Consider the following 72,089-nt stretch of genomic DNA (forward strand, 5'->3'; position numbering starts at 1 on the left):
ACCACAAGGGATGGAAATAGACATGTGACTGTGTAAGGTGATTTGAGTGAAGGTGCTGGACAGATGTGAGATACTCCACTGTTACCTCAGCCACAGGTCAGGGGTCATAGAAGGCTGATTATTGCAAAGGCACTGATCACAGCCACGTCCCATCTGTCGGCACTGAGACTATCTTGCCCAACTGTGTTTTCACCAATTTTGACTTCTCAGAACAGCTGCAACACCCTCTCCTCGGGCTCTAAGGTTTCCAAGGCCCAGTCTGGCAGGACTGATCTTGCTACACCCTGTCAGCATATCAGCAGGGCTCTTCTGGGAAATTTCCTTTGTTTTTAGATTAGTGTGTGTGTGGAATGGGACCAACGGTTTCAAAGTGTCTATGCTTTCAGCAGATGAGCATAAAGGGTGTAAAATGTGAAGCATGGGAGGAGACTGCTGCTTGGCCAGCAAAAAATGACTAATGTGGTCAGAATCATTTTCACAGTTTTTAATAGAAAAAAACAACAATCCAGTGGGCTGGAGTTAGCCCGAGTCTATAGTTTACATTTAACCCTGATAAGCTGTTAGATGCTGATGGCCATAAAAAAAGGGAAGCCAAAGCACCCATCTGTCCATCCCCTCAGGTAGCAAACATGTAAACATATGTGTTGAGGACTCCAGTGGGCCATGTTCTCTCCTTCACAGCGAGCATTTACAACATCTGTGCTGCTTCCTGCCATATGTGCATTTCTATCTGCGTCTTCAAGTCCATGGAATGTGCCTTCGAGCAGTTGTCTGTTGTTCAACACTTTCCTTCCGCAGAAAGGACAAACGAAGGCACCAAGACTATAGGCAGGGAAAGACAACATCTTTTAAAAAAAATATTTTATTTATTATTTTTATTTTATATGTATGCATGTATTAAGTGCATATAGGTAAATGCACCTGTGTCGTGCAATGCCTGCAGAGGACAGAAGAGACTCTCGGATCCCCTGGGACTGGAGTTTCGGACAGTTGTTAGCTGCCATGTGGGTGCTGGGATTCAAACCTGGGTCTTCTGCAAGAACAACCAGTGTTCTTAACCACGGAGCTATCTCTCCAGCCCCAGAAAGACAACATCTTTAACAACTGGTGCAGGCAAAACTGGATCTTCGTGTGTAGAAGAAAGACATTAGACCCATACCTATCACCTTGCATAAAAGTCAACTTCAGATGGATCAAAGACCTTGTGACACCTGAAACTGTCAGAAGAAAACATAGGCAGCACCTACAAGACATAGGTGCAGAAGAGGACTTTCTAAATTGGACATTAGTTGCTCAAGAATTCAGCGATTGACAAAATGAGACCTCATTAAAAAAGTTTTGTACAGCAAAGGAAACAACTAATTGTTTCTCCCACAGAGCGGGAGAAAATTCTTCACCAACTATGCATCTGACAGGGGATTAATAACCAGCATATACAAATAACTCAAGAAACAAAGACATAAGAAAATAAGCGACTAAATTAAAATATGGGTTATAGTTCTGACCAGAGAGCTCTCAAAAGAAGAAATAAAAATGGCTAAGAAACATCTTAAAAAGTGCTCAACAACCTTAGTAATCAGGGAAATACAATCAAAATCACTGGAAGATTTCATCTTACCCCTGTCAGACTGGCTAAGACCAAGAGAACAAATGACAGCAAATGCTGGCGAGGACGTAAGGAAAGGGGAACGCTCATTCGGTGCTGGTAGGATTGCAAACTTGTGCAACCACTATGGAAATCAGTATGGAGAACTCTGAAAAATTAAAAATAAATCTATATGATCCTGTTATACCACTCCTTAGCATATACCCAATGGACTCATCCTACTGCACAGACACTTGCACAGCCATGTTTGTTGCTGCTTTTTTCACGATAGCTAGGAAATGGAAACAACCTAAACATCCCTCAACTGGTGAATGGATAATGAAAATGTGGTACATTTACACAATGGAGTTCTACTAAGTGGTAAAGAAAAACAAAATCATGAAATTTCCAGGTAAATGAATGGAACTAGAAACTGTTATACTAAATGAAGTAACATAGACTCAAAAGAACAAACTATGTGTTCTCTCTCATTTGTGGATCTCAGCTCCAAATCCTTAGATGTGACTATACATCCTGATATAACCTTAGGAGACAGGAAAATGAGAAGGAACCATGGTGGTAAAGGAAGAGGGAGAGTTATACGGGGGAGAGAGAAGAGAGATAAATAATGCTTAGGTGGTGTGAAAAACCAGGCGGAAATGTATTAGTTCAAAAGCCTACTGAAAAAATACACATATAAAATGATATGAGTCCATGTATATAGCTGAAGGCTATACTAACAAAAAACACAAGTCAGGGGAAACCTCCCTTCCAAGTTATTGGTCAGGGTAGTCAAAGAGACCCCAAAATAATACAGGCTATTGCCACAGGCCTTGCTTGCTTCCCAGAACTTGAAGGTAAGACCCTATTCCTGAAGACAAGACACACCTCAGACACCGGACTTGGAGCAACAGAGCTGGAACTGACCTGGAAGCTCCTCCCTGAAGACTAGCTCTCATAGTATCAGAGATACTAAACAAGCTACCATATCAGAGGATACCAAGCAGACTGTCAAAGGAGAAAACCAATCAATGGTCCTACCCAGCTGTACTGGATAGCTTTAGTGTCAACTTGACACACCTGGGTTGAGGGAGCCTCAGTCAGGGAATTGCCTCTATTGGACTGGCCTGTGGCCATGTCTGAAGGGCATCTTCTTGATGAGTGATGCGGGAGGGCCCAGCCCACTGTGGATGGTGCCACCCCTGGGCAGGTGGGCCTGTGTTGCATAAGAAAGCAGGCTGAGCAGGGGCCAAAGGAGCAAGCCTGTAAGCAGCGTTCCTCCATGGCCTGTGCTCCAGCTCCTGCCTCCAGGTTCCTGCCCTGAGTTCCTACCTTGGGCTCCCTGATGAATTGCGTGCGACCTGGGAGATGTAAGACAAATAAACCCTTTCCTCCCCAAGTTGGTACTGGTCAGAGTGTTTTGTCACAGCAATGAAGAATCAAACCATGACACCAGCAGTAAAGCCTAATAAACACAACAATGACTGGCCCAGTACACTATCTCCATTGGTATGGTAGTAGCACTTTTATCTTGGGGGTAACCAACAGCTGTCTAATTGGACTTAAGGCCCACTCAATGGGAGGGCGCTCATGTGTAGTACTGTAAACATAGCCAAATACACATGGTTGGAGAAGTCATAGATTCTAGAGAAAAACCTACTTTTGTCCCATCCCTAGACCAATGTAATTTCTTATTGTATTCTAAATATGTGTCCTTATATCCTTGTATTTACAGACAAGTGTACCTCTCACCAGTCATCAAAAAAAACTTCTTTTTGCAGCAGATGGAAACTATTTCAGAGTTCTACAGCTGGTCAAATCTAGAGAATAAATGCCCAGTCCCAAGTGACACATCTGTAATGCAACATCTACACCTAAGACTCAGGGAATATAGGAGAACAGAAGACAGGAAAAATAGTAATGCATCGCTCAACTCTCATCAGAGAAGCTTTCTCATATAATAGATAGTGATTAACCCAGAAGGCCACAACTGAACAAAGTGAAGAGAATAAGAGACTGAAGCGTGGGTGTTTCTGGATAGGATGCATATTAAACCTCTGCCACCCAGGGCTCAGAGACCAGTGTAGAAGATGGGGTGGAAAGACTGTAAGAACCAGAGGTGGTGTATGATCACCAGGAAACAGATGTCCAGGCAACTGGGAGTTGCTCATATGAATTTACAGCAATGGTGACAGCATGCACAAGATCCATGCAAGCTCCAGCCAGACAAAAACCCAGCATAGAAGTGGAGATATAGGTAAGAAGCCCAACTTTAGCTGAGTAACTATTGACAACCAATGGCTACTGGGAGAAGGAGAGTTGGTCTTCTTTAAGGGAATGATGCTAAATAGGTCCACCAGGCTGTAGTGGATAAACACAGACTAAAGGACATTTAGGGATACAAACTTGGCTCAATAGGCCTTGACATATATGACAGAATGCATGAAATGAAGGAAGGAATGAAGAAAGGAAGAAAGGAATGAAGGCAAAAACCACACACAGGCTGCCTGGAGTGGAACCCAAGTACTCCGTCACAACCTGGATGACCTCTGTACTGCATCCATCAAGTGGATGACTGCAATAGTATCTTCCATATAGACTTGGCTCAGTGAATTTGTAGAGTTAACACCTCTCAATTGATTTCCTAGTTCTACTACTCTTGAAAAAAATATGTTGGACTGCCCAGCTCCTGCAGGTCCACAGAGCCAGGCTTCCATGTTGGTTTCCTTGATGCCAGGATGCCTAGTCAGTCTGGCTCCTGGGACATGAGTTCAGGGTCCCTGGCAACTGCTGCATCCAGGCTCATCTCTTCATCACTGTCCTGACAAAGCACCCTTCTTCAATTGGCTAATGAGGTACAGCTTTGAAAATGGTACAGCTTCTCTCCTGGGCTCCCAAGAAACACACACACACACACACACACACACACACACACACACACAATCAATGCTTGGTATATACTCTATTTAAGATCATACCTCTACACCTGTCTCTGTTAAACAACACCCAAAGTCATGATGAGACTATAAAACAGAGTAGCTGTTATGGAAAACAGTAAGAAAATTCCTCTAAATTAAAGGTAGAATTACTATCTGATACAGCTCTTCCTTTTCTGAGAATGCATCCAAAGAACCTGCAAGCAGGGCTCTGTTGTGTTTAGACATGTATGTCCATAGCAGCATTTCTACAAGAACGAAGGTGAAAGATACCCACACATTCACTGGGGAATAGATGGATAAATAAAATGTAGCATGCAGTGGAATACTATTCAGCCATAAAAGGAAGGAAATTCTGGCATATTCTACAGCATGGAACATGCTTAAGGTTCTCATGTGCTAAGTAACATGCCAGTCACAAAAAAGGACAAACACTGCCCAATTCCACTTGTGTGAGGTTCCCAGAGGAGCTGAATCATGGAAACTAAAGGCAGAATGGAGAATGCAAAGGGTCAAAATAAGGGGAATGAGGAGCTGAGTTTAATTAGTGGAGAGTTTCAGTTTAGGAAGATGAAAACATCCTGGAGGTGAATGGTGGTGATTACTGCACAGCCTCACCAATGCCACTGAACTGAGTACCTAACGATGGCCAAGATGGCACTTTGTATGGATATAAAAACCAATGGAGTTCAAGTGTACTTCCTCTTCTATTCCCTGTACCAGCTCAAAGCCTGGTGCTCTCTTGAAGACTCCTTCTAGAGAGAATTCAGTGCTTTCTCTTGTCTTTCACAACAGTTGCTAGTGAGATTGCTGTGGGGATCACCCAAACACTACGCAGGGTCACATCAGCAGCTGGTGATTAGTTCAGGTTTGATTGTGAAGCCCAGAGTGGACATCTCGCTGACTGACCACACCAAGCATCTGCAGTAGAGTAGACAACTTGCAGTCAATGCTAAGACCAGGGCCAGGCTGAGACAGAGGCCAGAGGTCACTGCTTCTACTCAGAGGCTTTCCCCGTTTGTGAGTGGGACAGAGCCTAGGCTGTCCCTCCAGGGAACTGTTCTGAAGGGTAACTCATGAGGAATGAAACTCAGTCCCCACAGAGGTAGCAGGTCACAGCCCACATGGCAGCACAGGAGTGATGATCTACTGCCCTGATCCTCCTCATCTGAGCCCCGAGCTCCAAATCCAGCTTTTGTGCCATTGCCAGCCTCCACCCATCAATGCCTCAGGCTGATAAGGATTTGTGTCCCTCCCCTCCTCACTCATTCTAATCAAAAACAAATGAGGCTGCTCACAGGGAAATGGCCTCTTGTGCTTCAGTTCATGCCAGTGGCTGCAGCCAAGGATCTGGGGAACCACAGAGCGTTTCTAATAACCAAAGAACTGAATGTGACCTGGGCGTTTTCCCCCTTGCAAGCTGACAGTTGATCTGCAGAGAATGAAAATGCACATCGTAGAAATGAGTCACAGCTCATCCTCGACTTGGCCACCCTGCCTCTATCTGACCCCAGGATCCCAGCCTTTTCATGTAGCACCCTGCCCAGCCATAGGATTCCTCCAGTCGAGGTATGTATTGTTACCACACTTCATAAAGAAGAGACAGAGCAAACGCACAAGTGTTCCCTGTGTATCCTGGCTGGACTGAATTGAGCATTTCTAACAATGAAGTGACTCCCGCTGTGACAATGCCGTGTTTCTTTTGTGGCCAAGTCTGAGGTCTACACAAACAATCCACGTAGGACCAACTGATCTCTCCCTAAGGGGGACTGTTCACACATGCTTGGAGCTCCTACAGCTTCCTTTTGACAGGCACAGCTGGGAACAGCCCAAACCAGGCTCTCACTGTGCCCTTGATTGTTTTAGACTCATCTCCATCTCCATGACTCCCCAGTGACTCCCCAGCCATTGCTGGTCCCTGGGGAGATCTCCTGAGCAAGACACAGCCTGTAGCAGTGGGCAGCTTCTGATGGGGCAAAGGGCAGCTGCCCGGTACTCGGTTCCGTGACTGCTGCCTGTGCTGTGTTCACACACCTGTGTCCTTTTCACAAAACCGTCTGGAAACCAGTGGTATCAGGAAGGGTAGAGGAAAGACGTGGCTGCAGGGCTTTGCTTGGCCTATGCTGGCCATGCTGCTGAAGCTGTGGAAGTCTTTGGGTCCTAGATTTGGCAACTTGTCCACACTGTGACTTTTCCTGGGAGACATGAACAAATGTTCATTTACCCCAGTCAGGACACTGATGACAAACCAAAGAAATGATTCCACCTAAGTCTGGCTTAGTGAATCAGTGAATTTACTGGGGTTACTTACAGGAACATGGGTGAGGGACTGCTTACAGGAGTGGGGATGACTCAAAGGCATCCCTGAAAGCCCATCATGGGTGACAGCTCACCAAAGCTACATCCCTTGAGTTCCCTGCTCAACTTGCAGGCAGCTCTGCTGGCCAGAGACTCCTCTACCTAGCAATTATTATTACTTATAACCTTGGGCAGGCCTTGTGAATCCTTTAATTTTCGGTACTATCCTGAGACTTGTGAGTTGTTTATTCCCTGAGCCTTGTAAATTTAGTTTACTTCTTGGGCCTTAGTCAGCCTTCCTCTAAGATAGAAAGTTTCAATTAGGAGAAAATAGCTATACAACAGTCCAGCAAGAGAGAATCCAAGGGAAGAGGGGTCTGGAGGAATTTGGTAACAGAAGCAGAGACACTGCCTGGGGGATGCTGGCCTCTAGTCCCTGTATCCTTGTCCTTCGGTGCTCGACCATTGGATATCACTAGTCTGCGGTCCCTTTTTTAGAAATGGAGCCTCCATCCATACCAAGTAGAAGAAAATGTCGTGAGGGGAAGCCAGGATTTTTTTGGAAAAGAAAAGAAAGTTAGCCAGCGATGTTGGAAAAGTTAGAAAGGAAATGCCAAGAGATGGGCATGGCCAGGGAAGAGTACCTTTTTATCCCAACCCAGCAAGGCCCACAGCCAGGATGAGACTGATTGAATGGCTCTTTGATTAGGCATCTCAAAAGACACCAACAAACCTGTGTTTGATCAGGGATGGGGAGGAAAAAGACACTTGACTGTACATTTGGCCAGGCCTGTCTGTATGTGGCCTGTCCTCAACTTTCTTGACCCTGAATGTTGATACTCAAAAGTTATCAATGATCTCATTACTTTGTTTTTCTCTTTTTAAGTCTGGTATTGGCATTTCTAGAGACCTTAGAAAATACAATGCTGTGGCCTTCCTTAGAAGGGAAAGTTTTTTTTTTGTTTTGCTTTGTTTTAAGCTGTGATGCTGTTAGAAAAACCTACTTTTCATGTAGGCTTTAGAAACAAAACAAGAAAAAGTCACAGGCAGCGACAGTCTGGTCAGTCTTTTGGTGTACAGCTAGTGGCCACCGCGTCCAGCTCAGCCTGCACAGCCTGTCCTCCTGCTGCCCTCGGAAATAGATGATCCCCACCCTCTGCACCCACTGATCTGTTGTCTGTTCTCTGTCCCTACTGGCTCTGACCTTTTCCAGAATGCTACATTTGTGAAGTCATGCAGTGGAAATCTGGCTTCTTTCACTCAAAAAAGTACATTTACGATGACTGCATGCAACCAGGTGTGGTTTCGTACCCCTGTGATCCTGGCAGGCAGCAGTTTGAGGTGAGAGATTTGTGAGTTTCAAACCAGCCTGTCTCAAAACACTGTCTCAAAACATCCCAAAAAGAAGAAGGATGAATGCATGTTTGTATGACGATTTCACTTTTCTTGGTAAAATTCCTGGTAGCAGAATACCCTGGTCACACCAGAAATGTGTGTTTGACTTTCTAAGAAACTGCCTCACTGGCTCAGAAATTGTTTTGGCACTTTGCACGCAAACATGAGAGTTCGGGTCATTCCTCATCCTTGGCGATACTCAGATCGTCAGGTTTTCCCCCCATCCTTTTTCAGTCATTCTAAGGATTGTGTAACTCAAGAGTGTGACTCTCCCTAATGAAGAACGGTCATGTGCCTTTGACCATCCGTAGGTCTTTTCAGGAGGCAATTTGGTTGCCGATGGAATATTTGAAAGAAGTATATGTTCAGTCACTACTACTGTGTGAAAGCCACAGCCTGTCCTGATGCTGGTGTGCAGAGCTGCCATGGAATGCTTTGTGATTCCCTGCTTTAAGGACATCCACATACATCAGATCTTGAGGGATAGCAAAGAAAGAGAATGCTTGTAAAGACCCTGCAGTAGAAATGGAGCTGGACACCCATATGAGGCCTAACCTTCAGGACTACATCTCCAAGCAGGTTTCTCTTGCTGGGCAAGGCTGCACTGCCATTTACACTGGGTCATTCTCCCGTGGTCTTCCTTCCGTACGGCTGACTGAGATAAATATAAGCTCTGATGGATGTGGTCACACCCACTGTCTCTCTCAGTTCTTTGAGAAGCCATAGCTATTTCAAGCATGTGGCCTGAGGTATTGTTGGAGTTTACCCTGACTCCAAAGACTGAAGACTGAGTGCTTCTTGGGAACCCTGTACCCATCCAAGCATCCTACAGGCAGGATGGAAGGGACAAGAGTCCTCTGTCATGGCTTCTTTGGCTGTGAGTTCTTATAAATAACTAGGAAAAGCCACCTGAAACTTTCTTGTGGTGGCAGTTCCCCCTGGCTCTGAGGTTAGGCCAGCTTTATTGGCTAGTGAACAGGACTAAGGTCAAAGCCATTCAGGGAATCCAGTGGCTACCAATGAGGAATAAGTTATCTCTAAAATGTGTCGATGGGCATCTTGGTCCTAGGCAGAGGGACTCCAGCACAGAACCACTGGGATAGCCAAGCTGCTTGTGCTTTGAGGCTGTAGCCAGGGCCCTGTGTGAGTCCAGCACATTTCTCAAATACCAAGGATGGTGGTGGTACCACACTGGCCAGGAGACTTGTGTCCTGAGTAAGTGCTCCTCTAGGAGACTTAGGAGACTAAAATAGGTATCTTATCTTCACAAACTATGGCGCTCCTGGGGACTTCCCCAACACTGAGCAGGCCCAGGGGCACATTAGCAGGTACTCAGCCCACATAGAACAGTAAGAACAGAACAGGAAATGTCAGTGGGTACTAGGGCAGAGTGAAGCTGGTGTCTGACACAGAAGACTTGCCTTGGGCCTCTGTTTCTTTTCTAACCTCGTGCAGTTATTTCCCAGCTTATTTCCTTCTTTATTAATCTTCTGCCTTCCTATGTATTTACCTGTTTGAGTTTTCCTCCCTGTTAGGAGTCTTTCTTTGCCCTTTACCTTAGTAGCTGATTCATGTGACTGCTTCCTGCAGTCAAGTGATGGCACTGCGTGACCACTGTGTACTATTGTGAAGTTCTATGCTGTATAACTCTAGGGACACCATGACACTGCAAGCACCGTATATAGATTCATAGACATACACATCTATATTATTCAATACAGCCTTGTGGTTATTGGCAATGCAATTGTTTTATATTTATTTATTATTTTTATTTTATGTGTATGAATGTGTTGCCTGCATGTATGTAATTGCACCATGTTGTACAATGCCCACAGAGTTCAGAAGATAGTGCTGAATCCCCTGGAACTGGAATTACGGCTGGTTGTTGGCTGCCAAATGGGTACTGGGAACCAAACCTGGGTCCTCTGCAAGAGGACCACTGAGCCATCTCTCTAGTCTTGCAATGGAATTGTTTTAAGAAGAGATGCCTCTGTTTTGTTTATACGCAAGTCCAACTAGGCTAATAGTGATCCTGCTTCTAATAAACCAGAAGGTACAAACACTAAGAGCAGTTTCAGACTTACAGAACCATGTTTCAGAAAGAGCAGAGTTGTCACATGGCATTCTCCCGACCACATATATATGGCCTTGTGGGTTTTGAGGGTCTCATTTCTCACCTGAGAAAGGAGACTCAGAACTCCTGACGGCAGGCTGAACCCTCACCTTCACAGGCTAGCACAACAGCTACAGTCACTGGTTGCCTATGATCACCAAGGACTGACATGTGACAGGTTTGTGTGGAGGTGTGTAGAAAGTTCAAACACACACTGCAGTTAGTGAGGAAAAGAATGCAACTCATAACTGTCTCATAATGAATGTGACTTGTAAAGGCGAGATGGGATTATATTGACTATTGTTACATTTATTGTGCTTATGTCTTTTTACTCTGTTTTAAGTTTTGCTGGGAAACTTACCGTCACAGAGGAGTTCACACTAGCAGCCTAAATTATATTTTTCTATGGCAAAAATTCCAGAGTTCTATATTCAGAATGAGATGAACATGGCTTGGACATGGCAGACCTGGACCCTCTCAGCTCAGTCAGCCCTGTAGCCCAGGGAGGTCCCTTCCTGTCCCGTGCCTCAGTTTTTCTTTTCCTAGGCAAGTAGCAAGAAGCTGTCTTCTGGGTCCTGGGTTTAGGTAAGTCACAGAGATAGGTGCCCTGCTGCTCCTTCTTCCTAAAGCACCCAGTTGCTCTGGTGGTTTGTGGTTCAGACACTTTAACTGTCCAGTAGAGAAGATTATCTTTTTCTCAGGGTATAGAGGAAATTGTTTGATGTGATTGCTCTTCCTCTAACCTCAAAGGGCACTAAGGCCATACTGCTTAGACATGGGAGGACTTTAGGAGACTGAGAAATCAACACCAGTCAGAGTCAACTAGTTTTGGTTCTTAGTGACTTCTAGAATGTTGCTTGTCTCCTACTCCCCATTTCTTTATTGTGGTTTTTTTCACCAACAGAGGATCTCGATGCAATCACTTCCCTGTAATTTGTAGATAGCATCTCTTTCACTAAACATAGAGCACTATCTGTATCAGTGCATTTTACAGGCAAGCCCTATCTTGCATGGAAATTAAACAAGAAATTGGAGTTACTAATAATGACATAACAATCGACTTTAAGATGTTTACACAATGAGAATAACATCACTGGAATAAAAGAGGTAGAACAACACATTATACCCACTGCAATAATTTTCCATTCATTTCTAGTCACGTACCTTCCAGAACAGGTGCCCTCAGGGACACGGGCCTTTGTATATCATCTTTGCAGCCTTAGTAGGCATACAGTAAATCTGGGGAAAAAAAAATCAAGTGATGGGCCTTCCAGCTTGTTGGCCTCAGTGATGTCTGGGGGAGGGCTGTCCTGATGGACAGCTTAGGAGCAGCGTAGGAAGGAAGGGCAGCCACCTGTCCCCTGGCCTCATCGGTGTGCCTCCTTCTATTGCATCTCTTGGGATAAAGGGTTGAGGTCTAAGACTTTTGTCACCCCACTATGTTATACCACTCAACTCTGCCGCATTTCTACGTGACTTCTATGGTGTCAAGAGACTTCTTCCTCAAGCCTGGGTGACTCTCATGAGAAAGAGCCTGAGGAGATGGCATGCTCAACCCAGGGACAGGCAAATGATGGCCATAGCATGATGGCAGCAGAAGGCAGCTGAGAGCCTTCTTGAGCCACTGTACACTTGATTATTAATTTTTTATATTTCATTTATTATTTATATTTTGCATGTATGAGTATATTGCCTGCATGTATGTAAATGCACCCTTGTCATGCAATGCCCATGGAGGTCAGAAGAGGGTGCCAGATCCCCCTGGAACTAGATATGGATCATTATTAGCTGCCATATGGGTGCTGGGAATCAAACCTGGGTCCTCTTTTAGAGCAGCCAGTGCTCTTAACTGCTGAGCCAGCTCTCCAACCCCATTGATTATTATTTTTGCTTACTCCCTCTGTCCACCCTTGAGGGAGGTGAAGTATCAGATCTGGTGAAGAGATGCCTCAGCAGGAACAGGAACTTATGAAGTAGGGCATGTGGGCATCTCCTTGGCCACAAACTTACATGAAAAACAGGAAAGAAGGATGTGAGACCCAGGCTGATGTGGGCAGCTACTGAAGTGGTCCAGTCCAAGGACAAGTCCCTGGCATGGGACCTGCAGAGAGGGGAGCTCTGAGAGCTCACCCCTCCCACCTTCCCAAAGGAAGGTCCTGGGTCACTTTCCTCCCCCTCACAAATCATTTGGGCATTTTCTCCAGTCAAGGTTCATAAGGAAAGCGCACATTATGCTCTCAGTAGAGAGTGAGAGATTCCAGGCCCTCTCATCTCTGCCCCTGCTCCTCTCACCCTAACACTAGCAAAACAGCTCTAACCAGAATAAGGAGGAACAGTAGTGAAACAGTGTACAGTGCTGTGCTGTACTGATCAATGCTTAAAGCCAAGAGGAGAAGGAAGAGATGAAGCCTTGATTTGTGGCGTCTACCAATTCCTGTGGTGTAAATACTTCCACCACAGTCAGCTTCAAGGTGCCAACCCAATGCCACTGAATGCAGGTCAGAAAAACTGTGTGTGGAGCACAACCTGTCACCACTGAGATGTGACACATGCAAACAGCTCAAAGGAACAGCATCCTATTGTTCACAATGATGGACTGGAGAGAGTTGTGTTCAGTGACATGGGCCAGGCATGCTTTTGTGGAGCCTAACACGCTTACCTTTAAGGAGATCGACATGCTTACCCTGATATGAACAGTACTGTGCATGTACTGAAACATTGATGCCCCCTCAATATACATAATTTTTGTCCATTCAAAAAATCAAGTGCTGGAGAAATGACTCAGCAGCTAATAGCACTTGCTGCTCTTCTAGAGGACCCAAATTTGGTTTCTAAAACCCATATTCGGCAGTGCACAAGTGTTTGTAAGTCCAGCTTCAGGGGATCTGATGACCTCTTCTGCCCTCCAAAGACATCTGCATTCATGTGTACATTCACACAGACACACACGTACACACAAATAAAAATAAATCTTTAAAACGTAAAAAGCAGAGATAATAGCAAAATGTAGTAAAAAACTTGAATGTAAGGCGTATTTTGAGTATTTGTTTACATATTTTAATTTTACAATAGATTTACTGAATAGCACTAAAAAGTAGACCCTTGACCGTAGTATGGTGGCCCCACCCCAGCCACACAGACCAGCAGCAGCAGGGGCATGAGGGTTCCACTGACATGGACTATTGCTGTGGCCAGATTTCTCTGAGTCCTTGAAGCCTCACACAATGCAGCTCTGGGACTGTTCCCACGGCAGAGAAAACATGAGGCTTCCAGAAGTCCCTCCTCTTCAACCAGTTCCTTCTCCTCTTGGTAAACAGTCCTTGTAATAGTGGACACAAGATACATATGTACAGGAAGAAGCAGAGTCCAGAGCTGACTGGTTGCTGTTAATCAGAGCCTCTTTAGAGAACACCCACGTGCTGGCCTGCACACAAGCTTCTCCAGGCCTTGGTCCCAAATGTGCTCTGTCCTGGACCTATAGCCATCAATACTCCCCTGAGGTCATCTGCACTTTCTCCTTGGAGCCACCTCTGTCTTCTCCATAGACCTTTCCATCCCCTTGTACTTAATCCCCTGCAGGCTGAGTCCCCTCTTCTTTGCAGCCATCCTTGAGGATCTCACCTTTCAGATGTGTGGGGTTCTTGCCCTGGTTCATAGGAAGACATGTGGTAACTATCAAAAGTGCCGCTGTGCAAGCCATGTGGCTGGAGAAAGCCCGTGACGTTCTGGCCACCTGCTTCTGAGGAGGCACCCAGAGAACAGGCCTATGGGGTACAGAAGAAAGAGGAGGAACAGAGGCCCTGACTGCTCAGGTCTCAGTCCACAGGGTGCCAGCACTGGTCAGTGGCCAAATACAACGGGCCTGGACACTGCTCTGCTGAGAACCCATGATCACAGCTATCAAAGGATTCAAGATTTATTTTTCCTCACCAGAGAATGAACATAGTCAATAGCAAGCCATGCTATTGGGTACTAGTGGCCAAATGGTTATTCATCTCTCTGGACTTGCAGGGATTTTTGCTGAGTTGACCAGGCTACCCATGGCTCACTCATTCACCTGAACTTGCAGCCTAATGGAGCCATGGAAACCTTTTTGTCCTATATTCAAGATGCATGTATACAAATTAAAATTTTTAGTTTATACAGTAGATAAAACGTGAAGGTTGCATCTGGTAAGAATAGGAGGCAGGAATTGGCTAGGCAGTTAGGGTAAATAGACCCCAAAGAAATGTAGCCAGTTTCTTGGCTAAAAGTCACAATGTCCTTGGGCCTGTTAGCAACATACTCTGTTCCAAGGCCAAAAATGTTGAAAGTATTTGGGAGCTCTTATCTAATTCCTTAAAAGATTTTAGGGTTACCTCTTCAGACGGGGGAAAGTTAGAGCAGCAAAAAGCCCCATTTGAAAAAAAAAGAAGAAGAAAGAGTACATGACGTTATCAGAAAAAGGTGATGGGGAGATATGGGAGGAGTTGGAGGGGAGGGAGTGGGCATGGATTTGATCAAAACACCTTATATGCATGTATGAAATTCTCAATAAATTATTTTAAAAAATGTAAAGTTTGCATTTCTCTGGCTTGTTTTAATTAACATAGTGATTTCCAGTTCCATCCATTTTTTTGAAATGGGATTTTTCTTTACAGCTAATTTTACTTAATTAAATGTTTTCATTTAATTTTTAATTGTGTATGTGCACCAGATTTTCTATAGTCACTCATCTATTGATGGATAGCCAGGTCGGCTCCATTTGCTAGCTTTTGTGAGTAGGACAGAAATAAAGACAGATGGGCAAGTATCTCTGTGATAAAACTTAGGATTCTTTGGGTGTGTGTCTAGGAATGGTAGGGCTGGGTCACACAGTAGTTCTATTTTTAGCTTTTTGAGAAACCTTCATACCAATTTCGGTGGTGGCTGTACCAGCTTATACCTCTACCAGCAGTGAATATGGGTTCTCCTTTCCCTACATCCTTGCCAGCATTTGTGGTAACTGTTGTTATTGTTTTCTGACTAGGGTGAGATGAAATCTCAGTACAATCTGAATTTGCAATTTCTGGATGACTAAGGATACTGGACACTTTTTAAAAATGCACTGACCATTTCTACTTCTTTTAAGAACTGTCTATTCAGTCCTTTAGCTCATTTATTGACTGGAAAATTTGTTGTTGTTAATGGTTTCAGTTCTTTAGCTATCCTAGAAATTAACCTTCTGTTGGAAGTATAGTTGGTAAAGATTTCTCTAATTCTGCAGTCCGAGTTACCACTCTAGTAATTGTTTCTTTTGGTGTAGAGATGCTTCTTATTCCATTTAATGCCAATATTGGGTTATTTCCTGTGTTACTAGTGTCCTTTTCAGAAATCTGTTGCCTATGCTTCTATTTTGAAGTATTTACCTCTAGTAGTTTCAGTGTGTCAGGTCTTATATTAATGCTTTTGATCCATTCACATTTATTTTTATGCATAGAGATATGGATCTGATCTCATTCTTTGACATGTGGGTGTCCAGTTCTCCCGACACTATTTGCGGAAGAGGTTGTATTTTTCCAATGTATGTTTTTAACACCTTTGCCAAAAATTATGTGGTTAAAGTTAAGTCATCCCTTTACATCTGTTTTTGTTCCTGTACCATGGTCTCTGGGTCACTATGGTTCTGGTAGTATAATTTGAGATCAGGTATTGTGATACCTCCAACACTCTTCTTTCTACTTAGGATTGCTTTGGTTATTCATGTATAGTTTTGAGTTTCCATACAAATTTTAGCCCTTTTTTTTCTAGTTCTGTGAAGAATGTCATTAAAATTTGTCTTAGTTTGTTCTTCATTGCTGTGACAAAACACTCTGACCAGTACCAACTTGGGGAGGAAAGGGTTTATTTGTCTTACATCTCCCAGGTCGCACGCAGTTCATCAGGGAGCCCAAGGTAGGAACTCAGGGCAGGAACTTGGAGGCAGGAGCTGGAGCACAGGCCATGGAGGAACGCTGCTTACAGGCTTGCTCCCCTGGCCCCTGCTCAGCCTGCTTTCTTATGCAACACAGGCCCACCTGCCCAGGGGTGGCACCACCCACAGTGAGCTGGGCCCTCCCACATCGCTCATCAAGAAGATGCCCTTCAGACATGGCCACAGGCCAGTCCAATAGAGGCAATTCCCCGACTGAGGCTCCCTCAACCCAGGTGTGTCAAGTTGACACTAAAGCTATCCAGCACAAAATTTTTTAGGGATTGCACTGATTCACTCTGAAGCCCTATTTCAGTAATGTAGTTATTCTTACTATGTTAATTGTGACATTCCATAAGTATGTAAGGAGTTTTCATCTTCTAATTTAATCTTTAATTTCATTCTTCAATGTCTTAAAGCTTTCATTATAAACATCTTTCATTGCCTTCATTAGATTTATTCTTAGGTATTTTTCAAAGCTCTGGTGGATGGGATATTTTTCTTATTTTCTTTCTCAGATAGTTTCATATTCCTATATAGAAACGCTAATGATTTTTATATATTTTGTGTTCTTCTACTTTGATGAAAGTATCGGATCTAAGAATTTTCTGATGGAGCCTTTAGTGCAATTTAAGTATAGGTTCATGTCATCTGCAAATAACAATATTTATTGAATAACTACTCTTTGTCCTTTCTTATTTTTATCCCCTTTAGTCCCTTCTCTTGTTCTGTTGCTCTAGCTAAGACTTTAAAGCACTATATTGAACAGTAGTGGAAAGAGTGGCTATCCTCATCTTGTTTCAGAGTTTAGAGCAAATATTCTCAGTTTCTCCCCATTTACTCTAACATTGGCTGGAGGTTTGTCATATAAGGCATTTATTATGTTCCTTCTATTCCAAGTTTCTTCAAGACTTTAAAAAATATTTATTATTTTTATTTTATGAGTGTATTACCTGTATGTATGTTAAGTGCACCCATGTTGTGCAACACTCAGAGGTCAGAAAAGGGCACTGGATTCCCTGGAACTTGAGTTATGGATGTTGTTAGATGCCATGTGGGTGCTAGGAACTGAACCTGGGTCCTCTTAACCAGTGAGCAATCTCTCCAGTCCCTTCAAGACTTTTATTATGAAACAATGTTGAACTTTTTCAAATATCTTTTCTGCATCTCTTGAGATGATCCTCTTTTGTTCTTAAATCTATCATATGTTACATTATATTACATTTACTGATTTTTGTACATCGAACCAATCTTACATCCCTGAGATTAAACCAACTTGGTCTTTTTTTCTTTGGTCTTTTTGAGACAGGGTCTCCCTGTAGCCCGAGCTGTTCTGGAACTCACTTTGTAGACCAGGCTGGCCTTGAACTCATAGAGATCCTCCTGCCTCTGCCTCCCAAGTGCTGGAACTACAGGCGTGTGCCATCATGCCCAGCCAACTTGGTTTTAATGTGTTATCTTAATATATTTTTGAGTTTGGTTTGCAAGTATTTTTTGAGAATTCTTAAACTAACCTTATCCAGTTTTAGTATTAGGATAATGCTGACTTTTAGAATGACTTTGGTAGTGTTCCTTTTCCTTCTACTTTGTGGAACAATTTGAGAAGCATTGGTGTTAAGTCTACCTTAAAAGTTTGGTAGAACTTACTAGTGAATCTATCTGATTCCAGGCTTTCCTTTTAGGGAAGACTTGATTACTGCTTCAATACTGCTCATTGTTTGAGGTCTGTTTATATTGTGTATATCTTCTTGATTTAATTTTAATAGATCATATGTGTTTAGAAATGTAGCCAGTTCTTGTAGATTTTCTAGATTTTGAAATTTAGTTTTCAAAATCTCTTTTGATCCTCTGGATTTTATTGGAGTCCATTGTAATGTCTCCTGTTTTGTCTTTAATTACTTTGATTTGGGTCTTTTCTCTCTTCTACTTGCTAAGGATTTGTCAATCTTGTTTATCTTTTCAACAATCAACTCTTTGTTTGATTGAATACATACACATATACATATAGTAACAGAAATATATATAGTCTCCATTTCATTAATTTCTGTCCTAATCTTTTTTTTTCCTTTCTTGCTACATACTGCATTGGAGTTTGGATTCTTCTTTTTTTCCTAGTGATTTAAGGTTCATCACTGGGTCACTTATTTGAGATCTCTCTAATTTTTTTTTTTTTTCTTAATTTTGAGGCAGGATCTCATTACAAAGCCCTGGCTGGCCTGGAATTTGTTATATAGATCAAGCTGGCCTTGAACTCATAGAGATCCACCTACCTCCGCCTCTTGAGTGCTGGAACTAAAGTACACCAACATGCTCACTCTGATTTTTAAGTTCTGGTAAGCTGTGATATCATTTTCATTTGATTTTAGGAATTATTTTATTTATTCCTTTACTCAATGACTCACTGCTCATTCAACAGTGAATTATGCAGTCACCTCGTAATTGTATCATTTCTGTTGCTGTTAATTTCTGCTTTTATTCCACCATGATATCATAAAGTATAAGAGCTCTTTTCAATTCCTTTTGCATATATTAAGGCTTATTTTGTAGCTTGTAATATGATCAGTTTTAGAGAAGGTTGTGTGGCCCATTGAGAATAACATATATATTTCATATTGTTTAGATGAACCAGTCTGTAGATACCTGTTAAATCCAGTTGATACATGTTATATTAATATGTGAAGTTTCTTTGCTGATTCTTTGTTGTGGAGTATCCTGATTTCATTTATTTTGCTATGATAAAATACCATGACAAAAAACAACTTAGGGGAGAAAAAGTTTATTTCAGCTTACAATTCCAGGCTAGTCCCTCACATCCACAGTCAATAGTGGAGAGAAATGAATGCACGCAGCCTGACTTGCTTGGCTCAGCTCAAGTTCCCCACTCTTACACACTTCAGGACCCCCCTGCTTAGGGAATGGTGCTGCCCACAGTGTGCTGCGTTTTCCCACATCAATTAATTTACTTAAGACAATCCCCCACAGATATGCCCACAAGAAAACCCAATGTGGACAATCACTTACTGAGACTCTTCCCAAATGATCCTAGGTTGTATCAAGTTGATAATTAAAGCTAACAATCACAGAGACCTATCTAAAGGTGATAGTGGAGTACTCAGACTCTCCCACTATTACTTCAACTGGGCTGTCTTTCATGCATTTTTTAGTGTTTCTCTTATGGAATTATGTGCCCCAACATTTGGCGCATAAATATTTATCCTAGTTTCTTTCTCATTAATTCCTTTTTCAAAATAGAAAAACTACTGATTTTTGTATGTTGATTTTATATCCTGCTGCTTTTCTGAAAGCATTTATCAGATCTAATAGCTTTCTGATGGAGTCCTTAGTGTTCTCTTTTCTTGAGGAATTGTTCCCTTTATTAATATATAGTGGCCTTATTATCTCTTCTGACTACTCCTGGTTTAAAGTCTACTTTATCAGATATGATAAATAGTTATACCAGTTTAGTTTTGGCTTCTACTTGCTTGGTAGATTGATTTCCATCCTTTGACTCTTAGGTTGTGGATGACTTTGCCAGTGATGTACTGGTTTCTTGGTGGTGGTGGTATTTTCAAGAAAAAAGATTTTGATCTCTTTTTTAATACAGTCAGCTAGTCTGCATTTTTTGAATGAGGTGTTGATTCCATTTACATTTAAGGTTGTTATTGTGGGGAATCTGCTATTTCCTATGGTTGTTCTACTTGGTTGGATTATTGCTGGTTCTCCCCACTCACCACCTCTTCTGTTAGCAATAGGGTCTTGGAGGTTTACTGTGTTGAACATGATAGATTCCTTCCCAGCTTTCCTCTGCTCATCCGTTTCTCTCATGAAATGTGTTCTTTTCTGTGCTCTCAGGAATGAGACTTTCTTCTTCCTCTGTGTTTAGTATTCCTTTTAGGTATTTTTCACAGTATTGTCTTAATTACCATCAGTCACCTTTGTTTGCATTTTGTTGAAATAATCTCATTTCTCCATAAATCTTAAGTTATGACTTTGTTGAATCTAGTAGTATGGAGTATGCATTGATAATTATTTAATTTTAGGACTTGAAATATATCATTCCACACTTTTCTGTCTTTGGGGCTGCTTTTGTTACCCTGATACATTTTCCTTTGTATGTTAACATTTTTCCCTTGCAGATTTTAAAACAACTATATTCTTATTAATTCTTTGAGCATTTCATACAATGTATTTTGATCATATTTGTTCACCACTTCTCTCCCTAACCCCTCCCAGATCCATCCCATAGTCCAATCCGCCCCCGACTTCATGTCCTTTTTTTTTCATGCCCTCTTTTTGTTTTAAATAGCTGATCCAGTCAATTTGTGCTACCAATATACTCCTAAGTGTGGGACTATCCAATGGAGTGTGATTGACTTATCAGTAGTCACACACTTAAAGAAAACTGACTCTCCATCCCCCAGAAATATATTCTTATTAATTCTTTGAGCATTTCATACAATGTATTTTGATCACACTTATGTGGGACTATCCATAGTGGGACTTATCAGTAGTCACACACTTAAAGAAAACTGACTCTCCATCCCCCAGAAGCCATCAACTGCTCATAGTCATCACCCCCCACCATGGTGGGGGCTCATGAACACCTTCCCCCACCCATACTAGCATGTTGACTGGCTTGATCTTGTGTAGGTCTTGTGCAGGCAATCATAACTGCTTTGCTGTGAATTCATGAGTGCAGCAGTCCTGTCAAGTCCAGAAGACACTGTTTCACTCCTATCTCCTCCATCCCCAGCTTCTGGCTCTTACAATCTTTCTGCCTCCTCTCCCACAATGGTTTCTGAGCTATGGGTGGGGTGTGTGTGACATAGACCTCCATTTGTGGATGAGCACCTTATTGAAACTTATTCTCTGTACTTTGATCACTTGTGAGCTCCTATTTTAACCCCTGTCCACTGCACAAAGAAACTTCTCTGATGATGTCTGAGAACCATACTAATCTATGGCTCTAGAGACCTATGAATTTAGAGGTCAGTTTGATACTATGCTCACTTAGCAAAATAATAGTATTGGGTTCACCCCTGAGGCCTGTAAGCACCCCAACCATGGATTCTTGGCCAGATTTACAGTACCAGGCATATGTTTTCTCCAGAAAGTGGTTGGTTATCCCTGTAACATTCATACCACTATTGTCCTTATGGGCATATCTTGCTATGCCAGTCATTATGATAACTCATAGTTTACAGCTGTGTAAGACTGTTGATGGCTTTTCCTCCAGGTACCTATATAACACCTTCTAGTACTATGCGTGCTAGCCATCAGGAAGGTTCTTGGTCAGTACCAACTTAGTTTCTCAATGTCCTATGATCAATGTCTTCAACAATAGAATCTTATCATCATGTTCTGGTGGGCAACTGAGAGCAATGGCAATAGCCTGTATTGTTTTGGGAGCTCTGAAACACCTCTGATCAATAACTCAAGGGGAGGTTCACACCTGAACACTTCATGCCCTATTTTATCTCTCTAAGTCTAAGCATTTTTCTGTGCTAGGCTAGGAGGCCAAAAGAGTTGACACCTTTTGTCTTTCTGGCCAGTTTGATGCCTGGGCCTAAAGGAGAGGAAGCAAAGAAAGGGAAAGAATAGGAAATTGTTTCTCAGTGCTACAGAAATGTCATCCTTCTTAGAACCAAACAGGGTATACATGAGTAGTGAAGTGCTTCCAGAAAAAGAGGACATCCTAGCCTCATGAGAGGGGGCTGGCCAGGTGGGCAGACAATGGCAGGGTAAGTCTTTCAGGGGAGGGGGAAGATACCTTGAGGATGGTCCTTTGCCCACTGGCTAGAGCTGTGGAAGAAACACCCTGGTTGGCTTCAAACACCTTGTAACTTCTAATGAGGCATTGATTGAGCGGCTATCTATCTGCTGGAAAACATGAGATACTATGACCAACACTGGAGTTCCTTTCCAGAAAGGTGACATGGGATGCCATGTTTTCTGGCATAGATGAGTGTTGCTCACGTGCAGGACACAAATGTCTTCATCCTGATACAGAGTTCAGGATACCAAATCCAACAGCCGTACTTATACTAGACACAAATGTCTAAGTCACTGGTCGTTGAGGGAGCGCAAAATTACTTAAGAACAAATTTAAGGGCACAAAATCCCTTTGAAACATTATAGATTCAAGTTGCGGGGTTATCCGGTAAAAATTCTTACTGTGTATACTGACTTGAGCTCACTCATGCTTGTGGAACATTCAAAGTCCTCCAACACAGTGGGGATTTTTATTTTTCCATTAGGTCTATTTGGTTAGGTATTTTTAAGTAAATTAAAAATTACTCCAATATTCTATGTGTCCCATAGTCATAATACAAACCTTAATCATAGCTCCATGTAACCCTGAACTTTTCAGAGCCCAGGCTGTGGTCAGTCCTGTGGCTTACAGTCTTTTAAGAGACTGGAAGATCTTGAGGGTTCAGAGCTCTGTCAGGGATGGAGTGATAAAGTTGAGAGACTTGCTGGCTTGGCTGCCCAGAGAATTCAGATAAGATTCTCTTGGGGACCTTCAGGATTCCACCTTTACCCTCTGCCTTTTCCCCCACAATGTCCTTTGTCAGAATGACTTAACTCTGTTTCCTCCACGACAACAAACTCAGAGGAACTTTGAATATAAAAAGAACCATTAAAAACAATTTCCCACGTGTGGAGAGAGCTAAGGGTGCTTGCTGTTCTTTAAGAGGCCTAGGGTTCAATCCTAGCACCCACATCCAGTAGCTCACAACTGCCTGGAACTCTAGCTCCGGGGGGATCAGATTTCCCTTCTGTCCTCTACGAGCACCTGCATGTATAGTCACATGCACATATATACATAAATAAAAAAGAAAATAAATCTTTTGAAATAAAATAAAGCCCTGGATCTACCAGGCTTTTCAGAATACAGGTACAGGGAATAAGAGGCAAGTTAGAGGGGCACAGGAGGATTAGATATTCTCTTCAGATACAACTAACCAGATTAATGCCTAATACTGGCACTGGGTTTGTTGAGTTCTGTCTGTCTCTGTCTCTTCCTCTCTCTTCTTTCTTTCTTTCTTTCTTTCTTCTTTCTTTTTTCTTTCTTCATTTCAACAAGCTGAACACTTTGAAATCTGATTTCAAGGACACAGAGGCAGCCAGGAAGGAAGTAGGCTGCTGAATCCGCCTCACTGAGAAAACCCACCAGAAGGAGGAAGTATTTCAAGAGCTGTCAAGATGTGTTAAATATGCTTCATAACCAATTTTCTTAGAGATTCTTTATTTATCAAATATCTAAAACCACATATTCATCTGCCTTGTGAAGTAAATTTACAGCAAAATTCATAACATATACAAATGCTGCAGGTAGAATGGCAGGCATTCTTGCCTACATCTCTGATATCACAGACCCCCCCCCCCCCCCCGCCAAAAAAAAAAAAAGGTATGGAGTTTAAGCCGAGGATCTCTGCATCCTCACCAGCAGTTTGCTCGCTGTGAAGCAGGAACACAGGCCAGGGGAGATGGGGAGTGGACCTCTTTCCCTGTGAGATCCGTTCATGTTGAAGAGTCTGAAACAGTGTCTAACAGAACTGGCCTTCCAGTCTTTCTTCTCTCTTCCACACATCTTCTTGCCTTTCCACTTTAGCTAGACTTCAAAGGCATGTTCCTCAAAGCAGTGAAAATAAATATCAGGAAACTGACGTTCCCTGCATTTGTGCGAGAGGTCTGTCAGCAGGAGCCAGCAAGGGATCGGTGAGTTCCACTTACAGCACAGGGCTCAATACAAATGAAGAAGCAACTTGTAAATGATGTGTGTGGTGGGGCAGCCTTAACACAATCCTGACAAACATGCAGCAGCTATAAGTGATGTAGGGACATAAATAACAAAAACAGAAATCCTCACAATCTTACAATTTTCACAAACAAAACAATGTTTATGGGTGGGGAAGGACAGGATTATGATTGGAGAGGAATGAAAGGGCATTTGAACTATGGATTTCTGCTATGTTACCCGCGAAAAAAATTTAAAAGAATAATAAGTAGGACTGTCACATGTAAGATGTGATTCCCAGACTCCGCTGCTGCGGGGCTCACATACAACCCCACAGGAGAGCAAAGATACCTCACATGCGCCTTAATTGGTTGCCAAATTCATTCTGCTGGCATTCCTGTGCCTGGCATGCAGCCACTTGGGTGGTACAGCCGAGGCCTCTGCAGCTCATGGCCTTTTCACAATGAAGCAGGCCCTTCCTTGCTCAAATCTAGGAGTCTAACTGGGTGTCTACAGGTGATTTCAATTGGTTTTCTTTTTCAGGACAATAACAGAGGGGTTGTAAGGTTTCAGTTTTAAACTAGTTGATCTGATTCTCAGTGTTAACAAAATATACTAGTGACTGCCCAACTGTTACCAAACATTTGAAATCTCAGGAACAAAAACCAAACCAAAGCCATGCGCCTGCAAACCTTGTCCATGTTCTCCCCATGGTGTCATTATCCTCAGCCTGATTCTTCAACAGCATCTTCCAGTGGAGACAAACTAAATTCTAGTGTGTGTGTCCCAGTTTGATGTGACAAGGGATGAGGAAGCCATTCCTTTCCGCCAGGAGTGATCACTTGATCACTTTGAGCTTCACTTCTTATGCAGCTGTCAAGGCTAAAGCTGTCAGCATGCATGGCTGTAAAGTGTGATAAGAGAAGTGTGAAGTGGCCCAAACCATCAAGCTTTTTCTAGAAATTGCAGCTTCACTGTCAAAGCAGCATAATATTAAGGAAAAAGAAAAGAATTCACATGGCAACTGGAATCAAGCATCTGCTCGAGGGAAGAGGACTTGGGGTCCTACAGGACCTTTGGGGAATTACCAGATATGAGTGGGGTCAAATATTCCCCATGAGGATGGTTGTGGGTTGAGGACCTTGGGAAACAGCAGCTCCCAAATTTTGTCTTCATTTTCCCTTGGGATAATATACCCCAGATTGTTTTGCATCTATAAGATGAGTAAGTGACTGCAGTACATGAGGTGCAAACAGGCTGCCAGAATGCATCCGTTTGGAGTGGCTAATGAGAGGTCTAAACCCCACCAGGCACACTGCAGTGGGGTACCACATGCCTCTAAAAGGATGAGGTAAGTCTGTATAGTTAGGTACATACAAGTGTGTGATCACATGGTTTCTTTTTAAAATTTTATGTGTATTTATGGAAAACTGAACCATATTTGAAGAATAAACTGAATTTTTTCAGATAGTTTGAGGAAGGAATATTTAGGATAGAACATAGAAGATGCTTTTCAGTTTTTCCTTCCTCGAGATTGCTGTTGTCTTCTGCAATGTGTATTATTTATTAAAGGCTCCTTTTTAAAAATAAAATAAGTCCCTCAATGCTTCATTGCTCATTGAATGTGTGCTGTTGAATGAATTGAGGAGAAACATTAAGAGTGGCATGTGTTTGAGAGCTGTTGACTGTTGCTGAGCCCAGAAGTAAAAGAAATTACTTTGTAGTAGGAGAAAAATATTGGAGTAAGGTTATACACCTAAACAAAACCAGTAACAAGAAAGTAAAGAATCAGGCTTATGGTGGTAAATGGAGGGCCTTGTAGTTCTATAAAAGAATGCATTTGAGAAAGGCCTAGTCCTTTTGAGGCTCTGGTAAACTATTATTGGCATGAGGAAGCATCTAATCTACAAAATAAGCAGAAATAGCCCACTGAGTCCGCAGCTGCGCAGTCAGCTGAACCCAGCACCATCAGTGTCCTGACCATTTCAACCTGTGCTCAGCTCCGCCCCTCCACAGTTGCCATGGATACTCCCTATGGCCAACAAAACAAACAGAAGGGGAAATGGCTCAGAGCTTTAAAAATCTATCTTTAGTATTTGGTCTATTGATTTTTTTGTTCCTTTTTCTTTAAGAAAAAGAGTTAATAATTCTAAAGAATGAGAAGGAGAGGGAGAAGGAGAGGGAGGGGAAGGGAGGGAGGAGGGGGAGGGGAAGGGGGAGGGTGGAGGTGGAGTAGGGGGAGAGAGAGAAAGAGAGAGAGAACAGAAAAATTATTTTCCAGTCATTAAATTTCTCATTTAAGAATAGCCCTAATGCTTTTTGGCTCAAGATGATGACAGAGCCTACCAACTAGCCTTCAGGGAATGCCAGGGAGAGGAAGAAAACAGAATACAGGGTCCACCCTAAAACATTCTGCATAATTTGGACATTGTAGCCTAACCTCAGGCTGAGTTTCAAGTTGCCTTACTCGGTGAGCAGGATCCAGGACACACACAGCTCCTATATCCAGGAATACTTTTCTTGGGGGTAGACAGAGTAGTCTTCAGTTTGAACTTTACTTCCCTGAGATATGAACTAATGACACTTAAGTACTACTACCGTCACCAGTTAGGAACCCACACTGGGTTTTCAGTCTTCTAGCAAAGGCAATCTATACCAGACTAAAGACAGCAATTTAGTAAATGTAAACACATCAGTGGTCAAGTTTCACAGTTAAAAGCCTGGGTGGCAGTCACCAAAGTACTGACTAGAATATTTGTCCAAACCTGGTTGACCATTAGTCATTCTGGAATAAGCTCATCTGTCAATCAGGTGCAGCTGATTTTCTGCAGACACCCCAACTGTTGTTCTCTTCAACTGTGAACCCACTTCAGATTTCCTCCAAAGAAAAAGGGGATTAATCGGTTGTGCTTGTCAAAGTCCTTGTCAAAGTCTAATATTTACAATGAAACCAAATCACTGGTCTTGGTGGCTTCTCACTCTTGAATAGAAGAATGGCGGAGGGATCTGTGGTAATCTGGACTGCTGATGTGTTCGGGTAAATCGTAGCCCCTCAGGAAGTGTCCACTGTTTTGTTGAGCAAAATAATATAGTTGCCTGGCTAGCAAAGGTTCCACCTTTAAACAGACATTTTAAAAAAGATGTTACTGTGATATTCTTGTTAACATCATACAATTGGCACATCATGAAATAACCCTCCAATTCTAAGCCAAGTATGTGCTCTAGCAGACCAAAGCATTTCATATTTGAAGCCACCTGAAAAACCAGGTTTTTTGTTCTTATATAGAATTCCCTGTAAACAGAATTCTTGGTTTCAATTGAGGGTAAACATGACATTTTCAAACAACTGCCTCTTAGAATTTCTATTTAACTAAAAGACTGAACATTTTATCAGATGAAATGTTCAAATTAAAAGGCCAAATAAAGTTCAGAGTAAGTTAGGTTAATAAGTTTGTTTTTCCAGTACAGCAATTTGACAACGTGAGAGGCTCATTCTGAATGACTATGTAAGTCTGTACACGTGTGAACCAAAGGAAAAAGAAAGAAAATTGAACAGCGACAAAAGGCATTATGGGAAGACAGCAGATCACTGGCTTGAGTTGGTAAAGTTTGATTATAAGTATAGGTCACATTTACCCATACAAAAGCTAGTATTAAGCACTTCCTGAATTTGCAACATCTAAGTCAAGCTGAATGCTCTCCATTAATAAATCGTGTATACATTCAGCCTTTTTGTTATTTGATATCTAATGACTGGCACAATTCCTTCACAAGCAGCCAAAGGAATTAAATCTATAATAGAAAAACAGTTGAACTCATGGGTGTGTACATGCATATTTTTCTTTAATGGACCACATAGTAGCACTTTGAGGCACCTTGTCATTGGAGCCATCCTTGCCTCTCCTCGTGGAGCATCACTGTTCCCCAAACCCTTGAAATCAGATAGATGCAGGGCTTTATCCACTACTTCTTAAATGCTGCTTATTCACTTAGTTAGCAATCTCTGTAGCCATCAACCACAAGAGAGAATAGAGGGGAACATGCTAAAGTCTGGGATTATATTGTTGCTGTTTGTTAGGTGTTGTTTGTTTCTGCAATCAAAAAGCAGTGGTTGGATGGTCAACATCAGCACCCCTCTGCCTTCTGGGAATGGAATCCAGGGCTTTGCCAAAGTGCTTACCACTGAGCTCTACTCCCATTTCACTACAAAATATCATCAGATCTAAAATCTCATTTGAATTTTGAGAATGTGGATATTCTGGGATGTAACTTTTTACTTGGTACTGCATACTTTCTGGGTATGTATAATTTTCAAATTCAAAATTTTTAGGCATTCAGTGCTTTTTAAAAAAATATGTGAATGTTAAACATTACTAAGTAAACCTGTTTCCTTCCCTTGAAGAAGATGTCAAATTACCACAGTTATACCCATCTTAAACTGGGTTAGCTGTGAGGACAAACTCACCTGCCTGGATTCTTGGTAAGACTCAGCCTCTTTTAAAGACCCCCATGTCTAACTATTAAATAACTTCCCCAAATCCAGCAATAAGAGAGGGACTAGAAAGAATTTGGAGGGCGCCTATAGAATATACATCAGACGACTTTGCAGTGGGAATAGATCCTCTCCTGGGGAAACATCTGCTAGCTACACAGCATTTTAAAAGCCACACGAGAAGCAGAAAACGTCAAAGGGCAACTCTTAGTATTAATATTTTTAAATTCCTATAAAAAGGGAATGAAACAATTTGTCCAAAAAAAAAAAGAAAGAAAAATCCAGGAGAAGGTGGGCTTGAGGCATCTACCCTGGTTCTGTGGTGACGGACTTGGGCTGGAAGTAGGTTGTGGGTCTTTGGGCTGTGCTGCTCACTAGGGCCTGCTTCCTCCTATGCTATTTTAAGGGTTGCGTTTATTTTCCCAGGTGACTTGACATTTACTTTTCATTTGTGACTTCTCTAAAAGGGACAACTCCACAATGTGTGACTCAAGGGTGATGTGACTGGGTACTCACGTGGGCTGTGATGAGCTTCCTTTGCCTTTGAGGGTCTGGAAACTCCTCCCCAAAGCACAGAGTCACCTGGAATCTTGGTACAGGCCGGCCATGGTGAGCAAACGCCTGCAGCTCTGAAAACCCACAAGAAAAACCTATTCAGACACCTGGCAAAGTGAGCTAAAGAGACAGCAAGAGCCTTGCATGAGTCTGCATTGGGAGAACCCAAGCTCTGTTTCCCTAAGTCCAGCCCTACAAGGGCAGACCCCAGGTACAAAACCACATGCACAAGCTCACATGTGTGATCTGCTAACCCCTCCCCTGCCCACACGCACACTGGTTTTACTTCATTCTTCTTGGGGAACAAGACCAAACCTTAAGAGCATTGCTCTGCCTTGAACTCATGAAAATGTAATAGGTCACAGAGAGGAGTGAGGGAGGTAGAAAAGAAACGTAGTTGTGCTGAGGCAAATGAACAGGCTTTACAAAGGACACATTTTGATTTAAAAAATCAGAGTGTTCTGATCCTGCAAGGTTATTTTAAAATGTCACCACCTAGCCATGGAGACCACATGCTGTCTGAGCACCAAGGGCTCCTATGTCTGGCACCAGCTGTTGGCAGTGGTGGCTCACTTGGCACTAGGTATAGGCTCCAAACTGTAGAACTGAGTGGAGTTCTTTCCCACTGATGACATGAGAAGTCGCGACAAGCCACCCTAGCCCCACTCTGATGAGTATGTGTATCCTGAGGCCACGCCTACTTGGGGGACACAAAACATAAGAACATTGTTGGAAAGAAACCTGTCCAGGGGTGGGGGTGTTGTCCACCGGCAGAGTGTTCATTTACCTCATGTGTGCAAGACCCTGGGGGTTCAGTCCCAGCACTACAATGTAACAAGATGGATAAAGAAAAGGAACACAAAAAAAGATATGTGTCCAATCTGTGACAACGGCTGTTCCCTTACTCTTGCACCTGGAAGAGTGGGTTCCAAGGTCTTGTCTGCATGAAAGACCTACATAAAGGAGCTGCAGAGCCTCTGCAGAGCAGCTGTGTACATGCTGCCCTTATCAGATGCTAGTCCTTAGACCATGCCTATGGGGACTGTCCCTAGCACAGTGCAAATCCTGAATGGGTAGAAGTCAAAGATTTCCACTACTCTCTGCGACTCAAGAGCTTCTAGCAGCTCACAGGACTGACTTCCTGCTTTTCTTTCTCTTTCTTCTTCCAGAATTCAAATCAAACCCGAATGGTTTAGTCAGAATGTGTAAAACACACAGTACTGCAGCCTGGGAAGACACCTACACAAGCTAATCAGAGTGACAAGTGGGCGCAATTCTCTGAAAAATTTCCCCACAGGCTGCTAACTCAAGGATGTTTGGTAGGAATCCCTAGACATACAGGGTGCTCTGCGGCTGGCTGCAGTGTTTTAAGTGTACAGTAACTTCCCTGAGCATCAGTGAATCTCAGATAGAGGGGACAAAAAGCACAGGCCCTGGTACTGAGCAAGGCAACAAAACAGAGCACATCCTGCTTATAAATAAATATTAAATTTTAGGCTATGAATTTGCAGCCCAAGATGTCCATTCTGCTCTGATGCCTTCTTCCCACCTAGATCCCCACTTTACCTGTGCACTAAGACTTAGTCCTTAGTACCTTATAGCCTACCCATAATGGTGAGATTCTTGCTCCCTTAAACATGCCTGGTGAGAGAAATCCACAGAAGCAAGTGCTGGTTCTGGGATGCCTTCATTAGAAAGACTATCAGGATACAAGCAGGGGCCTGGGTGGAGGCCTTCAAGGCCACAAGGGAGACAGGAGGTGCAAACAGGCCCCCCTGCTGGTCTTTGCTCTTTTCTGCCTAGCACCATGAGACACCAGGCCTGACCTCAAGAGAGACAAGACAGCCTGGCCAAGGCTGAAGACCTACTGTGCAGCTTCTTTGGAGCCAAAGATGATTTTTTTTCCTTCTCATGTCCCACTTCTGTGGAGAGGGTATTTATCTAGGAAGATATCTGTTTGAGCCCTGGTAGAGTGCTCACTTCACATATGCAAGGCCCTGGGGTCCAGCCCCAGCGCTACAAAGAAAAGAGACGAATGAAGGAAAAGAACACAAAGAAAGATGTGTGGTGGCATCAGGCCCTGTTCCCTTACTCTTCCACCTGGAGCTTGGTTCCGAAGTCCTGTCTGCATAAAGGAGCCCCAGGACCCCTGGAGCTGATGGAGAATTTGAATGAGTCTAAGCAAATTTGAGCCAATGAAACTCAAAAGGCTGAGGAAATGCCATGTTCCAGAGCACACAGGCATTTCCTGTTTTTATTGTAAATGAATGGAATGAAGAAGCACATTGAGGATTCAGCAGTCTTCCTTCCGGCTCCATACCCAAGGGAAAGGAAATCAGCAAGCTGGGAGACAGCTGTCCTCAGAAGCCACTGCAGCAGTCACAGTAGTAAGATAAGAAATTAAGAGCCCACCAACGGATGGATGGATAAAGACAATGTGATAGACAATGGAATGGTGCTGAGCCTTTGAAAGGAAGGAAGCTCTGTCATTTGCAACAACACAGGCAAGCCTGGAGGACATTACGTTAAGTGAAATTAGCCATGTACAGAAAGGCAAATACTGTGTGATATTCAGATGTGAAATCTAAACTAGCTGCACTCATGAAAGTAGAGTTGAATAGTAGTTATCAGAAGCTGGCGGGGCGGGGGGGACTAGGAAGCTGTGCATCAAAGAATACAAAATCTCACCAAGAGGGATACATTCAGCAGGTATATTGTAACGCCCTCATAACTGCAGTAATATACAGTATACTTGAAAATTGCTGAGAGTAAATTTCAAGTAGCGTTCTTCCCGAAGGAAAAAAGCAGATAAACATGCAAGATGATACACATGCTAATTACTGCATTAGCTATAACATGATGCATATGTATTTGAAGCCATCGTGATGTACACAGATGGGGAGAGATAGTTCAGGAAAAAGAAAGCACATAAAAAACCAGAGATGTGGGGAATTTGGGAAGGGGCACTGGTAAAGAACAAGAGAACAAGTTTAGGATAAGATGGGGGTGGGAGACTGGCAATAGCCAGCAGGCAGAGTAACCTCTTCCCCGAAAATCATCCTCAGCTAGACAGTCAAGTGAACCCTCTGGATGGTGTCCCACGGTGGCATGGCTAACGACTTGATGAAAGGCAGCCCAGAGCTAACTTAACATGAAATCAAAACTAGAGCAGTAAGAAGTGCTGCTTCTGGAAAGTATGATTAGAAGCATTCACACGAAGAGATAAGGCAAAGCCCTCTCAGCGTTTCCCCTTTGCTAAAGCAGCTCCTGACACTCTCAGCCTGGTCCCACCTGCAGTGTGGGACCATCTTCATAAAGGTGACACATCTCATAACCAAGAATGTTAACAATGTACTTCTAACTTTTGCAGTTTTTCTAGGAACTGTAACAAACTGAAATATCAACAGATAAGCTTGCTGAGACCATACTACCAACAAAATGGAACCCCGAGAACAGGTGGCCGCGCTGAAAACCCACCTTTTGATTCATTAGCCAGATATGGTAGCACACATTTATCCCAAGGCAGGAGGATCTCCAGCTCCAGGCTAGCCTGAGCTACCTAGTGAGGCTCCCTGCCTCGAAAAACAGAACCATAATAATAACAATAAATTAAGATATCAGCCTGCACCATAGTTTGCCCTGGCCAGCTCATCTGGATCCCCTCCCTGTCCCTCTGTTAATGAGGGAGAATATGGCAAAGGTAAGCTATGAACCAGGCAAGAAACCCTATTCTGGGGTGAAGGTCACTGAACTCAGGAGGAAGACCTCACCTGGGGTACACAGGCCCTGCCACTTGGGACCCTTATGACCAGCGCCCATGACTACCTCCATTCTAATGGATAATGAGGTGTATTACCTGATAGAAACTGCTGTGTGTCAAAGAGCTTGCAGGTCTGGTCTCTTTCCAGTTTGTTAGGCCGGTCGCTGCACAGTGCCAGGGGCCCATCCCAGTAGATCCTGCTCTGGCACATTCTTTTGGCATACAGTCCATCTGGGGCCATCCAGAGGACCAGTCCCCTCTCCAGGTGGCTCAGCAACTTCTCGATGTTTTTCCTTTGTCCATTGTCCTCTGGGTAAGGGAACAAGACTTGATCCAGGTTGCTGGCATCATAGGTATGTCCATGGGAGATCCGGCAGCCTTCGGGGCTGGACGTCGTCAGCTCCTTCACCAGGATTTCCCGGTAATACAGGCAGATGTGCAGTCGACAATCTGTAAACAGAGCTCTACAGTCAGTGCTAGTGACCTGGGGACAGCTGCCACAATGTGCAGAGGTCCAAAGACTCAATGACTAGACTGTATGAAGTGTACCAGTGCCTCAAGATGCTCTGTGCACAACTGGGAAGTTTCAGAATCAAGAAAGTTGGGGTAATGTCACCTGCTTTTGTGTTCCCCAAGAAATTTTCAGATAGTGATCACACTCCATACTCTGAGAAGCCCATGGAAAGAAACTTATTTCTCTAATCCAGTCATTTCCAAATGCACTCATCTATCTCGGGAAGGGACATATATTTCATTAATTTTCTACAGAATCTGTTTAAGTTGCATCAGAAATGCCTGTTAAGAACCTGCGAGGTCATTTTTTGGATGATGGTAGTGGTGCTAAATTTTGTCTAAAACATGAAGTGATGTTCCACTGAACAAGAATTCACCTTTAAGCAAATCAATTTTTATTTTGGAGTTGAACTCTTAAGATTAATTTCTACTAGCAAAAAAAGATAGTGGTGGCATTTCAGAAGAAAAGCAAACATGGGCACACCCGGAACTCCCCTAAAATGTCACCACTGTGTCATTTAGGTCAAAATAGATAATTATGTTGACGCTTAGCGCTAAAGTGAATATTTCTGGGCCACAAAAAATATGATATGGTTTCCCCCCTCCTTTTTATTTTCTGATTTTTAAGTCAGTTTTCTTGGAGAGAAAGGAATCAAAGAGAAATACCAAAAAAACAGTAGTCAACATAAAACATGCTGAAATCCCACTTAACTTTGAAAAGGACTCTATAAGAGTGCTTCCTAAAGGAATGTCTACAAAATTCCTTTAAGAAAAGAATTTATTGATTACTTTTTTTTTTTTTTTTTACTGATTTCAGAAACTTCATTAAAATATCTTCTAGTGACTGAAAGCAACCTGGGTATGCAAAGCATTCCCAGGTAGAGACAGCTCCCCACCGTGGTGGCAGTGGGGTGAAAAATGCCTGGGGAGGGTAACACTCTGACAAATGTATTCATGGTTGATAATTAATCTGCATTATGCATAGGAGAGAAGAAACCCACAAAACCCTTGTATTTCTCAATGGCAAGTTTTGAGACTTGGCCCACATCACAGTGTCTTCCATTTCTGTTGCTGTAAACAAGCAGTCAGGTGGTGCACCCAATGAGAGGGGGCGTTGGCTGGCTGGGGTGACTGGCAGGGCAGGTTTCATTTCATTTAATGTCATCAGAATCACAAGATTGCAGAGATATAAATAGCTATTTATTTCCTCCTCTTCAAGAACCCACACAAGTTTTAGGTGTTCCAGAAAAGGGTCTGAAACTTTCTAAAATCAGTGACAAGCCTGGCTGCTCGGAAGTGTCCCCACAAGTGTGTCCTCACATTCATGAGTGGCTCAGAAGAAGTATGGCCTTCCTGAACCTTAGAACAAGAAGGAATTAAGTCTCTCCCTCAAGAACAAGAACAAGACAAGTACATTAAAAAGTCAGGTTTTTTGGGTGATGTTTTCTATCACATACTTTTAAGGGGGTTGGGGGCAAAATGAGAATTTGGATATGCAAACTATTCATTTTTAATACCAATTCGAATTCCATTTAAAAATCACTCAAAAAAAATCATCTAAAGACTAAAAAGACATAAGATACAGCTTCAGATGTGTGTGGGCTTCCTTAAAAGACAGGTCAGCATCTCCAGGTACAGGGTTCCTTAGCAATAGAATTTTACAAAAAAGATCAAATTCACACTCGCGTGTAAATCCTATCAAAGTTCCAAGGAGACAGAACTGTGTGGTCCTTGGGGCTTAAGAATTTCAGGGAGACCAGAAGCCAGAAGCAATGTCCCCTAGGAGCAGGTCAGGACCACCTGCTTGTGGCTAACCCTGAAAGGACAGCATTTAGAAAGGAGAAGCCCTTGTGCTTTCTAAGAAGCTGTTCTGCATGTGACAGTGTTGGCTAGAGGAGGAGCCTGGGTGAAAGACAGCTGGAGCATTTACATGTTCCTGGCAAGTTGGACAGGTAGTGTTCTTCCACACAGTATTCCAACTCTCTTCAAGTCACAGGCTAGCTGGTTCTGCTGCTAAGTTTTCTAATAGTGTTCCTTATTCATTGTGATGACCACAGGGCCTGGGCCATGCCTTCAGAGTTCAAAAGTAAGCATCTATGTAAAGCCTCACCAAGGGGGAAGAAGTTACCTCCCTCCCAGCCTCAAACAGAGTACTGCACTCACCTGAGAGCGCCAAGGCTTCAGCAGACCTTATGCTTGGCTCAATGGGGATTCCAGGAGCCTGGGACTCGGGTGGGGCACAAGCATAAAAGGTTCCTGTCACCTGGCAACCTGCATTTGCAAATAAAAATCAGATGATATCTAAGCAGAGGGTTTGAGTATGGGGAGGCTGCTCCAGTGGGCTCTGTGCCCTGTCACTTTCCAATCCAAGCTTGGCAGGCTCCAAACACCCACTGACAGCGGGGCATACATTTATGAGGCAAAGGCAAGTCTAAGTCCAGTGGGAAAAACCCAGGGTGAAGGAGGAAGGAGCCTTGCACAGCTCTGGAAGAAAATGCAGTGCTAGCTCCATATTTCATAAACAGGAAAACTGAGGCTCACAGGGAGAAGGGCTTGGCACCAGCACACCCAACAAGTTCACAGCAGGGCTGAGAGTTCAGATTTATGTAAGGCTAGTTAAAAAACACTAATTATTTAATCTTTGTTTATTTTACTCACTATTTGTGGGTTTGGGAGAAAACTGGACATGTTTCCCTGCAGTATAGATGCTGTGTTATACTAAGCACACACACACACACAAAGAAGGGGGGGGAGGAAGAGAGAGGGGGAGGGGAGAGGAGGGAAAGATTGGTTGGGTTGGGAATATAGCTCAGTGGTAGAGCACTTACCTGGATTGCACTAAACTCTGGATTTAATGGGGAAGTTGGGGGTATGGAGAAGAGGGAGAGGACAAGGAGAGGAAGGAAGGACAGAGGGAAGGAGGCAGGAAGCATAGAGAGAAAGAGAGTGTCATAGAACCTGGTTTTGCTGGCATTTCACTTAATGTCACCCTTACGCTTCCATGTATGGCTGTTTTTGTGCAATCAGAAGCGTCTTTACTCTGATAATAATTTAATATAATGTGGTTAATTGGACACAGAGGCCTGATATTTCAGAAACTAGTTTAATGTCAGCTGATTCCTCACTGAAACAGAGAGAGCTAGATTGCGACAAACCATTCTTAAGAGAAAAAAGGCAGTAAAATTGAATTTCAAATGATTTTAAACATGCCAACAGATATAAACATCAAATAATGACAGGCTTCTTCAATACCAGCAGCTAAGAATAGTCTAAGCATGGATGAAATAGGGGCAGTAGAGGAGGGGATGAAATTATGAAGGAGCAAATATTTCCAGAATATGCAAAAGGGCCCACCTGTGTAGTGACTCATGTCAAGACTTCTATTTAAATAATAAACTCAAAAGTTCTAAAAACTGATGCTTTATATCAGTTGGCAGTGAAAACCTGTAATTCCAGGTACTCAGGCAGTTGAGGCAGGAGAATCATAAGTTCAAAGCCAGCCTGGGCAACCTAGCAAAACGCTACCTTAAAATACAAAGTTGAAAAGGACTTGGGGGTGTAACTCAGTGTCCTTGCCTATATAAATTATTAATAAATAATCAAAGCTACACTGAACGTAGCTTGTACAGTTCTCAGTGTCCAGTTAAGTGGTGCTTCTTCTGTGAGAACTCAGTGTGATGTCTAGAGGACCCCTGTGGGTCTTTTGGGGCCGGACACTCCTTTGTAGCGGCATTTTGTGGATTGTTTTTCATGCTTTTGATCCACTCACTCCTTAATACCAAGAACAGCTACAACTGAATCATCACTGTTCAAGGAACTAGAACTAATTCAGTGATCTGAGGTTCCTTCAGAGGTGGGCTGGCACAGCTGTAGCATGCCCCCTTTACAGATGAGTAAACAGAAATAGACTAGGGAGGCTCTCCATCAGTATTAAGGGATAGTTCAGAGAAAAGACTGGCAAAACCCATCCCTCTGCCTAATATTACAGAAAAAACTTAAGGTTATTTAGAGAATGAAAATGTTAACTGGCTAACCAAATTATTGCAAAAAATAGAGACAGTTTTCTGTCTGACATTCCCTGTCATAGGAAAAAGGCTGGGCTTGGACTTAGATCTGGAATTAAACCCTAGACCTTCACTCTGACTGGTGATGTGGGAACAGTGGGCATCCATGATATTCTCTATTTTGAAAGAAGGGCATGGCACTGAGGACTTCGGCATCTGACAGGACGTGGCAAGCTCTCCATCTCCCTCAGCTGCATATGTCTTTCTGGCATCTTGTGGAAGGGGAAAGCCCTGTGGTGCTCCCCTGGAGGGCCAACTGGGATTCCCCACACTCTGAGCCCAGGTCTTTTTTCTGTCTCTTGTCCTGGCACATTCCTTACCATTTTCACAAGATGGTCCCTGCCAGTGGTGGCTACGGGGGCCGAACGTCACAGGACATTGATATGGGATTTCTGGGTGTGGCTGATCTGGGGCGTAGTCCCTCCAACTTCTGTCAGGGGGTGGCATCATGTAGTTATGAACCTGCTGATGGAGCACAGGGATTGTTGAGAGGAAAAGTTGGGTGTGTGTGGAGGTGCTTTCCTATCACTCAAACCCTCCGGGAACCCCATTTTTGGTCAGTAGTCAAGTCATTTTATCTAAAAAGAAGAGTGTGCACTGTCCACCGCACTGGGTAGAAAGCAGCCATAGAAGATCTGAAAGCACAAAGGAGACCTTGTGTAAAGCCATGATTTTTGTAAAGCTTCATCATATGGCTGAGCTTGCACCAAAAATACTGCAGAGAAATCTGCCCTTTTTCACCCAGCAAAGTGAATAAAACAGAGCTGTAATTCACATCAAGAAAGCCTAGAGAAGTCAGCTGCCCTGTGGTTTCACATGATAAAGCCCTACTTCCAACATCTTTGACTTCCACCAAAGGTCTGATTCCCAGAAGACTGGGCAATCAGTAGACGTACATCTCAATAGGTGGGACACACCAAATTCCCCAATTCAACCACCAGGGACAGTGACACAATGTGGAAAGTGAAACATCCTTCCAGGACCAGGGGTTCAGCTTCGGCACATCATAACAAATGATAAGTCCTTCTGTTTTCCTCTCTGTGTGGTTAGCCAAGAGACCCAGCTTAGTGTTCCAGGAGCCCCATGCCCTCCCACATACCTGGGCTGGCAGTGAGCTATAAGGTGCTGTCATGGTGTAGGGGTGGCCCATGGTCATCTGTGTGTCTTCCAAAGTGAGCTGCTTTGCCCCTGTGTATTTGAGGAAAAAAGAAATAGCACAGAGTTAAAAATAAATAAATAAACAAATAAACAAATAAATAAATAAGGAACTGACAACTAAATATCAAATGTTAGAAAAATACCTGAGTACTTAATTCTTAGGACGCATAGTAGTGTCCAGTCAGGTGTTTTTTGTTTCTGTTTTTTTTTTTTTTTAACTTCCTTGAACAGTTGTATGTCCATAAAATTAAACAGATTAAACTAGGTCTGACTTAATGTGGCAACAGGTAGACAAATATAACACTTTGAAAATGTGCTCTGTTGACCCACCAAGTGGTTTTCCAGTGAGATGTTGCCCAGCTCAGGTATCCTGCATGATTGGAACAAAAACGTAGATTCCTGGGCCCTGTTCTAGTCATGCTAGTCAGAATCTTGGAATGAAGGATCCTCAGATCTGAATTTTCAGAAGTACCCCAGCATATCACATTATACTGTAAACACTGGCATTTTAATTACTATAAATGTAATTATTTGTGTGGGGTGCAGCATGCTTCTCCTTCTAGAAAAAACTTACTAGAAGATATTAGGTAAATAAAATTCTAGTGGATCCTCTAGTTTTGTTTGGAAATTTGAACCATATCCTAATTGAATGGAGTAACTGGAAACACTCAGTTCTTGCTTGCTTATATACACATGCGTGTGCACGTACATACACACACACACACACACACACACAAATAGGACTTAGAGAAGTGGTTCTATGCTGTGATTCTATACTAACTCACAAGATTTTCACTTATAACCCAGACAACATGGGTGAGGAGACTGTTGGGCTTGACCTTGGGGCAGGAGGCAGCAGGCTATAAAACAGCAAAAGCAGAAAAAGACCCTCAGAAGGAACTAAGGTATCATGAGTTCCCGTTGCCTTGATCCTGTGACTCATGGGTGGAAAAGCCCCTACCTTTTTTGGCTCCCTCAGGAACAATCCTGTACACCTTGTATGGGTCAGAGATATCCAGCTGGCTCCTCTCAACCAGCTCCTCAAAGTCATTGCTCTTGTTCAGAGCACATCGTAATCGGGTCTTCCAGGTAGGAGGGTCTGGTTTATCAATGCCTTCTCGGAACTTTCCTTTAAATAGTGCCCAAGCCTGAGATTGAAGAAGAGAAGTCAAAGCTCAGATCTGTAAAAAGGAATCTGGAGACTGTATTTCTAAAAGGAAGAACACTGCTTCACATTTACTGTTGCTCAAAATGTGGGACATATACAGGGATCCTCCAGGGAAAATATTTCTCACCTAGGACCCTATTGTTGCTGATCTAAGTCCTTTGAACACTTTTCTAGGTACTTATAAAAAGTGGGGTGAGATGGGGAGGCCCCTACACGACCTGAATCATGTGTGGGTAACACTAGGGACATCAGAGCTGTGGGGCAACAGGCTCCTACAGAATACATCTAGGCAGTCACACTGAGGTGCTCAGCACAAATTCCCGCAGGAAGTCCCCTTCCCCTGCCCTGGCAGGTGGGGGCTGGGGCCTCACAGTTTGGTGAGTCAAGTGCTCTGGGGGCAGCAGTCTGGAGGGACACACAGAAATGGGGAAGACCTCCCAGGGAACAGAGAGAGATTTGAAGTAGTCAGAGGCACCCAAAGAGAGAGAGAGAGAACCAGTGGCTGCATCCAGAGCTAGAACCAGACAGCGGAGAAGCGGAATCAAAGGAAAACCCAGAGAAACTCAGAAAAGTAGCAAAAAGAAGAAAGCCAGAGAAAGACAAAGGCAGGGAGACTGGTAAGCACAACAACCGACCAGAGAGGAGACAGAGGCCAGAGGTGACTGGAAACACTGGAACCCGCTGTGCAACTGGAGCCCCCAGCCTCTGACCACCACATAGCCCCCGGGGATGCTCTGATCCTGGAGCTGGAAGTACTTGCCACCACACAAACTTAGTATCAAGACCTGGTTCCCCTGTTTGTGTAATTCCTGGGGAATTTGCAAGCGCCTGTCCTTCTCCCCAGGTTTCTGCAGAGCACCACATGATGCACTCCCCTGTCCCTTGCTCTAGAGCCACAGAGCTATCTGGGCTCACGGCTGAGTCCTGGGTGAGGGCTGGCTGGGCTCTTTCCCCACCCTACCCCTCTTGGGCTCCCCAGGTGCGGGTGACCTTGAAGAGGGCGGCGTCCTCCTCGCGGTTGTAGTCCTGCTTGCCCGCGTGCTTCCACGGGATGCGGAAGATGCTCTTCTCCTCATTCTCCCACACCAGCCCCGGGTACTTGCCGCTGTCGATCTGGTCGATCAGCCACTGGCGGAGTTTCCCGTTGCCGCAGCTCACCGCGCTCATGCTGAACTCTGCACCGCGGCCGCCCTCCAGGTTCATGCCGAGTGCCGACCGCTTCCCGCGCTGCGGGGAGAGCAAAACGTCCGTGCAGGCGCCTTCGCATCGCTCGAGGGGCGCCCTGTCCCAGGTTTTTGTAGTGACCCCGAGGCCCCGGAGTCTCTAAGACGTGTGGGCGCAAGGCCAGTGTCGCCCGAGTCCCCCAAGAGAAGGTATTTTCGCGACAGGCTGGGGAGCATCCCTTGGGACGAACAATTCTGGCGCTGCCGGAACGCACCGTGCTCAGTCAAGGTCTGTCTTCTCATCCAGCCTAGTACCCCACCCCCAGGCCATTATTTTAATGCACCCCAGCGCAAGCGCTCCTAGACACACAACTTTCCTCACACTCCAAATCTAGCTCCACCCGGCACAGTCGGTTTGCGCCCCGCTCCTCTCCCACTCCCAGGCAGCTTCCACTCCACTTTTCCCTCTCTCTGTTTCCACTCCTTCCCGCTCTGGATTTTAAGCTGCTCTGGCTGCCCCAGGCAAGAAGGAGCTCGCACGTGGGCTGCCCTTAGTCCCCGCCCTGCGTCCAGACTTGACCAGGTGCGCGTCACCTGGCTCTTCCTTCAGCTTTTTCGCTCCTACATCCTCACTTTGTCTCAGTCAAAGCCCCAGCCTCCCGGGTCAGGAAGGATTACGTGGGCCCTGGAAGCGAAGAGTGTTGAAGTGTGGATATAGGGCGAGCAAGGCAGCCAAGTAGCTAGAGATTTCAGCGCGCAGAGGTCAGCGCGACCCCAGGCTCTGCGAGGGAGGGTGGAGGATGGGGATAGGGGTGCCGAGGACTGCGACACCAGCTGCTGGGCGGGGCAAGCGAAGGGAGAGGCGGGAAAGGGGCGCTAAGCCCCCCAAGTTTGGAGCTCTTGACCCTCTTTGGCCAGCTGGCCTAGGGTCCACGCGCTGAGTCCTTGGCGACTTTGGGTCCCTTGGGAACTAAGACTGGGAAAGGAGTTTGCTACCCTAGCCAACAAGGTCAGGGGCTGTCCCTCTGGGGACAAGCCTGTCGCCTGTGTGGGTTCCTATGAAGGCGCGACAGTCCCGTTAGTTCTTCCTTCCCAGCCGGTGCGGATGCTCTAAAGCGCCCAAGCCGCCTTCCACCGGACCTGCAGCGCGCAGGCTCCGGCCCAGGACAGATGGGTGCGATCTGAGGCTCCCAGACCCCGCATGCTCCCTCTGGTCCCCAAGCTAAGGTTCCTCGCACTGCTCTGAGACCGAGCCCCGGACCTCTGGTTCCTGCCCTGTCCTCTCGAACCAACCTCCTGCTTCTCCTCATGCCCGACTCCAGGCTCCAGGCCTTACCTCACCCGCACTCTGAGCTGAGGGCTATGGAGGGTCCCAAATTCAAGTGGTGAAACTAAGAAAGTGAGGTGAGAAAGAGGAACTTTATAGAGCCGGGGGCGGGCCCCGCGCAGGGCGGGGCGGCTCCGCCTTCTAGGGCGTTGCGCGCCTAGGCGGGGATCGGCCCTCCAGCCCCGCTCCTGGGCCCAGGCAAGGTTGTCCGGCTGGGGACGATGGCCGCCTGGAGACAGTGGAAACCGGGCTTGGGACAACGGAACACTTGGAGATCCTCTGCTCAGTGGGATCTCGCTTCGGTGATAGAACCTGCGCTGAGGTCGATTAATCTACGGAGAGGTGGCCAGGGCGGGAAGTGGGCGGAGAGTCCGGAGCCGAGCGGATCTAGTTCTCACAGCACAAAACAGAAGAGATGGACTGAGAGATGGGAAGCATCCTTGGCGTGGGCAAAAGGGAACTATGCCTGTCCGCCGAACTCAGACTATCACACCTTTTAACAGCAGAATAGGAAAGGCCCGAATCCTATAAACGAAGGTCCAAATAATGGTGTCTACACGTTTGAAATGCTAACACTTTGGATCTATGAAACCGATAAATTGAGATGACTCAGACAACACACAGCCCCCTAAGTTTCAATTATGGTAACATGACAGAGATGGGGGGATCCCAAAGTATCCAAGTACTTAAGCATTTCCCGACGTCAGTTCACCCTAAAATGATAGTTTTAACCTCAGTCTGGTCAGTTTTCTAAGCGAAGTATAAATGCCTCTCCCCCTCAAAAAATAGTAACAGTGGACCTAGGATTTTGCTTATTTTTCCTGGGTGTCTTCGACCTCCAGAACTAACTCCCTGGGCTTTCCCTAGACTTTCTAACCCACTGACTTTCACCAGACCTTGGATGGGCTGAGCATTTGTTTACTTGGTGTTTTCAGGTAAACCATCAGATCACCAGTTTCTATATGATTTTAGATCACCGCCACTCAAGGTCAACTTGCAACTTTTGCAGAGCTTTTCATTTCACTTCTCAGTTTTTCTTTTCATCTTATGTGACAGTTCCTGGTCTCCTAACTAACTGAACAGCTGAATTCAGCCACTGCAGCACAGGCAGGAGGGACACACAGGTATGCTTTTTCCTAAAACTAACACACTTTCTCAGAAATTAACAGGATGACATGCTTTTCTTTCACAGCGGTAAATTTTCCATTGTCAGAGTCTGTGTAATAAACAACGGAGTTTCGTTCAAAGAAAATTTTGGTCACACCTGTTTTCCTCTCCTTTCAAGGCTTTATTCATTCACAAATATTCTTTGAGCACCTTCTATCTGTCAGAAACTACCCTGGGCACTGGAGACACCTCTAGGAGCAAAGCAGAGGTAGCTGCGTCAGGCGGCACTGCATCCCCGTCAAGGAATTGCTTTGCTTCAAAATGTGCAAATGGGACTGTTGAGGGCAAAAATGGCAAACTAGAGCTTTCTGTACTTTCATACACGTGTCCTCTGTACTGGCTTAGATGGTTTCAACATTTTCCTCACCCATCCACATCCTCTGTTTTTAGAAGTTTAAACAACAGTCATTGCAAGAAACATTTTGAGAGTTTACACAGCTCTCTCATTTTAAAATGTGATCTCTAATCTTCAACGCCATCTTCTGGTTTACTTGTTTGTCATATGGATCTACTTAGAAGTGATATTTTAACCATTAGGTGAACGTAAAGAATAAATTATTTGAATCACTAGGTCTCTTCACATTTTTATTAACATGTATTAATTGTACAGAGAAAAGGGTTTCATTATGACATCTCCATACACAGAGCTAGAATGCTCTGATCACATTCACCCTCTCTGTTGCCATTTCTTATCACTCACCCCTCACGTTCCCCTTTCTGTACCCCAAAGCAGTCATCCTTTTAGTCTCATATTGTTCATCCCACCTAAACTTCACAAATGAGACACTTGTCTGCAAGACTGCTTTATTTCATTTTACATGATGAACTCCAATTTCGTCAGTTCCTTGCAAGCAATAGTTTCTCTTTACCAATGAATAAAACTTCTTTCTTTATTTTTATTTTATGTGTATGAGGGTCTTGCCTGCATGTATGTAAATGCACCCGTGTCATACAGAGTCTGCAGAGGCCAGAAGTGAACCTTGGATCCCTTGGAACTGGAATTACCGATGGTTGTTAGTTGCCGTTTGGGTGTTGGAAATCGAACCCGGGTCCTCTGGAAGAGCAGTCAGTACTCTTCATGGCTGAGCCATCTCTCCAGCCCCTAAAACTTACTTTTGAATCAATGAAGGTCTTGATAGCTCTATTGTTGCTGAGGGAGAGGATGGAGTGACCAGATGGGTGCTGCCTATTGCTTACCAAGAACTTCTTGTACTGTAGCAGTGATTGAAAGAGAAATGACAGGCTTTGGAGTTGAAGTTTCCTCTTATCTGTTTCCCAGTGAGACTTGAGAAAATCACTTCCCACAATAAACATTTGTCCTCAAATGCCGACTGTCACAAAGGCCAACCTTCACTGTCCATATGCAAATTATTTCAGTGAATTATTTGGATAAATAGCTGTTGAACAGGGAACACAATCTAAATGAAGCAAACTTCCAATTCATATTAAAAGACTGTGTCCAAAGTTGAATATACCAAAATTCAACATTTAAAGAATTGATCTTTTAAAATTATATACTCTGGGCTGGACAGATGACTCAGCAATTAAGAGCACTGGCTGCTCTTGTAGAAGACCTGGATTCGGTTCCCAGAATCCACATGGTACCTAACACTCATTTATAATTACAGTTTCAGAAGATCAAATGCCATCTTCTGACCTCTACAGGCATTGTATAATACAGGTGCACCTATATATATGCAGGCGAACTATTCATACACATAAAATAAAAATAAGTAAAATTCAAATTGTACATTCACTTGCAAGAAAAAAATGGCTTACAAAGCATCTATTAGACACACAAAATAATTTCTTGGTCAGGGGTGAACTTCAGCAAACCACAGCAGTAGAATGATTGCTAATCACATGCTAGGTGTGGGTTCAATACTCAACATAGCACAGCACGGCAAAGCAAAACCCCCAAAAGACTGAAATTATATTTTGGATAAGTGTACTTTCTCACTAATTTGGTCTTTAAAGTGGAGGAGGATTACAATTTATTAAAAAAAAAAACAGTGAAATTCTATCATTGAAAAATATTTAAATGCAATAATTTTTAATAGCTTATTTAAAAAAAAAACAAAACAGGAAAAGGCTGGAGAGATGGCTCAAAGAGCACTGGCTGCTCTTGCAGAAGACCTGAGTTTGGTTTCCAACATCCATATGATGCCTAACAACCACCAGTAACTCCAGTTCCAGAGGATCCAATGCCATCTTCTGGCCTCCACAGGCATTGCATGGCATAGGTGCACTTACATACAACTAGGCAAAACACTCATACACATAAAAAGCATAAATAAATTAAAAAATTAAAAAAACAGGAAAATACAAAAATGCTCTGTGGTTTTGATGCAGGTCATTGCTGATAAATAACATCTTATGCTCTGGTTCTATGCTGTGGAATGCTATGTATGATCCTTGACTACTCTGGTAAATGGCAGGGAGGAGGTGATCAGCCTTCAATGAGAGCACACCACTGAGGCCTTGGATGGCACTTTAACTTGCCCATAGTCAAGGGAATGATGGTGACCCTGCCCCCTGTGCTGTTGTGATAATGAAGTGATACACATATATCGCAAATGTTCACCAGAGTGGGAGTGTGGTTGTTTGTATCCTATATCAGTACTTGGGAGGTGTCATAGACTTTATGTCATTTGATCCTTCAACCATATCTGCCTGGTGGGCAGAGTAGCCATATTTAGTCCAGCTGTATAAATTCAGGGGAAGACCCAGAGGAGATACTGGCCGTCTCTGCAGCCTTAGTTTGCAAGTCAGGGGTGGGGGAGATGGCTCAGTGGGTAAGAGTGCCTACTCTGCAAGCATGAGGACCTGAGTTTGAATCCTAAGCATTTATGTGAAAATATGGCCATGGCTTTGTATGCATATAAATTCAGCCTTGGGGGACTGAGACAGGCAGATCCCAAGAACTGAACTGAACTGAGTGTTCTGAGTAAAGTGACACATTCTTTGTTAATGCAATATGACACATAAAACTGTATAACTTTTTGTATAGATATGAATCGACTGTGCTAATTGTATATTTGATGACTTTGCACAGTTCTAACATCAAACATCCCCAGAGCACCAGATGCTGAGAAGCAGCTTGTCGCTTCTTTAGTGCCTGGAGTGAACAGACACATGTAGCTTTTTCCTAGCAGAGTATAACCCACTTTCAGGCTTATAGGAAATGAGACTTGTCATTTAATCAATTATGTAATGAGGAGCCACAAAGTGTAAGACTCTAGGGCAACATGCCTCCTTTCTTCATGTTTGTAAACAACGAACTAGTCCCCTTTTGTCCCCTTTGATTGCCAGCACTCTAAGACCTTCCGTTGTAATGCTCCTTTCTTGCTGACTTGTGCTTGCTGCGTAAGCAGTGACGTGTCTCTAAGCAAGGAACCACTTGCTACTGCCAATTCCCTTTCCCAAGCCAACAAAAATACAAATTGTGTGCAATCTCCATGGACAACTTTCTGAAAACTGAAGCAATAGGAAAAGGCAAATGGCATTATCTAATTTCACCCATTTGCAGCAGTACTTGATACTGGATTATTCTAAACTGCATCTGCCGTTCTTTTAGCCAAACACTGGAGAACAGTGTACCCATCACTTGTCACAGAGGAGGCTGTATTCTTACCACTTGGGGCACTTGGGATGGTAGAGTATATGTTTTAAGAAAAGTTAGATTGTGATATGGTACCCAGAGTATAACCCACTTTCAGGCTTGTAGGAAATGAGACTTGTCATTTTAATCAATTATGTAATGAGGAGTCACAAAGTGTAAGACTCTAGGGCAACATGCCTCCTTTCTTCATGTTTATAAACAACAAACTAGTCCCCTTTGGGGGTGTGAGTTCCTTCTTGTTCATGTGAGATATTCAGGATGGGTCAATCTGGAACATCCCTGGTCACTGGCAGGAAGAAAGGATTCAGGAAGAACCTTGCACTAGCTTTTTATGTTGGTGTTCAGCAGTAGCCATAGCACCATGTCCCACATCCCTTGTTAGGAGAAGAGAGTCATAACAAATGTCTGATTGTAGCTGGGACTGACAGACAAAGAGGAATGACCAGAAGTCCTGGAAGGGTTCTAGGGAGAGGCACATGTTGTCAGTCATAGCAGACAGATGGGTCACAGAGGATAATAAGGAAGAGAACATGAGAGCCTGCAGAAGTAGGACTGAAAGACTCCTGCTGCCGAGATTGGAAAACGGTACCACCAAGAATCCACACACTTCGTCTGTCATAGGGGAAGTGGTGACTGAAATGAAGTCTCACTTTATGGGTTGAGTATCTTGCATCCAAAAGGTTTGGAACAAGAACTACCTCTGATTTGTTTTTTTTTTTTAATTGTGGAATATTGGAATATACATACTGAGATAGCTTATTTGGGGCCTGTGACGGCTAATTATTGTTAAGTTGACAGGAACTAGAATTACCTAGCAGACAAACCTCTAGGAATACCTATGAGGAATTCTTTTGGTTAGATTAGTCCATGGATGTGTGTGTGAGGGATTACTTTGATTCAGTCAGTTGAGATGGGAAGGCCCATTTTACCTGTGAATGGAATAATAATTCCTTGGCCTGGGTCCTGGGCATCAACATTCATTTTTCTCTGCTTCCTGACTGTGGATGCGATGTGACCAACCGTCTCAAGCTCTTGCTACAGGGCTTGAGACAGGGAAGGAAATCAATCCAGGACCCATATCTAAACATGTAATCCATTGTTTCACACATACCTTTTACACACAGCCTGAAGGTAATTTTATAGAATGCTTTCAATAATATTGTGCATAAAATAAAGTGTTTCATTGTGTTGGCGTTCCATCTTTTATTTATTATTTTTATTTTATGTGTATGAGTGTGTAAGTGTACCTCTGTCGTGCAATGCCTGTGGAGGTTAGAAGAGGGTGTCGGATCCCCTGGAACTGGAGTTATGGATGGTTGTTAAACTATCATATGGGTGCTGGGAATCGAAGCCAGTTCCTCTGCAAGAGCAGCCAGTGCTCTTAACTGCTGAGCCATCTCTCCAGACCCCCCATCTGTAACATTATACTAATGCTCAAGAGGTTTTTGAATTATAGATGCTTAGCCTGTCTTAGGAAGCTCTTGGGATGAATATCTCTGAAGTCAAGGGGGAAGAAAACAGGATTGGGCAGAGAGAGCAGAGCAGAAGCAGTGCTAACCAAGATGGTGGCAGACCACTTACAGAAACCTGGAGCTAGGAGGAGCCAGCCCCAAGGTGGGGAAGGGTGCTTATACCGATGGGTGGCCAGGTGCTTTGGGCTGCGTCTATGTAAAGAGATGAATGGAACGTGGTAGTTTCTTTACCTGGAGCAATATCCACAAGTACTATCTTACCAAACCTGGGAAAACAAGACTACCACTCCCAGGCAAGGATCTGAGCAGTGTAGGAGAGTGTCTGCTTCTACTTACTGCTTAAGCTTCTGGGGGTGGCCTGTGTGCCTCTCTGCCTGGAAGAGGTTATGGTACATAAAATTGTGGAATTCAGAAATGACTTTGAATTTCAGACAAAAAGTGAATAACTGTCAAGTATGAGTATGCAGTGTTTGACACTGCTCTAGCTATCTGAAATTCAGATGCATATCTGGTACTGTGATTTGAATATATTCCCCAGAGTTTATGGATTAGGAATTTTAATGTATTTGGTGGCCAGACTTTTGGGAGATAATTCACATTAGATGAGGTCCTAAGTGTGGTCCCCCAGATGGTATAGAGGCCCAAGAACAAGAAGAGAGACCTGAGCTAGCACCTTGCTTTGGGTCACCCTGTGACAACTTGTATCATGTACGATGCAGCAAGATGACCTCATGCTCTTAGCTTTTCCAGCCTCTGGAACTGTGAGCTAAGTAAACTTCTCTTCTTTGTAAATTTCCCAGTATTCAGTTATACAAGTAGAACACAAATTAAGACTTCCAACAACCCTATCCTGGAGGAAATGCGCAAGAGGAAGGTAAGTAGGATAAATTTCAGCCCTGGGTCTTGTTGCTGGTCCAACAAGGGCTTCTTCCTCTATCTTTTCTGGTATTTTTATTGTTTAGATATGGTTTCTGCCAGGGTTCACATGCAGGAAATTTGGTCCTCGATGTCCTGAAGGTGAGATCTTTAAGAGGTGGGACCTAATGAAAGTAACTAGACCATTATAAATGTTGCCCTCCGAAGGGTAGTTCCCTCGGACCTAGTTAGTTGTCATGAGAAGAATGTAATTAAAGATGGACAGCAAGCCTACCCAGTTTCCAGCTTCCAGCATCTCTGGGATCTCTCCCTTTCATGTATCCCTGCCACTGGGATACCATCAGCCATTGGGTCCTCAGCAGTGGAGTTGTCTGGATAAATCTAAGTTGGTGTTAGTTTCATACTCTAGAACCACCAAATGGTGAGCTAAATAGAAAGCCTTTTTCTTTATGTATATCCAGCCTCAGGCATTTTGACATAACCATAGAAAATGTCTTTGTAGAAGAGTCTGTCTCTGAACCAGGAACAATACCCTAGCTTTTGTCCTTGAAGAGCCTGAACTGCTGATCACCAAGCCTTTCTTGGTCCAAATGGTCTGCACTCTTTGCAATTTTCCTTCCACACTAACAAAGGACAAGGGTGCCCAAGTGGGTCCCTTGGTTCCTCTGCATTGTATAAATGATAATACCACATGTCCTGACAACCAGGGAGTTGATAGTTTCTTCTCCTTGCCAGCTCCCAGCAAAGGAACCTCCCAAATGCCAACTCCAGCTTCAAGCCCAGTGGCACCCTTTCTGTGTATCCTGAACCTCTAACCTGCAGAGCCCATATTGGCAGAAACCACCCCAGTGGTCACTGGCGGTGCTGGTGAATGTGGGCTCTCAGGATGAGTAGGAAGTGAAGTGTTTAGCTGCGTTGCTCTCCCTCCACATCCTGGCTGTTCACATCTCCCCTGCTTGGTGTGGGCCACTGCTTTCTCATACTTCTGGGATCCCTAGAGTGATGTTGGTTTCCAACATCTCCAGGGCCGTTGCTGGGGATGTCATGCTGTGTTTGACAGCAATCTCTTATCTGAAACTGTGCTCCTCACTACCTTGCCCAGCATCCCCCAGAACCAGTCCCATAGGGGACTTTTCTAAGTAGGTATAGCTGAATAAACCCATTATAAGTTGAAAATACCAAAGGTCGAAGTGCATCAGTCCATCTAAACTACCAAACATCTTGCTTCAGAGCACAACACACACTACACTGTTGTTACCTCTTATGACTGGGAGCTGCCACTTGCTGCCACTACCCCACATTTCAGACAGGATTGACTGTATTATGGCTAACCTAGGAAAGGATCCAAGTTCAAAACTTGAAGGATGCTGGGCTTGGTGATACTCACCTTTAATTCCAGCACTTGGGCAGCAGAGGCAGGTGAATTTCTGTGAGTTCAAGGTCAGCATGGTCTACATAGTGAGTTCCAGGCCAACCAGGGCTACATAATGAGACCTTGCCTCAAAACCAAAAGCAAAAACAATAAAATATCCACAGATGGTAGTCTAGCAAGATTTACATAATGACAAAATCAGTTTTGTCAAGGTGGATGGAGAAAATTTCACAGGGTCCCAAATCACGATGGAGAACAGTAGGCAGTCAATGGATGCTGAGGTATGGGGGTGGGGATCAGTTTTCTCCAGGGACTAGTACCCTGAGAGGTTGTCTAATCCCAAGGGGGCAGCCCAAAACACAGGTACATATGAACAGCACTGAATGAATTCAATGCATTATATATACATAAACGTGTATTTATAAATGTATCTATGTACATATAGCTATAATAATCAAAGAAGAGGACAAGTACTTGGGAGGGAGTGGAGGGACGTGGAAGAAGTTGGAGGAGGGGCACTGGGAAGGATGGAAATAATGCAAGTGCAATGCCCGTATGAAGCTCTTGAAAAAATTTAAAGGTAAAAAAGTAACCAGTTTTATTGAAATTTTTTCAATGATTTTTCTATTCTTTTTTAAAAAATATTATCTATTATTTTTGTTTTAGCTGTATGCATGTATTGCCTGCATGTAGGTAAGTGCACCCATGTTGTGCAATGCCCATGGAGGACAGAAGAGGCTGTCAAGTCCCCTGGAACTAGGTTACGAACAGTTGTTAGCTGCCATGTGGGTGCTGGGATTCGAATCTGGGTCTTCTGGAAGAACAACCAGTGTTCTTAACTGCTGAGCCATCTCTCCAGCCCCAGATTTTTCTATTTTTGTTTCCTTCTTTTTTTAGGTTCTTCAAAAATTAATTGACTGATTTTATTTCATGCGTATGAATGTTTTGCCTGCATATATATGTGTAACTGTGTTGTGCAATGCCTATGGAGGCCAGAAGAGGGCGTCAGATCCCCTGAATCTGGAGTTATAGATGGTTGTTAGTTGCATTGTGGGTGTTAGAATCTGAACCTGGGTCCTCTGCAAGAGCAGTCAGTGCTCTTAACTGCTGAGCCATCTCTCCAGCAATGCCCCCTTTATCCAGTCTCTTAATAAAGAGTAGATATTTATTTTGAAAAAAAAAAAAGCCATATCAAAATTCAAAGGATAATCTTACTGGATGTATTTCATTTTCATGCTATTGTGAAATAAAAAACATTAATTCAAACTAAGGTAAGTTGGAGACCATCTGCACTGTGATTCCTTTGGGGAGTGGCCCTTTTTCTCTGCAGCATGCCCAGTACAGCCCCAGTCAGGTTGTCTAGTCACTTGACCTTGGCTGTTGATCTCTGTAGGGGTGGGCAAGGGGGCAGATTATCAGAGCATGCTGACTTGCCCAAAGGAAGCTTCTCCATCCCCTTACAAAGGAGAGTTGAAGGCCCCTGGAGACAGGGTAGCAGTACCTTCTCCAGTCAAAGGTGGAGAGAACCCTTCTTTCCCAAGGGCCATCTGGGTAACTAGCACCTCCTGCATCCATACAGGATCGTCAGGACATCTTTTCTGTGCTGGCTTCTCTGTGATTTTCACCTGCTTGATTTCTCCTCTTTTTCCCTCTCCTCTTTTTTCAACATAGTTTACTAATTTTTAAAAATTTCCATCTCCTCCTTTTTCAACATAGTTTACTAATTTTTAAAAATTTCCATCTCCTCTTTTTTCAACATAGTTTACTAATTTTTAAAAATTTCCATCACGGTTTATTAATGCAGATTGCCCTACAACAAGGGACAAAAAGAGAAACTGGCAAACAGTTGCATCAAAAACTTGATACTGCTTACGTCTGATGTTTATGAATACACAAGAGCGGTTCTCTTGCGCTTTCCTCCTGCTGAGGGAGAAAGACAAAAGATGAGGTTTTTACTCCAAAGCATTATTATTGACTCACATGTCATTCAAAGTTAATTCCCAAAGCAGGGGGTCAAATCTTTTTCAAGTTAAAGTTATCTTTTTAGACAACACATAAAAACAAAAATTTAATGGAGTGCTGTACAATGCTTTGATAAGTGTATGCACCGAGTGCATTTATTCATGATGTCATAGGCCAGTGACTGCAGGTGACATATGACTTGTATGAGATCATTGTACCTTTCAGTGAGATACAGACAGAAAACACCCCACTCAGTAGACACACCATGAGGCTATTGAGAGAGTATGAAGAAAGTGAGAAGTCACAGTTGAGCAAGACTTCGATTAAAGAGCTGAGCTTCTCCAGACAGAGCAAAGTAGAGGAAAATTCCAGGTAGAGGCATCACAGGAAGCAGCAAGACAGTGACTGGGGCCTGTTTCTTCAGCTTGCTCTGGTTCTGGGTCCTGGAGTCACCCCAAGCTAGCTGCTTGGGGAGGTTTCACAGAGGCAGCTGGAGCATGGAGACTTTTGTGCTGTGCTCCTGAGGAACACAAATGTTTAAAGGGCTATATACAGCAAACTGATTTCAGTAATCATCAAGAAGTTTAACTTCAACATCAGATAACTTATAACAAATTCTCCAACTTCTCTCTTCATACATTTAAGAAAACATGAACTTATTTTCTTTTTCAATATTGTAAGATTCTGAGGGCTGGAGAGATGACTCAGCAGTTAAGAGCAATCGTTGTTCTTGCAGTGGACCCGAGTTTGGTTCCCAGAATCCACATGGCAGCTAATAACTGTCTGTAACTCTAGTTCCAGGTTATCCAATGTCCTATTCTGACCTCTGCAGGCATTGCACACAGGTGCACTTACCCACATGCAGGTGAGACATTCATACACACAAAGTAAAAATAAATAGATAAATAATTTTTAAAAATTCTAAGGCTCCCATTTATAAATGTAGCTGATTTTTTTCCTGTTCTAAGTACGAGAGAGTTATACAGGTCAGGCAATCAAAACCCTATTTGGACAGGAACTTCAATATATGGTCTCCATCTATCTTCCAAGCCACTGGAAACCACAAAAAAAGACGTGCTTAGAAGTTGAATGTGGAATTCATACATGGGAGTTTGAACTTGAGTGAAAGGCTGACACTTCTAGAACCTTCTGCTTTTGTCTGAGAGCAGGTCCCCAACGTGGTGTGGCATGGAAGTGTCGACAGACCCACCTTAGGAGATAGGGAACATGTAATTTGTCTTAACTGGAAGGGAGGCCTGCTCCCTGGTCTGACTGGATAAGAATCCCTGGCTTTCTGATCTCACAGGTAGGCCTGGAATGTACCCTCAGCTTAGCAGCAAGACAACACCAGTCTGTTACTTCAAAGTTTCTGTTACTTCAAAGAGGCATCCTGTTGCACTCGACAATGCTTTCCTGTCACAGTTTACTACTACCAGGGAAGTGAAGTGGGGTTTATGGTCCTACTTTAGAGATGAACATGTTCACAGCAAGGAGCACACCTGGAGTTCCCAGGTGGAAACGAACCAGCTTGGAGGGAGATCAGCTTCACCACACAGCAGGAGGGTAGCCTGCACTCCCGAGCCTGGGCTTGCTCCTGTACCCTCTCTGGGGTCTCCATCTAGGATGGTTTCTTTATCGATCTCCTCTTTCTCCTCTTCCTGGACCCAGGCTGGTCCTGGGGCAGTGCAGCCAAATAGACATGACCTGGCTTATAGATAACAGTCCAATAGTTGTTGTTGACTTGGATTATGTCTCCTTGATTCCCCTCTGCCCCCGATTTACTTCTCACAATACACAATAGCTAATGCCTTTGCTCTACCTGCATCCCAACCCCACCTGTCCCTCCACTGGGAAGATTAACATGGGAGATGTGAACATCCTATGCCTCCCTTTCCACCGTCTCCTCCAAGGAGGCTTCAGCATCTGTCTGTAGCTTTCCTGTGGCCCAAGAGTGAATAAAAGTGGCGCTTGTTGTGACTCCCTTGAAGCCACTGCAGAGTCAGGCCAGTTACTCTGTAAGATGCACATTTTTCGTGTTGCCTAGCCATTTCGCCTCAAACCTTTGAAGTTTTGGACAGAGTGCAAGCAAAATAACAGCATTAATGACACGGTGGGCTTGGACACACATCATGCTGGGGACATTAAACTTTCAGTGAGTTTGGACATTTTGGCAATCTCTAAGGACACATGTGATCATAGGTTATTTAACATAAAACAGTCAAGATAACAGTCAAGGAGTATTGCAAGGTAACAGTCACAAGGAGTATTGATGGCACAAATTTGCTCAGGAATGTCTTGAGACCTCCAGTGAGATGGAACCCTCCTTTCCGCTGAGCTTGTGAGCAACTTGGTTGTTCTTTTCTTCTTTCGGTTAATTTGAGGTCCCCTTTTAGTGTCCTCTCCTTCATGACGTTGTAAGCATCTACTTGGAAAGGTCTCTGCCCAGCCTGTTGGAAGTCCTCAGTATGGCTGAAGGAAACCAGGCCACTCATCCAGCTCAGACCCACACTGCTGTTAGGAAGCTCCCTCTGAAAATTGCCTTTCTCTTCTAAACATTGTTCTTTGAGTCTCTGCAAAATCATGATTCAAAGGCAGTAGAGAGTATTTTGAAGAAATCCATGGGCTTGGCTACTTATTTCCACAGAATATATTGTTTTTCTTTGGTATCAACCACTAAGTGTAAAAAGCATCAATTCATAAAGAAGATAAGACCTCAGAGGGCGAGTTGTGAGTGTTCTTATCAAGACTCTTTAGCAGATGCACTCTGCTGGATCTGGAATAACCAGAGCGCACTGTGGTCCCTGACAGTGTGTTCAGCATTCGAAATGAATTCTTCTGGGCTGCGTGTGGGCATGCTCAGAGAGAATGAACTGCATTGAACTTTTGGATGCTTAAAATAATTGAATTTTAGTAATTTTTGATTTGTATGAACTTTTTATTTTATAATTTATATGCCCTGGGTAAGTTTGTGCTCTTTCCTGCTTTTTACCATGGTGTCTGTAATAAGCAGTTTGTAACATATTCTGTTCTTTTACCTTCACCTTTATAAATTATAAATCAACATGCTCTGGTTCCTTCAATGTATTTTTCTTTTTGAAATTCAAGTTCAAATCTCATTAGCAAAGTTAAGTTCCAGGAGCTGCTCATATTCATTTTGATACCTTTTTTGTTTGTTTGTTTTGAAACAACGTCTCTCTGTAGCCCCAGCTAGCCTGGAACTTGCTATGTAGACCAGGCTGACCTCGATCTCACAGAGATCCACCTGCTTCTGCCTCCTGAGTCTTGGGACTAAAGGTGTGTGCCACCAGGCCCAGCTTGATACCCATTTTAAAGAAGCCTCTCCATCAGTATGTATTTGTTCAGTGATGTTGCATAAGCCTATGGGATTTTTCTGAAGACAGTCTGTCCTTGAAGGCCTTATCAGTAGTGGTACTATCCTTGACACGAGTGCTATCCTCAATCTTTTGTGACAAGATTGATGCACTCAGCATAGGGATACCCTCAGGACTTAGGCACCCTGGGGACAGTTGGTATCAGATGAAACTTGAAAATGACAAGGAGAGAAGGAGAGTTGTCTGCTGGCTTTTCTATCTGCTGAGTAGCAAGACATCCCAATGTGCCATAGTATAACCTGGGAGAACTTGACTTCCCAGGACGTGTGGACTCGCTGTGGGAACAGGCCCTTCAGAGCTACAGAAGTAGGTGCTACATTCTTGGATTTGAGGATCAAGCTCACCCTTCATGCTTTCTTCCCCTCTTTGCATTGCCATGAGTCATCCTTCACATGGGCCCGTGAGTACTTCTCTGTGTTGCTCTGTGCCCTGCTCTGCCTAGGCTCCCTGCCCTGTGTATAGCTCAGTATTGTTTAGGAGGTCAGTAAGATACTCTGTCAGACTCAGCTGCCTTCTGTAGCGGGCAAGCTTGCAAAAACAGACTCCTAAACTTGCGACACTGCTACTGTGACCCCAAAGCTGAACACCTTTGTCTTTCTCCCCTTGCTGTGGTACTGGAGACCCAAAGCTCAAGCTAGAATGGCTACCTGCATGGGACATGGTGATGTTCTCCTAAGGTTCTGTGATTTATCTCAGCTCTATAGTTCTTATGAGGCACAGGATGCAGCAGTGAGCCATGGCCAAGAGCCAGGGTGGCCCTTTAGGGTGTGCCGACAGTGACTCAGCCTGGTGTGGGGTACATATCACTCATCCCCTAAAGGTGCCATTCTGTGGGAAAGTACAAAGTAGGGGAGAGGAAGAGGACTTCAATATAGTACAAGAATAGAAAGAACATTCTAGTTCGAGACTACAATGGCTGATGTATGACAGGTTATTAGTAGAAGAGTCTGGGTGAGCCCTGAGAGACTAGACAGGGATGTGAACCCGTTAGGGAAGACCCTAGAGAGGTTCCAAATCACAAAGGCACGCATCCTTTTTGGGCAAGACATTGTTTCTTCAACATCATATAAAGTCTGACCCGGAGACTGGGATTCCTAGTAGGCATTGGAATCTATATTTCTATCGGATAGTGGGTAAGGGGGATAGGAGTGTGAGGAGGTTGACTCGGGGGGTCTGAGGACCACACATTTAATACAACAGTTGGAAGAGAAGGGGTAAGATATTCATATTAAAATTTGTAGTTATAAGTAACATACCTCAACTGAAATTTTAGGAAGACAAATTTGCAAGGGAGTAGGATGGAGATGCAAGCTATGAAAAGGCAGGGCATGCTAAGGAAGGAAGACAGCCCTGGGACTACCAGAGCAACAGCAAGGGGAGAGAGGATATTGAGGCCATTGAGCACTGGGTCCTGCAGTGTCACTGCCAGAGACAGAAAACAATAACAAAGATGAGGTATAGGATAGAAAGCTGGAAGTGAATGTTAATATTGATTGACAACCAAACAGGATGGAGAATTGTCATGGAAATTAACCTCAGGCACATGAGGGTGTTTCTAGATTAGATTAATGGAGGTGGGAAGACCCACTTGAATTAACTGTGAGTGGCTTCATTCCATGGGTTGGGAGCAGTACCCTCAAAACTGTGAGCCAAAATAAACCCTTCCTCCCTGAAGTTACTTTTGTCAGGCATTTTGTTGCAGCAATGAGAAAAGTAACTAATGCAAAAAGCTCACCAGGGAACTTGGGCTTGTAAGGTCAGACATGTGTTTGACAGGAATATCTTATAACAAGCAGATGAGTTCACCTCCCAAGCAGGCTATGTGGTTGGACCCAGCCTGGGCACACACATCTAGGATGTATCTGCACACACAGAGGGAACACAGGAATGGTAAATTATCCCCAGCACAGTGGATACTATGGTGAGAGGCAGGCTTCTACATTTTCCCACCTCTAACTGGTCAGACCAGGGCCAGAAGGAGGTCAGGAGGAACTAGGTTTGCTCTGACCGTGGACACTGATCACTTCCCTTCCTGCAGGTCTATTCAGCATGGCCTTGGAGCTGCCCTGGGTGGGAATAATGAAGGTGGCTTCCTTCTGAGGCCTTTAGCAGGGAAGGAAATGCTGCAGGGAACCGGCCTGTCTGGAGGGCACAAGGGGAACTGCTTGAAGAGAAGCCAGTCGGGGCAAGTGTGCACAGGCACAGGATACCACTCAAGGAAACTTTCTAGGAAGGGAGTGACTTGAGTATTCTTGTCCTGAACTGATTTTAGGACATTGAGCTCTGAAAGGAGAAACCTAGAGTTGGTGCTCAGCCTGGGACCTGGTTCTGTCACTGAGAAAGGTCTCAGGAGGCAGGAGGACTCCACACAAGAGCCTTAGCCATTTTGGATCATGGATCAGTCATTGGGTGGCAACCTGCACAGTGACTGACCTGCTGTCTGGGCCTGAGGCTAAATGTGACTTTTCACTGAGCCTTAGTCATTTTTTTATATAACTGAACATTATAATTCTGTTATAGAGAACACCTTGAGGTTAAAGGCAGTTGGTAGAGCTGACCAATGACAAAAGAACCAGCTGGGGAGTGAAGGCAGTCCCTTGTGAACAACACAGAAAATCACACTCAGCTTCACTAGTGAGCACTTCTTGGAAGCACTGCCCTGCCTTCCTTCAGGGCTTCATCAAAGATTGCCTCACAGGGAGGCCTTGGTGTTCCCAGCACTCACACATCACACTGCCTTGGTTTATCCACAAAGCCCACACGCTGTTAAATTCTGCCGTGGTCACTATGTATGCTCCCCAGTCTGAGCCCTGTGACGTACGCTCCATACAGCAGGGTTTTGAGTCTCTTGCTCTCTGGTTTTATCAGCACTAGAATGGGATCTCCTCACTCAGATGTTTGGTAGATGTTTTCTGAGTGAATAAATAAACAAGTGACTGGTCATTAACGAGAAAAGCAAATTCATACCGTGAGCACACCTCTTCCAGAGTGGACACTCTCAGAGATGCTCATCTCCACACTAGTTACTGTAACACTAAGAAGTAATTTAAATATCGACCCACAAGGGAACAACTCACTACACATTGGCACATCTGCACAGTTGGAAACTTATTTTTATGAAAATTTTCGTTAATTTTGGGGAAAAGCTTATGATATGAGGTTAAGGGAAGACAGCAGATGTAAAATTGCATGCATGATATGATCTGAACTCTGAGAAAAAGGTACAAAGGTTAGGGAAATCCCCAACATGTTACCAACATGGTGGTGGTGGGGGGATCACACAATATTTATATATATAGTTCTTATCTCAATTTTTTCTGAGTTTAACACTCTTTGGGGATAAACATACATTATTATTAAACCTATAAATATATTTTCTCAAAATTAGAAAATTAATGCACATAAAGATTAACTGATCATGTTGATTTATGTCAAACCCAAGGGCAATGTCTCTCCTTTGCTTTCACAGAATTCCTTCTATGTCAGGCCCTGTTTCTTTGTTTTTATTAGAGAATCGATTCCTGCAACATGTCTTCTATTTTCCTACGAGTGCCTTTTTCTGGATTACTTGAAATCTGGCACTGGCTGAAGTTCTCAGCAGGAGAAATGGAACCCGTTATGCTCTGTGCTATGTGCTGGGGAAATACAAACATAACAGAGCATGGTTCCTGCCGCAGTGCATTTTCAGACGAGTGGCTCTTGTTCCCTGGTCTTTACCTCGGAGGAACTACTTTTACCAAAACCACCAGTGACATTATCCTGGCAAAACTCCAGGGGCCTCATCCCTTTTCTGAGCTTCCAGGCCTCTCAGCACTTCTGCCGAGGTGGTCAGACCTCCTCCTTGACATTTCTACACTGTGGTCATTGGGGATGTTCTGCACCCTCAGTCAGAGTGCTCACGTCATGATCCACGGAGCCTGGAGCTGAGCTCCCTTCCTTTTTCTCAGACCTCTAGGTCTCACCACGATGTCCGATTGGCCCCTGTGGGCTGAGCCAGGACCTGAAAGATTTCTGTTATCACCACACTTACTGCCTTCTCATTTTGTGTGCCCAGTGGTCTGTGCTGTCTCTCACTGCCCACCCAGTGACTGCCTTCTCATTTTGTGTGTCCAGTGGTCTGTGCTGTCTCTCACTGCCCACCCAGAACCTCACTATCGCCCCTTACTTGTAGCCACTTACCTCCTAAAGAGTCCGTGTTCTCTGAAGAGCGGGAGGCAGGCCTCTCACCATCCAGCTTTGGTTGCCCCACAGCTTCCCCTTTTTGGATGGTGCTGCCTGACCCACTCACCTTTAAGGGCCACTCCAAGGTTAATGTTTAGAGGATGTTTGGTGTCTATAGACTCTTTTAAAAGATAGTTGTTAGTCAAACTGAAATTCTTCTTTTTCTGTCATATGTGTTTTCATACACATGTGTCATTGGACCTTGCTCATGTATACGTTCTTCCACTCTCCCATTCCTCTTCTTCCCTCTCAGTGGTCCACTTCCCCCCCAATAGTTCTTTGTTTTCATGTGATTATATGTATATACATATAAATTCTGCATGTGATAAAAATGTGATACTTTTTCTTCCTTTTCTCCATTACCCTCCCTTTTTAAAAAAAAATTATGTTTATTTTATTTATTTATTTTTATTTTATGTGTATGCGTGTATTGCTTGCATGTAGGTAAGTGCACCTATGATGTGTAATGCCCGAGGAGGTCAGAAGAGGCTGTTGGATTCCCTGGGACTGGAGTTATGGACAGTTGTTAGCTGCCATGTGGGTGCTGGGGTTTGAACACGGGTCTTCTGCAAGAACAACCAGTGTTCTTAACTGCTGAGCCATCTCTCCAGCCCCCGTCATTATCCTCTCTTATTCCTCTTTATTTCCTCCCTCTAGACCCCTTCCTTCTTCCTCATTGTCCTCTGTCTACTTTCATTCATTTATATATTAATATTATATAGATTAAGCATATGAGAGAAAACACATGGTATTTATCTTTCTGAATCTGGCTTATTTTGCTTAACATGATGATGTCCAGTACCATTTACTTTCTAGGAAATGACATAATTTCTTCTTTAAAGCTGAATAAAATTCCACATATTTTGTTCATGTGTTGATACACACTTAGACTGCATCCATCTTGTGGCTATAGTGACTAGTACTGCAATACACATGGTTGTACAAGTATCTTTGTGGTATACTGCCCTAGAGATCTTCAGGCATATTCTTAGGAGTGATATAGTGAAGTCATATGGTAGTTCTATTTTTACTCTTTTAAGAAACTTCTATACTGATTTTTCATAGTCATTGGACCCACTTTGTATTTTTACTGACAGTGTCTAAAAGTTTCTCTTTATCTACATTCTTACTAGCATTTGTTTATAATTATTTTCTTGATGATAATAACTGTTCTGACTGAGTAGAGAATCTCAGTGTAGTTTTAAGATTTTCAGGAAATCTTTATTTTTAATATAGTATCTAAAAACAGAAACACGTACTATTTACTTTGGTCTGGTAATCCGTCCTTTTTTCCTTCCCTCCCTTCCTTTATTCAATTTGACAAATAAAAGCTGTACATATTTATTTTTCAGTAAATGTTCCAATGCTGTGACAAAATACCTGATATAATCAAATTAAAAGGAGAAAAGAGTTTTCCCCACACCTCCCTGCACTCTACCATCTCAGCTCTGCTGGGAACCTTGTGAGACCCCAGACTTAGGAGCTTTCCCAGACCTGCCAGGGAACACAAGGAGTCAACCCTGGAACCTCAACTCAAAAGATGCCCCTATCCCTACATTAACTGAGACCACTTCTTATATTCTATTTGTTCAACAACATAAAGTGGCCTCAAAACTGAATGCTAAGCACTACTTGGCTGGACCATAGCCTGACAAGTTGGGGAAATAGCAAACAAGTATATAAACAACTCTTCAGCAAAGATGATATCATCAACCCATACCAAGAAACACCACCAACGACACAAGTCCAGATGTGTAGGTCTCATCAGAAAAACATAAATAACCAAGATATATGTCCCTACAGAAATTAGTTTCCCATCATAATATTTCCTGAATGGCAACCTAATGGATTCACAAGACAATAATTTCAATATAGCAATTATAAATATGTTCAAAGAACTCAAAGAAGATATGAATAAAAGACTGACTAAAGACCATCAAAACACAGTTAAATGAAATAACTAAAATATTTCAAAGCATGAAATAAGAATTCAGTAAAGAGAGAGAATCTCTAAAGAAAAGCCAAAACTGAAGTAAAACTTGAAAAGTTCAGGAACTCAAACAAAAATCTTAGAGGAAAGAAGCAAAAAAGGAAGTGGAGGAAATGGAACAGAGAATATCAGATCTAGAAGACAAGCTTGGGGAAATGGATCACTCAATCAAAGAAAATGTCAAATCTAAAATAAGCCAGGAACAGAATGTGCAAGACCTCTGGGACACTGTAAAGAGAACACACCTATGAATCACAGGCATACAAGGAGGAGAGGAAACCCAGGTCAAAGGCACAGAAATATTTTTAATAAAATTGTAGAAGAAAAATTTCCAAATCTAGGGAAAGAGATACCTATCAATATACAAGAGGCATATAGAACACCAAGTAGACAGGACCAGAAAAGAAACTTCCTACATCATATAATAAAAAATTCTAAACATACAGAGCAAAGAAAAGATATTGAAAGCTCTGAGAGAGAACGATCATGTCACATATGAAGGCAGGTACATCAGAAAAACAGCTGACATTTCGATGGAGAGTATGAAAATCAAAAGGGCTTGGACCAATGTCCTAAAGGTCATGAAAGAATACATATTTCAGCCAAAGCTAAAAAAGAAAATTATAGAGCAGTCTCTCTGATGAAGGTAGATGCAAAAATTCTCAATAAAACACTTGCAAACCAAATGTAAGAACACACTAAAAAGATTATCCACCATGATCAAGTTGGCTTCATCCTAGAGATACAGGGTTGGTTCAGCATACAGAGTCCAGTAAATGTAATTCACCACATAAACAGTCCCAAGGACAGAAACCACATGATAATCTCATTAGATTCAGGAAAGGCCTTTGACAAAATCCAACATCCAGTAATGATAAAAGTCACAGAGAATCTAGGAATACAAGGGACATACCTGAGCATAATAAAGGTAATATGTAACAAGTCCACAGCCAACAACATATTAAATGGAGAAAAACTGAAAACATTCCCATTAAAACTAGGAACAAGATAAGGATGTCCACTTTCTCCATTCCTGTTCAACATAGCACTTGAAGTCTTAACTAGAGCAATAAGACAAATGAAAGAGATAAAGGGGATACTAACTGGAAAGGAAGAAGTCAAAGTATCTTTATTTACAAATGATATGATACATAAAAGACCCTAAAGACTCCACTAGAAAACTCCCATTCAAAATAGCCTCAAAACCTATAAAATATCTTGGAATAAATTTAACCAAGGAAGTGAAGGACTTGTATAATAAAAACTTTGGGCATTAAAGAAAGAAATTTGAAAAAGATACCAGAAGACAGAAAGACTTCTGACAGACCAGTAGGATTCATATGAAAATAACCATTCTACCAAAAGCTGTCAACAAATTCAATGCAATGTCCATTAAACATTCAACACAATTCTTACAGGAACTGGAAAAGTAATCTCAAATTTTATATGGGAACACAAAAAACTAAGGCTAGCCCAAATGATCCTGAACAGTAGAAGAACTGCTGGAAACATTATCATCCCTTATCACAATCATACTATGGGACAATAGTAATAACTAGCATGGTGCTGGCATAGAAACAGACACATTGAACAGTCAAATAAAATTGAGGACTCAGATTTAAGTCTATGCATTTATAGCCACCTGACTTTTGACAAAGGAGTCACAAATACACACTGGACAGCATGTTCAACAAATGGTGCTGGTCAAATTGGATAGCAGCATGTAGAAGGAAACTAGAGCTCTATCTCACTATGCACAAAACTCAGCTGCAAATGGATTGAGGACCTCAACAGAAGGCCTGATATTCTGAATCAAAAAGAGGGGAAAGTAGGGAATACTGGAGCTGGAACTTAGAGGCGCAGGAAAGGACTTTCTGAGCAGGAGTCATAGCACAGACATTAAGCCCAGTAATTGACAAATGGGACCTCATGAAACTAAAAAGTTTCTGTACAGCAAAGGACACTGTTGTTTGAGCGAAGAGGCAGCCTACAGAATGGGGAAAAATCTTTAGCAGTTACATCTTCTGACAGAGGGTTCATATCTAGAGTAAAAAAGAATTAAAAACCTAAACATTAAACAAAGAAAGAACCCAATTGCAGCAGGGAGCTAAGCAGAAAGTTCTCTGAAGTTGAAACACAAATGGTTGAGAAACACGTTAAAAATTTATTTATTATTTGTGTTTTATGTGTATGAGTGTATTGCCTGCAAGCATGTAAATGCACCCACATTGTGCAATGCCTGCAGAGGTCAGAAGAGAGTCTCGAATTCTCCTGGAACTGGAGTTACAGACAGTTGTCAGCTGCCATGTGGGTGCTGGGAATTGAACCTGGGTCCTCTGCAGGAGCGACTAGTCCTACTAACTGCTGAGACAACTCTCCAGTCTCAATGAAAAACGCTTTTTAAAATGTTCAGCATCTTTAGTCTAAAAGAAAATATTAAATAAATTCAATTAAAGCCTCTCAGAATGACTAAGATCCCAAAAGCAAACAATAACAAATGCTGACAAGGATGTGGAGAAAGGGGAACGTGTATCCACTGCTGGTGAGAATGCAAACTGGTGCAGTTACAATAGAAATCATTGTGGAGATTCCTCAAAAAGCTAGAAATTGATCTACCACATGATCCAACCATAGCACTCTTGGGCATATACCCAAGGGACTCTGTGTCCTACTGTAGAGATACCTGCTCATCCATGTTCATTGTTGCCCTTTCCATAACAGGAAATGGAAACAAGCTGGATGTCCATCAACTGCTGACTGGATAATGACAGTACGGTCCACTTACACAATGGAATATTATTTAGTTCTTAAAAAACCCAAAATCAGGTTGGAGAGATGGATTAGCAGTTAAGAGCACTGACTGCTCTTGCAGAGGACCCAGGTTCAATTCCCATCATCCACATGGCAGCTATGAACTGTCCTTAACTCCAGTTCCAGGGGAATCTGAAGCCCTCTTCTGACCTCCATGGCATTGAACGACACGGGTGCACTTACATACATGCAGGCAATACACTCATACACATAAAATAATAAAAATAATAAATAAAATATTTTTAAAAAAAGCCCAAATTATGAAATTCTCAGGTAAATGAATAGAACTGGAAACAATCATCCTGAGTGTGGTAACCCAGACCCAGAAAGACAAAAATTGCATGTTCTCTCTCATAGCTGGATGCTAGATTTGAATTCTTAAGTATACATGTTTCAGTTGGAAAATTCAGAATGGTTAGGAAATTAATAAATGGATATGGGGTGGAGAGTGAGAGAATGGAGTGAAATAAAGGTGGAAAGGGGAAAATAGAGTAGGGTTAGGGTTAAATGGGGTGGAGAGTGGGAGGGCAGGGCAGAGGAGAGAGCATGGGAGGGATGACACTAAAGGTTTTTAGAAAAAGCCATCTGGAAAGCTACCACTATAGAACCTTCTTAAGTATATACATACACATTATAAAAAGAGATTGAAAGAGGCTACTTTATAACAGGGGGCCATTGCCCCTACTAGATACCATAAGCTAGCAAAGTAAAAGCCCAATGCCAAGAATGGACTCTCTCTTTTGAAGTTGTTGATGAGGGGTCTCATAACCCCTCAAACTACTGGCCACTGCCCTGCTCTTGGTTACCCATCAGAACACACAAACACACACACACACACACACACACACACACACACACACCACATTTGATTTGTCCATTCATCATTGTTGATTGGCATCTAGGCTGGTTCCATATTTCTGCTATTGTGAATAGAGCATCAATAAACATGGATGTACAAGTATCTCTGTGGTATGCTGACTTCTAGTCCTTCAGGTATAAACCCAGGACGGGTATAACTGGGTTATATGGTAGTTATGTTTTCAGTCTTTTCTTTTTTCAGAACCTCAGACCCATTTCTATAGTGACTGCACCAGTTTATATTTCTACCAGCAGCAATGTGTAAGTGTTTCTCTTTCTCCATCCCCATCAGTACTTATTTTTCTTGGTAATAGCCATTCTAAATGGGATGAGAGAGAATCCCAATATAGTTTTGATTTGTGATTATAGATATTAATCCTGTGTCGGATGTGCAGTTGGCAAAGACTTTTCTCCTATTATGTAGGCTGCCTCTTCACCCTTGTGATTGTTTCCTTTGTTGTGGAGGAACTGTTCTATTTAACTTAATACCATTTTCAATTCTTGGGCTTATTTCCTGTGCTACTAGAGTCTTTCTGAAAATCCTTGTCTATGCCTCTATCTTGAAGTGTTTCCCTATGTTTTCCTCTATCAGTGTTTTCAGGTTAAGATCTTTGATCCATTTTAAATTTTTTTTTAAAAAAAAAATTTATTTCTTATTTTTTATGTGAATGAGTGAATTATCTGCATGCGTGTAAGTACACCTGTGTTGTGCAATGCCCATGGAAGTCAGAAGAGGGCATTGGCTCCCAGGAACTGGAATTAAAGACGGTTGTTAGCTCTCCTGTGGGTGCTGGGAACTGAACCTGTGTCCTGTGAAAGAGCAGCTAGTGCTTGAACTGATTTTTTGTGGGGGAGGGGTTACAGGGTGAGAGATAGGGATCTGGTTTTAGTCTTTTACAGTTGGATACCCAGTTTCCTCCATACCATTTGTTGAAGAGGCCATTTTTTTTCTCCAATATGTTTTGGCATCCTGTTTAAGATCAAGTGGCAGCAGCTGTATGGGTGAATGAGACTATTTGCATGATATTTTGGGTTTACTTCTCTACCTACTCACCTACATGACTACACACTCAGGTACCTCTCTTTTTCCACGTCATTTTCTCCCTCAGCAACTTAGACGTGTATGAGATGCTTAATTTCTGCCCAGGGCTTCAAAGCACTTCATTATCTCAAACCCTATCATTTTGGTGGTTTCATTTTATTTTATTTTTTCAGGCAGGATCTTGCTATGTAGCCCAGGCTGACCTTGAACTCACAGTGATCATCCTGCCTCAGCTCCTGAGTACCACCATGCATGCTTCTCTTTTTTTTGGTCTTTTTGAGACAGAGTCTCCCTGTAGCCCCAGCTGTCCTGGAACTCATTATGTAGACCAGGCTGGTCTTGAACTCACAGAGATCTGCCTGCCTCTGCCTCCCGAGTGCTGGGATTAAAGGTGTGCACCACCACGCCCAGCTGCCTCTCATTTTTTAAACTGAATTTTTGTGAATTTCATATAATGCATTTTGAGTGAATTTAAATTCCCTTCCATCTGCACCTCTCTACCAGTTCCTGCACAATTTCATCTCTTCTATTATAAATCTTATATATAAGATACATTAAGGACTATAGAGTCATACTTGTGTCCCCAAATGCCCTTTAATGTGGGTTTATCCCCTGGAACCTGGTCAGTGCACCAAAGGTTTCACCATTAAACAAGACTGATTGTCTCCCTCCCTTTAAAAAATTTTTTATTTATTATTTTTGTTTCATGTGTATGAGTATATTGCCTGCATGTGTGTAAGTGCGCCAGTATAGTGCAATGCCCACAGAGGTCAGAAGAAGGTGTTGGAGTCCCCTGGAACTGGAGTTATGGATGGTTGTTAGCATCAAGTGGGTTATAGGAACTGAACCTGGGTCCTCTGCAAGAGCAGCTAGTGTTCTTAACCACTGAGCCATCTCTCCAGCCCCTCCCACTTTCTTTTGAGGGGAACAGACCACTATAACGTCCCTCTGGTGGTTTCCTGGTCTTCTGATAGTGCTAGTCAGCTATTTTGCAGAATGTCTCTCCATTGGGGTTTGTGTGATGTTTGCTCTGATTATATTGAGGTCAGTGTGCTTTTGGCAAAAATCTCACAGAAGTGAAGCTGTGTCCTTCTCAGTGCATCATCACATCAAGGGACACATGACAGTAATAGGGCCTATTAGTGTCACTGTTGTACTTGATCATCCGATTAAGGCAATAACTGCAGGGTTTCCCCACTGAATAGTTATCGTTTTTCTCTTCTAATTGGTCTCTCTCTTGGGAGAGATAAGTCCAGACTATGCAAATACCATTTCTCCCGAGTTCAGTGTCCTGTGACTCAGTGACTGTAGGTGGTCTTGCCTACAGTTATTACAGTATTATGTAGTGGTGAGTCTGTAATTTTCTCATTCCTTTTATATCTATTAACCCAAATTCTTCTACAGGAAGAAGACTTCAACCCTCCACCTATTTCTTCATCCAAGTTTATGTCGATTTGGACTCTCGGACATTGATCTTTTTCCTGGGTTAGACTCCAATGTTCTCATTATTTGCTTCACTGTGCAAATTGTTACATTCCATTTTGGCCATCAGGAGCATCTTCCTATTGGCTTTGCGGCTTCTTGACATGTGCTTGTCTTTTTCAAGTACTTCCTTATTTCCAGGCTCATCTCTTATCCCCTGGCCGAGTCCTGGAACCAACCACTTCTCCCTGAAACCCATCTTACGTTGGATCTTTTTTTGAAATCACCATTGCCGTCAGTCTTTGCCTTCTGGTGGTGATGCTGACCACAGACGAGGCAGGAGCTTGCTGCTGGGACCCAGCTATACCCACACCACCCAGAGGAGTGCCAGCACAGCCTAGCAGCTCATGACCTGCCTGGTAGAAGGAGCCTGAGCACTCAGCCCTCTGTCCTGGAGAGCGGCCAGAGGAGGAACTGGTGACTTTGAAGCAATTCCAGATTCTGCCAGCCTGTGGAGCCTGAAACTAGGAATCAAACCTCTGTCCTTATTTTTCTAAAAATAGTTCTTAAGGAAACAGGATCCGGGAGCGTGCAACTCACTGGCACAGCTGAGCGGAGTGTTCATTATGACAGGGCATCTCAGCAGTGCGGCAGCATGCTGTGTGGACACAAATGTGGAAGAATTCATCAGCACGTGTTTGCCAAATCTGTGCACAAACAGTAGAGAGCCAGACAGGGAAAGCTTCCGCAGGCTGGAGAAGACGAATGCTCCAGCACGGCTCTCCACATGTCAGAGCCACTGCCCAAGTGCTGCTCAGTCTACAGCTAAGAACCCGAGAGGAGTAGCAGGCATCCTTATCACTGGCAGAAACACTCTAGTTGGTCGAGTTCTTCTCAGACCGTCTGAATGATGTAAGGGAGGCCAGAGCAATTTCTCCATTTGCTGCCATTCCAATGCTAAGCTGAGGAGATCTACAGCTGGAGTCACAGTCATGAAACGTGGCACAATAAAGTGAATAATAAACTTTAAATTTTTTTTAATTTATCTTTTATTTTATGTGTTTGTATATGAGGATTAAATGCCTGAACGTGTGTAAGTGCACTGGTGTCATGTGGTACCTGCAGAGGACAGGAGAGGGCCTACGGTTCCCTGGAACTGGAGTTATGGTTGGTTGTTAGCTGCCATGTGAGTGTTGGGAATTGAATTCAGGTCCTCTGCAAGAGCAGTCAGTGCTCTTAACTGCTGAGCCATCCCTCCAACCCTGAATAATGTAGTCTTTTCTATTTTATAAAAAAAAGTCATAGGCTTCAGGATCTTATAAAGTCACCAAATGTCAAGCCTGGCTTCTGAAACATTTTGGACCACACAATTAGGCAGCCTGTTGAGATCCAGGCTCACCTTTGGAAGCCCCTGTGGGAAACGCAGAATTTAAAGAGGAAGCTCCTGTTCTAGATCAGCTCTGCTGACCGGCAGCTGTACTTCCTCAGGTCACCAGTCAGCCTTTCAGCCCTTCAGCCCTCATTCTTCATCTGTTAAATAAGGTAATTCTACAGCTCCTTAAGTCACCTCTTTATTAAGTAGATAAGCCTCAGTGAGCAGTCAGCAGGTGATTGAATTCCTTCCCCGAGTTTTACATTAGCCAAATGCTCTACCACTGAGCTGCACCCCAGCCCATGTTTCCTCCTAACAACATGGACTCACAGATGCAGACCTTAACTTTATGCTGCCTGTTCAGATACAGTGCGATGATACCGTTTGAGCTTGGCATGGTTCTTGCCACTGGAAGCTTGTGCGGGTAGGCTCTTTGCCCTATAGAGGTCCTACCCATCAGTGACCACACCTTCACTGTTGGTTCCACAGACAGGGAGGCCAGGATTCAACAAGCTTGACCTAAGGGGACCGACATGGGGAAGGCCCACAGAGGAGGGAGAGAAGCTTGTGGGGGTGGGAGGGGGAGTGCAAAGGGAGGAGGGTGCTGCCTTTGAGGAACTGAAAGCGCTACAGGCTGTGCTGCTGTGGGGAGGTGGAGCTCAGTGGGTGCTGCTGGGAGAGGCTGGGGCAAGTGAGGGGGCTCAGATGCCTTTCAAGGGAACTGAAGCCTGTATTTGTTTTTGACAGGGCTAGTTTAGGATTTAAGGTAGAGAGCACCTAGTGCTGGTGCATTGGGTTGCCATGTAGAGGATGCTGATGGGGGAGGCCACTGCTAGTCTCAGTGCCACACCACACTGCTACTGTCCCTGTCTAAGGTCACTGTCTACTGCCACTATTTCTCGTGTCACTGCTCCTACTGCCTCTGGCAGTCTTGCTGTCCTGTTGCACTGCTCCATTGTGACTATTATCATTGCTGCTGCTGAGACTGGGGTGCCCACCGTCTACACTTCTGTCCTCTGCATTAGCCTCTACTGAGGAGGATGCTGTAATCCAAGTTCTTTATCAGTGATCCCTCTGCATGTCTAAAAACTGGATCCCAGGTACTTCTTGACTTGGATGTTCATTTACAAGCAAGGTGTTTGGACAGGGTCTGGGGAGTTTGTTGGGTAATCTCCTGGCCTTAAGAATCTCTTTTGGAGAGGCTTAGACCTGCAGTGACCCAGAAGATAGTGATTCCACATGAGTCTTTGCCACCTTCCAGCACATCGGCCTGTGCTTCGTGGAAAGGTGATTTTAGCCCAAATGCCTTTGCTTGCTTAACAAGCAGGTGCTGAGTACCCACACCAAGCTGGGTACTACTTGAGGGACCAGCAGGACAAGGAGGCACCAGTCCCAAAGAATATATTGGTACATTTATTTGTTCCTGCTTTAATGTAAGGTATTAAAATGTAAATGGAATTACTCCTTAGCCAAGACAGTGACAGTGACCCCACATTGGCATCTGTGAGGTCCCTTGTGTCCCATCAGAAGGCCCAACAGGAAGGTGACCGCTAAAGGCCTGCAGCTGGCTGTGGAGCCTTCCCTAGGACCACTAAGTCTCACTGTAATGTAGCAGCCCTTCCATGGAATTATGGGTTCAAGTTTCAAGCAACCAACCTCCAATTGAGCTATTAGCCGTGAAACAGAAAGAAAGACAGCAACTGGTAAGACACAGCAAAGTTAGGAGAAGCAGAGACAGATCTCCAAAATGTGTGCTCTTTGTTGGCTATCTCCCATGAACGAACACATGCAGCAAGCTTCAAATGGAGGGAAGCTAGCCCCTGTGTTTGAAATGTTCAAAATGGCTGTTTGATATTGATTCTGCCTCACAGGATGGGAGTGGGAGTCTAATTCACAACTTTTTCAGCATGGTAAGTTATGTGTAAGAAGTTCCCCATTGCTTCTGCAGAGATGAAGGTCTGTGGAATGTGTCTGGGGGACATGGTGGGGAGGGTTAAAAATAAGGAGCTCAGCTCTGGGTGAGAAAGAGCTGGCAGGCTTCCCATGAGACAACAGACCAGACTGAGGGCCAGCTCATGTGACAGCAGGGTACCTAAATGGACAAGGCATCTTGAAGGGGCATCAGAAGTTCCAGGAGGGAGGCTGGAGCTCTGGAGGGGCTCCAGGCTTTGCCATATCATGCCACAGTGTGGCCCCTTGCCACGGGCTATTCAGCCTGAGCCAAGGAAATGAAAGTCTGTAACTAGTGCCAACTGAGCCTTCTAGATAATTGTCCACAGACTTTGGAGTTTGCAAGTGAATCTCACAAGGACC

The 72,089-nt window shown here is 43.5% G+C and overlaps 1 protein-coding gene across 2 annotated transcripts; it reads right to left on the reverse strand.

The window, feature by feature from the left end:
* Window positions 1-26,289: 26,289 nt before the first annotated feature.
* Irf4 (interferon regulatory factor 4) lies at window positions 26,290-42,242 on the reverse strand. 2 transcript variants are annotated; one of them, XM_008836677.3, is made up of 9 exons: window positions 42,207-42,242; window positions 40,698-40,934; window positions 39,501-39,687; window positions 38,481-38,569; window positions 37,702-37,843; window positions 35,481-35,588; window positions 32,901-33,254; window positions 29,006-29,118; window positions 26,290-27,113 (listed from the first exon to the last, which is right to left on the reverse strand). In XM_008836677.3, exons 2-9 carry the CDS (start codon window positions 40,908-40,910, stop codon window positions 26,973-26,975), a joined length of 1,347 nt encoding a protein of 448 aa, XP_008834899.1. In that variant the 5' UTR covers window positions 40,911-40,934; window positions 42,207-42,242; the 3' UTR covers window positions 26,290-26,972. The 2 variants fall into 2 exon arrangements, with proteins under 2 accessions (XP_008834899.1, XP_008834898.1); XM_008836676.3 differs by having other exon boundaries at window positions 37,702-37,846.
* Window positions 42,243-72,089: the final 29,847 nt, after the last annotated feature.

This window comes from Nannospalax galili, unplaced genomic scaffold (assembly GCF_000622305.1).
Source record: "Nannospalax galili isolate Female #2095 unplaced genomic scaffold, S.galili_v1.0 scaffold737, whole genome shotgun sequence".
Taxonomy (NCBI): Eukaryota; Metazoa; Chordata; class Mammalia; order Rodentia; family Spalacidae; genus Nannospalax; species Nannospalax galili.

Bases quoted from the DNA above. Each gene is read 5' to 3' on its own strand.
- Irf4 (XM_008836676.3), bottom strand. From the start codon at position 40,910: ATGAACCTGGAGGGCGGCCGCGGTGCAGAGTTCAGCATGAGCGCGGTG. The intron at 38,570-39,500 runs GTAGGGGCTTTT...TCAAATACACAG, and splicing joins TCCTGAGGGAGCCAAAAAAG to GGGCAAAGCAGCTCACTTTG. The intron at 29,119-32,900 runs GTAATACACCTC...GTGGGTTTTCAG, and splicing joins CACACAGCAGTTTCTATCAG to AGCTGCAGGCGTTTGCTCAC.